This window comes from Oncorhynchus tshawytscha, linkage group LG17, assembly GCF_018296145.1.
Source record: "Oncorhynchus tshawytscha isolate Ot180627B linkage group LG17, Otsh_v2.0, whole genome shotgun sequence".
In the NCBI taxonomy this organism is placed as follows: domain Eukaryota; kingdom Metazoa; phylum Chordata; class Actinopteri; order Salmoniformes; family Salmonidae; genus Oncorhynchus; species Oncorhynchus tshawytscha.
Genome location: NC_056445.1, coordinates 5,942,639 through 6,014,727, shown reverse-complemented (window position 1 = coordinate 6,014,727; position 72,089 = coordinate 5,942,639). Strand labels below are relative to the sequence as shown.

At 43.3% G+C, this 72,089-nt stretch overlaps 3 protein-coding genes across 5 annotated transcripts in view; 2 read left to right on the top strand and 1 right to left on the bottom strand.

Annotated features, from left to right (window-relative positions):
- The window catches only part of LOC112216757 (transcription intermediary factor 1-alpha), a 12,224-nt gene extending 7,516 nt beyond the window's left edge, over positions 1 to 4,708 (top strand). For both annotated transcript variants that reach the window (XM_024376807.2, XM_024376808.2), the window contains exons 12-17: positions 62 to 119; positions 192 to 321; positions 428 to 1,029; positions 1,234 to 1,441; positions 1,616 to 1,771; positions 2,174 to 4,708. In XM_024376807.2, the coding sequence (XP_024232575.2) occupies positions 62 to 119; positions 192 to 321; positions 428 to 1,029; positions 1,234 to 1,441; positions 1,616 to 1,771; positions 2,174 to 2,788 (1,769 nt within the window). In that variant the 3' untranslated portion in view covers positions 2,789 to 4,708. The remainder of the gene's footprint in view (positions 1 to 61; positions 120 to 191; positions 322 to 427; positions 1,030 to 1,233; positions 1,442 to 1,615; positions 1,772 to 2,173) is intronic.
- A 34,063-nt stretch (positions 4,709 to 38,771) lies between these two features.
- atxn10 (ataxin 10) lies at positions 38,772 to 53,923 on the top strand. 2 transcript variants are annotated; one of them, XM_042300047.1, is made up of 11 exons: positions 38,772 to 38,969; positions 42,221 to 42,397; positions 42,707 to 42,792; positions 42,995 to 43,091; positions 43,736 to 43,900; positions 43,996 to 44,076; positions 45,753 to 45,903; positions 46,030 to 46,138; positions 46,756 to 46,934; positions 48,386 to 48,449; positions 52,073 to 53,923. In XM_042300047.1, the coding sequence occupies exons 2-11, from the start codon at positions 42,255 to 42,257 to the stop codon at positions 52,255 to 52,257; spliced, it is 1,260 nt and encodes a 419-aa protein (XP_042155981.1). In that variant the 5' UTR covers positions 38,772 to 38,969; positions 42,221 to 42,254; the 3' UTR covers positions 52,258 to 53,923. The 2 variants fall into 2 exon arrangements, with proteins under 2 accessions (XP_042155981.1, XP_024232574.1); XM_024376806.2 differs by lacking the exon at positions 38,772 to 38,969 and adding an exon at positions 41,713 to 41,930.
- Positions 53,924 to 56,371: 2,448 nt separating this feature from the next.
- On the bottom strand, positions 56,372 to 71,504 carry wnt7ba (wingless-type MMTV integration site family, member 7Ba). The gene is made up of 4 exons (XM_042299993.1): positions 71,099 to 71,504; positions 69,374 to 69,600; positions 62,138 to 62,409; positions 56,372 to 57,702 (listed from the first exon to the last, which is right to left on the bottom strand). The coding sequence occupies exons 1-4, from the start codon at positions 71,179 to 71,181 to the stop codon at positions 57,223 to 57,225; spliced, it is 1,062 nt and encodes a 353-aa protein (XP_042155927.1). The 5' UTR covers positions 71,182 to 71,504; the 3' UTR covers positions 56,372 to 57,222.
- Positions 71,505 to 72,089: the final 585 nt, after the last annotated feature.

Here is a 72,089-nt window from a genome sequence, read left to right as displayed (position 1 = left end):
TCAGCTATTCATGCCCAATCATACATTTCTCAATTTAACCCATTTCTCTTTCTCCCCTCAGCACAAGGAAGACAGAATTCCCCCATGTCCAAGTCTTCCTCCTCTGAAGCCAACATAGGGTAGGTGAACCCCTGTAGTTACCGTGTGGTTGATGTGTTCCTGGTTGTAATATCTGTGGTTCTGTGTTGAAGGTCTGCTTCCTGGAAGCGTACAGAGCCTCATGCTGCGGCTCCCCCCTCAGCTAAGCGGAGGCGAAGGTCGTCCCCCGGACCAATCATCGTCATCAAGGACGAACCAGAGGACGATGACGAAGTCAGCTTTGTAAGTATGACTGCATGTGTGCTTTTGAAATATGTATATGTATATTCTATTCTATACAATCATATATGAACGATAGAATCTCCCTAGTGTCTCTTCTATCTTCCAGGTGCAGTCTAGTGTTGGAGCCTCAGCCAGCCTGCCAGACAGTAGTACAGGCATCCAGCCCAAGCCCCAGCAGCTGTCTCTCCCAGCACCCATGTTGGAGCCCCAGCTAGAGCCAGAGCCCCAGCTAGAGCCAGGGCCCCCGCTAGAGCCAGAGGCCTGGCCAGGGCCCCCGCTAGAGCCAGAGGCCTGGCCAGAGCCCCAGCTAGAGCCTGAGCCCCAGCTAGAGCCTGAGCCCCAGCTAGAGCCAGAGCCCCGGCTAGAGCCAGGGGCCCGGCTAGAGCCAGAGGCCCGGCCAGAGCCCCAGCTAGAGCCAGAGGCCCGGCCAGAGCCCCAGCTAGAGCCAGAGGCCCGGCCAGAGCCCCAGCTAGAGCCAGAGGCCCGGCCAGAGCCCCAGCTAGAGCCAGAGGCCCAGCCAGAGACCCAGGTAGAGCTAGAGGCTGACCCCCAACCAGACCGAGAAAAGGCCCCAGGTGTCCCTGAAGACGACCCGAATGAAGACTGGTGCGCCGTGTGTCAGAATGGGGGAGAACTGCTCTGCTGTGACAGATGTCCCAAAGTCTTCCATCTGAACTGTCATATACCTTCACTTAGAGAGTCTCCCAGGTAATTAACAACTACATTTCTATGCACCACTCACAGCTGCACAGTCCTGCCTGCTCTGCCTGTTAAATGTAATACAGCTGTCTCTGAAGGGTGATAAGTGTGCAGTACTTTGTAATATAAACTGGGAATTGTTTACCCCCAAAGTGAGACAAGAGGCTGCAATATCGTGAATTCACTAACCCCCCTGTGTGTGTCTGTTTCCAGTGGTGAGTGGTTCTGTTCGTTCTGTCGTGACCTGGCCAGTCCTGAGATGGAGTATAACCCAGATAGCCAGGGAGAATCACCAGCCATGAAGGAAGAGCCAGGATCAGAGAGATTCCCTCCAGTTGATAAGAGGAAATGTGAGAGACTGTTGCTCTGCATCTACTGCAACGAGTTCAGTACAGATTTCCAGGAGCCTGCCTCACCGTTGGTAAGACTGCAACTACCCTATAGAACATTTTTGCTCTATGATTTTAATTCAATCAATACGATACGACTTTGTCTATCGAGTCAGAAAATTGTCTTAACTCCCAATCCCCAGACACCACACATTTTGGATAATTTATAACAGTTAAGTAATGATGCTTCCCCCATCTATGTCCAGTCAATCCCAGAGTATAAGGAGCTGATTGAGACACCAATGGACCTGTCTATAGTGAAGAGCAGGCTGGAGTCTAAGGAGAGCCCACGTTACTGCAGTGCTGAGGAGTTTGTCAAGGATGTCAGGCTCATATTCAGGAACTGTGCAAAGTATTACCAGGTACGGCAAGACTACACAATATGATGCACTTGGGTTCGATTATGGTGCTTGCTTACAACGCTAGGATTCACATTTTGTTTTTGTATTGGACCACAAAACTGAAAATGCCCTGGTTTCCCAGACCCAGGTTAAGCCTATTTAGAATGGACTAAAAGTATGCTCAAAGTCCAGTAGAAGGCTTATTTCAGAAACCAGCCCTAAAATGTGTTAACAAAATTGAGAGACACACCACTTGTTTAATTAGAGATATAAGTAGCATACATTGATGTGCTTGTTTTCCTGTTTTATTCTGTGCTTTCGCTTCTGCTTTGCTTGCTCTTTGAGCTCGGGTAGTCATAAAGTACTTTGTGACGACAACTGATGTAAAAGGGGCTTTATAAAATACATTTGTTTGATTGACAGGCAGACACTGAGGTGGGAGGTGCAGGACTGAGCCTAGAGGAGTACTTTGAAGAGCAGCTCAAGCTCCTCTACCAAGACAGGAGCTTCTCTGGGGGCAGAGAGGAGGGAATGATACCCCCTGTGGAGGATGAGATGGAAGAAGGGATGGAAGATGATGGGATGGCTCCTAACGAAGGGGATATGCCCCCGGTCGAGGACGATCTAACACCTGTTGAAGAAGGGATGCCTTCTATGGAGAAAGAAGGAACAGAAGAGGCTCCTGTGGAAGGAGGGATGGAGGAAGAAGGGATACCTCCATTAGAAGAGAGCATGGAAGGGGAAGAGGCTTCTCCAGTGAAAGGAGACTCACCACCTTCTGATGCTACAGAACCAGCAGATCCATCAACAAGGGGTGCATCATCACCCAACCTTCCCAGCAAGGATGCTCCTCAACCCCTCTCCTCAACCCCAGACAACCCTCCCTGCGAGGAGGCCCCCCAACCCCTCTCAGATACCCCAGACAACCCTCCCGACACCAGCCCTGCTGACTCCCAGGACACCAGCCCTGCTGCAGGCTTAGCCATAGAAAATGAGGGGACGACTGAAGAAATGCGAGACGAAGCAGAAGAGGAATGATTCTTGTTCTTCCACTGTAAATTGGCCGGACAATAAAGCTTTTAGAATTATCTATTGGTTCTGTTGTCTGAAAATACAGGGTGACCTCTTTGCTGCGTCATACACTTTTTGATATGATTTTCAATAATAAATAAAGAAACCGAGAAACCTGGGACGTTTAACAGGGTACAGAGATGGACAATGAATGCACAAATGTTTGTCTTGTTACAAAGCAATGTAGCTACATGTATGAACTGATAATGCACAGACTGTTCTGTTTGCTGGGATTGAGAAGTTACAATCATGCTGTAATTGATGAACTTTCTAGAATAACAATCATAACACACAAATAATGTCCATTATTATTGATAAGTTGTCTGCAATTTTCCATGTTGGCTTTTGTAAAGATGAATGCCATATAATACTGTATATTTAAAATAATGTACGTGATATTATTTATCCAACTCTAAAGAAAAATAACTGCAAAGACAGAACTCCATGAAAACCATAGCCCTACATCACGTCTTAACTCAAAGTGTTTGATAAAGGTCAATCATTTAAACTTTTATGTATAGTTGTGTTATAATTTAGTTCAATTCCAGGCTACTCTTGTACAGAACATTGTTAAGGAGGTATTCTGAAAGGTGGACTCAGCGATATAACAGATGCAAAAGGCAAACAGCATAGTGGGTCAATTTCAGCGACAATTAAGAGCGTGCGGCTCAACTTCTCCGCTGTTTTGATGCCCTGGCTACGGTGAAGTGAACTGTGTACGTAAGCAGATACTGTGTGAGAGCGAAGTCTTGCATCCGCTCATCTCAGTATCTGCTGTGCTGCTGGTGGCAATGTCATTTTTCTGAGTCTACCTTTAAGACTGTTCACTAGATTACAGGGATGTAAAATGAAAGTGCAGTGTTCTCGAATGGTGCTGCTTGATTTTTGGCATGTAAAGAGAACCAAACTGTAGCGCTCACTTTTCCTTTTTGCATGTTTTCTTGTTGCCTGGCTACCCAGACTTGGTCTGGCCAAACGCTCAGGCCACGGACGTTATTTCTTCTCCACTATCAGTCTGGATCTGAGTACCCCCAACCCGTCTGATTGGTCCAGAAACCGATGGTTTGGGCCAGAGTCAGAACACACGTGGATAAAGCATCCAGTTAGAAAATGTGTAATTGACTTTGATACTCTTGATTGGTTAGAGATGATCCAATCGATGAAGACTTTGTTTTGTACAACGCCCCTCATGCCACCACAAGACTTCAATAGATGCCGTAAAGAGGTCACTGGAAAGCAGACTTTGGGGGATAGAAGAAGGTTGCCAGATTGGTGCACAGTGAACAAATCTGATCTAACAAAGTGCATATTCGTCAAATCCGTCATGATTGATGTATTGTAACAGGCCCACTGGTTACCAAAGTCTGATTTGGATTTATTTGGCTGCATAACATTTAGAAGTAGTCCCTTTTCGGTTTAGAAGTGACTGCTAAATGTTAACTCCTGTTGGTATAGCTATTAGCATACAATAAAACTTGAATTTAAACGCTGTCTCAAATATCCACCTGTCCCTTTTAATAGCCAGGCAATGGCACACCTTTAAGCAAATAAACGCCCCTTTCAAAGAAACGTAGGGTCTAAATTAATTGTTTACAGAGGTTCCATCAATGACCAAAAACAGCCAACAACTTCCAGAGTACAGACCCCCAAAAATCGCCCGATCGCCTTCTATTGGCGAAATTAAGGACTGACGAAAATGCACAGTCAAGGAGAATAATGATTCTGTCAAAAAGTTTTTTTAATTATTTTTTTTAACAGAGGCATACTAAGAGAAAAGAAACTTGACACAATGTGTACATGATAACACAGTGTAGGAAATGAAGAAATGTATTAAAATGCTGGAAGTGAATGCTGGAATTAAACAATTAAATATGCAAATGAGCAAAAGCTGTGTGGATTAAGGAAAATAGATGCCTGGCTCACATTGAAGCCTGTCTCAAGACGCCTGTTGTGTTCAGTGATTTAAGCAAATAAACACTGGGCTATTAATTGTGGTAGCTAGCATAGAGAAATCAGTGGTGTTAGTCAAAGTGTTTATATTTTTATTTATTTTTTCACCTTTATTTAACCAGGTAGGCCAGTTGAGAACAAGTTCTCATTTACAACTGCGACCTGGCCAAGATAAAGCAAAGCAGTGTGACACAAACAACAACACAGAGTTACACATGGAATTAACAAACACACAGTCAATAACACAATAGAAAAGGTCTATATACAGTGTGTGCAAATGGTGTAAGGAGGTAAGGCAATAAATAGGCCAAGGAATTACAATTTAGCAAATTAACACTGGAGTGATAGATGTGCAGATGATGATGTGCAAGTAGAGATACTAGTGTGCAAAAGAGAGAAAAAACAATATGGGGATGAGGTAGGTAGTTGGATAGGCTATTTACAGATGGACTGTGTACAGCTGCAGCGATCGGTAAGCTGCTCAGATAGCTGATGCTTAAAGTTAGTGAGGGAGATATAAGTATCCAACAGTGATTTTTGCCTTTCGTTCCAGTCATTGGCAGCAGAGAACTGGAAGGAAAGGCGGCCAAAGTAGGCTTTGGGGATAACCAGTGAGATATACCTGCTGGAGTGCGTGATACGGGTGGGTGCTGCTATGGTGACCAGTGAGCTGAGATAAGGCGGGGCTTTACCTAGCAAAGACTTATAGATGACCTGGAGCCAGTGGACTTCGCCTTGGAGTTCCGGGCCTTGGCTGCTGGTGCGGGGTGGAATGACAGGGCTCTGATGGACCACTACCGATGCAGCCTCCGGGAGGACGTCCGCAGGGAGCTAGCTTGTCGGGACACCACACTCTCCCTCGACGAGCTTATAGACATGTCGATCCGACTGGACAACCTGCTAGCTGCCCGCAGGCGTTCAGAGGGGGTCCTGTCAGTTCCACCTCCCAGCCCTCCCGCTCCAAGTCCGATGGAGTTGGGAGGAGCTGCATCTATGGGGACCGGAGGAGGAGGCTCCTCCTGCACCCACTGCGGCCGGAGAGGACACACTTCGGACCGGTGCTGGAGGAGTCAGTCTGGGAGTCGAGATGGCAGGCGGAACACTTCTCGGCCACCCCAGGTGAGTAGGCAAACTCACCCAGAGCTCCCTGTTGGTCACATGTTATTATTTCATTTTTTCCCTGTGTTTTTTTCCCTCTCTCCAGCATAAGGCGCTAGTCGATTCAGGCGCAGCTGAGAGTTTTATGGATCGCGAACTCGCCCGTAAGTTGGGTATTCCGTTGGTGCAGATAGACCCACCTTTCCCCGTGCACTCCTTAGATAGCTGACCGTTAGGGTCAGGGCTGGTCAGGGAGGCCACGATTCCGCTGGACATGGTAACGCAGGGGGATCATAGGGAGCGGATCAGTTTCTACCTTATTGATTCACCTGCGTTTCCAGAGGTGTTGGGGATTCCCTGGCTGGCTATTCACAATCCCCTCATTTCCTGGAGACAGGGGGCTCTTCAGGGGTGGTCAGAGGCGTGTTCAGGTAGGTGTATAGGAGTTTCCATCGGTGCCACGTCGGTGGAGAGTCCAGACCAGGTTTCCACTGTGCGCATTCCCCCAGAATATACCGATTCGGCTATCGCTTTTTGTTTAAAGAAGGTGACCAAATTACCACCCCATCGACGGGGGGATTGCGTGATAAACCTCCAGGAGAACGCTGCACTTCCCAGGAATCACGTGTACCCATTGTCACAGGAGGAGACGTTGGGTATGGAGACATATGTCACGGAATCTCTGAGACAGGGGTACATTCGGCCCTCCATGTCACCCGTCTCCTCAAGTTTATTTTTTGTGAAGAAAAGGGAGGGAGGACTGCGTCCGTGCATTGATTATCGAGGTCTAAATTCAATCACAGTGGGATTTAGTTATCCGCTACCTCTCATCGATACGGCGGTGGAATCATCCCACGGAGTGCGGTTTTTCACAAAACTGGACCTCTGGTGCGTATGCGGGAGGGAGACGAGTGGAAAACAGCGTTTAGTACCACATCAGGCCACTATGAGTACCTCGTCATGCCGTATGGGTTAAAGAATGCTCCAGCCGTCTTTCAATCCTTTGTAGATGAGATTCTCAGGGACTTGCACGGGCAGGCTGTGGTGGTATACATTGATGACATCTTGATCTATTCTGCCACACGCGCCGTGCATGTCTCCCTGGTACGCAAGGTACTTGGGTGACTGCTGGAGCATGATCTATACGTCAAGGATGAGAAATGTGTGTTCTCCAAACGAGCCGTTTCCTTCCTGGGTTATCGCATTTCCACCTCGGGGGTGGTGATGGAGTGTGACCGCGTTAATGCCATGCGTAATTGGCCGACTCCGACCACGCTAAAGGAGGTGCAGCAGTTTTTAGGGTTTGCCAATTACTACTGGAGGTTTATCCGGGGTTTTGGCCAAGTGGCGGCGCCTATTACCTCACTGCTGAAGGGGGGGCCGGTGCGTCTACGGTGGTCGGCCGAGGCAGATGGAGCTTTCAACCAGTTGAAGGCGCTGTTTACTGACTCGCCCGTGTTGGCGCATCCGGACCCTTCGTTAGCATTCATAGTGGAGGTGGATGCGTCCGAGGCTGGGGTTGGAGCCGTGCTGTCACAGCGCTCGGGTACGCCACCGAAGCGCCTTCTTTTCTAAGAAGCTGGGTCCGGCGGAGCAGAACTATGGTGTGGGGGACCGGGAGTTGCTAGCTGTGGTAAAAGCCCTGAAGGTGTGGAGACACTGGCTTGAGGGGGCTAAGCACCAATTCCTCATCTGGACTGACCACCGCAATCTGGAGTATATCCGGGCAGCGAGGAGACTGAATCCGCGTTAGGCTAGGTGGGCCATGTTCTTTACACAATTTAGATTTACGATCTCTTTTAGACCAGGCTCCCTTAACACTAAGGCCGACGCGCTGTCCCGTCTATATGACACTGAGGACCGGTCCATCGATCCTACTCCCATCCTTCCAGCCTCTAGGCTGGTGGCTCCGGTGGTATGGGAGGTGGACGCGGACATCGAGCGGGCGTTGCGGTTGGAACCTGCGCCTTCACAGTTTCCGACCAGTCTCAGGTACGTGCTGCTTGGTGTCCATGATCAATTGATTCGGTGGGCTCACACACTACCTTCTTCAGGTCATCCGGGGATTGCGAGGATAGTGCGGGGTCTTAGGGGGAAATACTGGTGGCCCACCTTAGCCAAGGACGTGAGTCTCTATGTCTCCTCCTGTTCGGTGTGCGCCCAGAGTAAGGCCCCTAGGCACCTTTCTAGGGGGAAGTTACAGCCCCTCCCAGTTCCACAACGGCCCTGGTCTCATCTGTCGGTGGACTTTCTTACTGATCTTCCCCTATCTCAGGGGAACACTACCATTCTGGTAGTTGTGGATCGGTTCTCTAAGTCCTGCCGTCTCCTTCCATTGCCTGGTCTCCCTACGGCCCTACAGACTGCGGAGGCTCTATTTACACACGTCTTCCGGCACTACGGGGTGCCGGAGGACATCGTATCTGATCGAGGTCCCCAGTTCAATTCCCAGGTTTGGAGGGCGTTTATGGAGCGTCTGGGGGTCTCGGTCAGCCTGACCTCTGGTTATCACCCCGAGAGTAATGGGCAGGTGGAGAGAGTGAACCAGGAAGTGGGTAGGTTTCTGAGGTCGTATTGCCAGGACCGGCCAGGAGAATGGGCGAGGTACTTCCCATGGGCGGAGTTGGTCCAGAACTCACTCCGTCACTCCTCCACGAACATGTCGCCATTCCAATTCGTGCTGGGCTACCAGCCGGTCCTGGCTCCATGGCATCAGAGTCAGACCAAAGCTCCTTCGGTGGAGGAGTGGGTACAGCGCTCTAGGGAGACCTGGCGGGCAGTCCAGGACTCTCTGGACGGCAGAAGAAGAGCGCTGACCACCACCGCAGTGAGGCCCCTGTGTTCGCACCAGGGGACAGGGTCTGGCTCTCGACCCGAAACCTGCCCCTCTGCCTGCCCTGCCGGAAGCTGGGGCCGCAGTGTGTGGGGCCATTTAAAGTCCTGAGGAGGATAAGCGAGGTGTGTTATAGATTGCAATTTCCCTCTTACTATCGCATTAACCCCTCGTTTCATGTGTCTCTCCTCAGGCCGGTGATAGCTGGTCCCCTACAAGAAGGTGAGGTGCCGGAGGTACCTCCGCCCCCTCTGGACATCGAGGGGTCCCCGGCGTACACAGTACGAGCTATTCTGGACTCGAGACGCCGGGTGAGGGGCCTGCAGTACCTCGTGGACTGGGAGGGGTACGGTCTGGAGGAGAGGTGCTGGGTACCGGTGGGGGACATTTTGGTTCCTTCCCTCTTGAGGGAATTCCACCGCCTCCACCCGGATCGCCCTGCACCTCGCCCTCCGGGTCGCCCCCGAGGCCGGGGAGGGCGCGCTGCGGGAACCGCGCGCCAGGGGGGTGGGTACTGTCATGAATCCCGCCGAAGAGGGTGCCTCTTCCTGTTCGGGCGGCGCTCGGCGGTCGTCGTCGCCGGCCTACTAGCTGCCACTGATCCCCTTTTCTGTTTAATTTAGTTGTGTCTGATTAGTTGCACCCGTTTTGTGTTTAGGTTTTGATTGTGAACCCATCCGCAACCGCCCGACTAAAAATCTGAGGCCTGGTGTGCAATATTGCTTTGTTGCCTGATTTAGATGTTTTTCTACGTATAATTTTCTACATTTTGGTAAGCTATTTCTTTGTCAACTTGTCTATAATTGTAACGGCAGATTTCCTCCTCTTCGTCTGAAGAGGAGGTGTAGCAGGGATCGGACCAAAACGCAGCGTGGTAAGTGTCCATATCGTTTATTATAAAACATTAACTGAATACTAAGAAATACAAAACAATAAATGTGAACATGAACGAAAACCAAACCGAAACAGTCCTGTGTGGTGACAAACACAGACACGGAAACAACCACCCACAAACCAACAGTGAAACCCAGGCTACCTAAGTATGATTCTCAATCAGAGACAACTAACGACACGTGCCTCTGATTGAGAACAATACTAGGCCGAAACAGAAACCTAAACAAAGAAACCTAAACATAGAAACACAAAATATAGACTGCCCACCCCAACTCACGCCCTGACCATACTAAATAAAGACAAAACAAAGGAAAATAAAGGTCAGAACGTGACAATAATAAGATGCATTCAACTTCTCTTCTGCCATTATACGTTGCCATGGAAGACTATATAAACCATTGCTCACGAGAGATAATGTCATAGACCGATAGAATGTTTCGAATCTAGTTGACATTGGTAAAGTTTCTCTGTTTCTTTCGCAGAGCAAAGACGTTCAGGAACCTGGCAAGAAAATGTAATAACAAAAAATGGCTGTTAAAAATGTCCTAAAATCAGTTTTACCAGTTGGAAGGAAATAGAACGCTGTGAAAACTACTCAACATGTTTCTGATAGGATTTCCGTTTCGAATTGGATGCATATTTTATGTGGTTTAAATACTATCAGCTTTTATGATGCTGATAAAGATACCTTTTGTAGAAGTGCTAACTGTGCATTCACATTCTCTCAAGATGTTGAAATAAATTAATCATATTTCTCCACCCAAAAGTTTGCCTACGTTCGAGCTGCCCTTTCGAGCTACTTTTGTACACTATATATACAAAAGTATGTGGACACCACTTCAAATTAGCGGATTCGGCTATTTCAGCCACACCCGATACTGACAGGTGTATAAAATTGAGCACCCAGCCATGCAATCCCCATAGACAAACATTGGCAGTAGAATGGCCTTACTGAAGAGCTAAGTGACTTTCAACATGGCACCATCATAGGATGCCACCTTTCCAACACGTCAGTTCGAGCTCCCCCCGGTCAACTGTAAGTGCTGTTTTTGTGAAGTGGGAATGTCTAGGAGCAACAACAGCTCAGCCGTGAAGTGGTAGGTCACACAAGCTCACAGAACGGGACTGCAGAGTGCTGAAGTGTGTCGTGACTTGACTACTATTAATCTGATGACTGTTATTTATCAAATCAACTAACTATGTTTAATTGTTAGTCAATTAAATTAATCATATAACAATTAACTCATTAGGAATTTGGGGAACCACGGGAAAAGTTGTTTAACGAAGTACCATCTCCTGAATTAAACTCTAAAGATATATAGATATCTCGTACATCAATAACAGTCACTTATTAATCATTACCTCTGAACGTTGTAGACCTCTTGAATCCGCAAGAACCCCAGCCTTTCTGATTATTCAGTTCTACACACATTGATTAAATTGTTTATTTACTAACTAACTAAATAAATAATAACACAGAATACACATACACACTTACATGAGACAAAAGTCCCTAGTGGACTGACAAGATATGCCTGCTTGTTACACATGGAGAGGGAGGGGTGGAGAAAGAGAGGGAGAGACCAAGAGAGTCAAACTTATCGTACATTTGGAAACTACCCTCAAAGTAATAATACTACTTTGCTCACAAATCACTGCTTGTTTGGGTAAGGAATGCAATGTATTTACATGTAGAAGTCTTTGTCGTCGTCTCTGTTGAAACCAACCAGTCCTTCTACGAAGAAGGGGCTGGATGGGTGTACGGCTCTGGTTGTCCACCAGAGGACACAATGTCCTTCTTCTTTGTATCGCTTCTCTGGTAGTGAAGTGTTTGTTAGAACAGACACCTAAGATGCACTAACGATTGTCTGAGATGGGATTCTCCTTCCCATGTTGTCTTTAGTCAAAGTTCTAGGACCACTTTTACATGCGCAGCTGCAGACTGGTCTCGTAGTGTAGATTATCTTCTCACTTCCTGTTGGTAGTTTCAGAATTTCCAACCATTTCGTAACGTTCAGCTCCCGCTTCACGTCGGGCTGGTCTGGTAGTTTCAACCATTTCAACGTGTGAACCACGGTCTCAACGTCTTTTGGCCTGATATGTTCATTCTTAGTAAGTCCGGAGCATGTACTTCCGGCGCCGACAGAGATGGCGGCCTCGCTTCGCGTTCCTAGGAAACTATGTAGTATTTAGTTTTTTTTACGTGTTATTTCTTACATTGGTACCCCAGGTAATCTTAGGTTTTATTACATACAGTCGGGAGGAACTACTGGATATAAGAGCAACGTCAACTCACCATCATTACGACCAGGAATACGACTTTCCCGAAGCGGATCCTCTGTTTTGCCCACCACCCAGGACAATAAATCGGATCCCAGCAGGCGAACCAAAACAAAGACGCCATAAAAAGGGGCATCCAAACCAATCTTCTGGTCAGGCTCCGGAGACGGGCACATCGCACACCGCTCCCGAGCATACTACTCTTCAATGTCCAGTCTCTTGACAACAAGATTGATGAAATCTGAGCAAGGGTATCATTCCAGAGAGACATAAGAGACCGTAATGTTCTTTGCTTCACGGAAACATGGCTCATTCAAGACACGCTATCGGAGTCGGTACAGCCACCTGGTTTCTTCACGCATCGCGTGGACAGAAACAAGCATCTTTCTGGTAAGAAGAGGGGCGGGGGGTATGCCTTATGATTAACGAGACGTGGTGTGGTCATAACAACATACAGGAACTTCTGTTCACCTGACTTAGAATTCCTCAGAATCAAATGTCGACCGCATTATCTACCAAGAGAATTCTCTTCGATGGCCCTGAACAAACTTTATTTGACTCTATGTAAACTGGAAACCACATATCCTGAGGCTGCATTCATTGTAGCTGGGGATTTTAACAAGGCTAGTCTGAAAACAAGACTCCCTAAATCCTATCAGCATATCGATTGTGCTACCAGGGCTGGTGAAACCCTGGATCATTGTTATTCTAACTTCCGTGACGCATATAAGGCCCTCCCCCGCCCTCCTTTTGGAAAAGCTGACCATAACTCCATTTTGTTGCTCCCTGCCTATAGATAGAGACTAAAACAGGAAGCTCCCGCGCTCAGGTCTGTTCAACGCTGGTCCGACCAATCTGATTCCACGCTTCAAGATTGCTTCGATCACGTGGATTGGGATATGTTCCGCATTGCGTCAAACAACAACATTGATGAATACGCTGATTCGGTGAGCGAGTTTATTAGCAAGTGCTTCGGCGATGTCGTACCCACAGCAACTGTTAAAACATTCCCAAACCAGAAACCGTGGATTGATGGCAGCATTCGCGTGAAACTGAAGACGCGAACCACTGCTTTTAACCAGGGCAAGCTGACTGGAAACATGACCGAATACAAACAGTGTAGCTATTCCCTCCTCAAGACAATCAAACAAGCTAAGTGTCAGTATAGAGACAAAGTAGAGTCGCAATTCAACAGCTCAGACACATGAGGTATGTGGCAGGGTTTACAGTCAATCACGGACTACAAAAAGAAAACCAGCCCCGTTGTGGACCAGGATGTCTTGCTCCCAGACAGACTAAACAACTTCTTTGCTCGCTTTGAGGACAATACAGTGCCACTGACACGGCCCGATACCAAAACCTGCGAACTCTCCTTCACTGCAGCCGACGTGAGTAAAACATTTAAACGTGCTAACCCTCGCAAGGCTGCAGGCCCAGACGGCATCCCCAGCCGCATCCTCAGAGCATGCATCGACCCCACCCTGTGCGACTGGGTACTGGACTTCCTGACAGGCCGCCCCCAGGTGATGAGGGTAGGTAACAATATCTCCACCCCGCTGATCCTCAACACTGGGGACCCACAAGGGTGCGTTCTGAGCCCTCTCCCTCTCCTGAGCCCCCTGTCTTGTCACCAAAAGCACTCACAAACTTTTACAGGTGCACAATCGAGAGCATCCCGTCGGGCTGTATCACCGCCTGGTACGGCAACTGCTCCGCCCACAACCGTAAGGCTCTCCAGAGGGTAGTGAGGTCTGCACAACGCATCACCGGGGGCAAACTACCTGCCCTACAGGACACCTACACCACCCGATGTCACAGGAAGGCCATAAAGATCATCAAGGACAACAACCACCCGAGCCACTGCCTGCTCACCCCGCTATCATCCAGAAGGCGAGGTCAGTACAGGTGCATCAAAGCAGGGACCGAGAGACTGAAAAACAGCTTCTATCTCAAGGCCATCAGACTGTTAACCAGCCACTACTAATATTGAGTGGCTGCTACCAACATACTGACTCAACTTTAGCCACTTTAATATTGAAAAATTGATGTAAAAAATGTATCACTAGCCACTTTAAACAATGCCACTTAATATAATGTTTACATACCCTACATTACTCATCTCATAAGTATATAGAGTACTCTATACCATCTACTGCATCTTGCCATCTTTATGTAATACATGTATCACTAGCCACTTTAAACTATGCCACTTTATTTACATACCCTACATTACTCATCTCATATGTATATGCTGTACTCGATACGATCTACTGCATCTTGCCTATGCCGTTCTGTACCATCACTCATTCATATATCTTTATGTACATATTCTTCATCCCTTTACACTTGTGTGTATATGGTAGTTGTTGTGAAATTGTTAGTTAGATTACTCGTTGGTTATTACTGCATTGTCGGAACTAGAAGCACAAGCATTTCACTACACTCGCATTAACATCTGCTAACCATGTGTATGTGACAAATTTGATTTGATTTGATTCTGACCTCATTAGGGGCATGGTTTAGTTCATGTGCAAATGACATGAAAAAACATCTCGTTAGAAGACTAAAATCAGTGAGGTGTCTGTGTCCCAAAAGCATTTGATGATTGGCGTGTAGGCTACAGTTATAGGCCCTAAATATTAGGCATACGCACTAATGCCAGATTACCTAAAATAATGAAAGAAAATCCTCATTGTATCCTATAGATATAAATTGCACAATAATGTAAATGTATGGATTTTTAAGGTATTGTTCAACCCGCCTGCCACTCACCACTCTTCATCCACACAATATTTCATGACCCTAAACCCACTCGCCCCACAGATATAGCCACAGGCACTGTTGGTTATGAGTCAACCCACACATCACTCATCCACATGTACCAGGATAACTTTGACACTTATGTCAATACATAGCAGTCAGTGGGGAAAAGATGAGTGACAACCAATTGAAGCTTACATTCCAATACATTCCAGTCAATGGGAAAATATGAAAAGATGAGACTCACAAATAGACAGACATTGCTCTCTCTTTCCTCTAATTCCCCTTCTCCCCGTCTCTCTTCTCTCTAACCTCCTTCTCCTTGCCCCCTCTGTCTCTTTCTCTCAACCTCATATTTATCCCCCTTTCTCTTCTCTTCTCCCTCTCCCCCTTCTTTTACCACCTCAAACCTCTCCCCCTCTCTCCACCGTCTCTTCTATCTCTCTCTTTCTTTGTCTCCCTCTATCTCCCTTTCTTCCTCTCTCTCCCCCTTTCTACTTCCCCCTCTCCCTTTCTCTCTCCCTTTCTCTATCCCCTTTCCTCACTCTCCCCCTTCTCTCTCTCCCTCTTCTCTCACTTCCCCCTCCCAGACAGAGAGGCAGAAAGACAGACACACAGACAGGTAGGCAGACAGACAAGACACACAGACAGAAACACAGGAAGACAGGCAGACAGACAGACAGATAGACCGGCAGGCAGACAGACATGCAGACTCTCTCCCCTCCCTCCTCTCTCTTTCCCCTCCCTCCTTCACCCTCTCCCTTTCTCTCTCCCCCTCCCTCACTCTTCCCCTTCTCTCTCCCTCTTCTCGCTCTCCTCCCTCCATTATCTCTCCCTCATTCTTTCTCTCCCTTCCCCTCTTCCTATCTCTCTCTCCCTCCAACCTCCACAGACAGGATTTCACACATAAATATGTGTCAAGGACATTGACGCATAAGTCAATGCATTGCATTCAAGGCAAAAAATGTTGGTGATACAGCTGCAATGGGTAAATTGGTGAAAAACTCAGGCAAAGACAGGCAAACAGACAGGCAAGCAGGAAAACAGAGAGACAGATGCAGACAGACAGACGTAGGCAGACAGAAATACAGACAGACAGACAGACACAGACAATCCATCAAAAAAAGAAAAGACCAATACCCTCTTCAGAATTCATTCTAACACGGCTTTAAGCTTCTAGAACTGCAAGATTATTGTGTCCAATGGAGATAAAAGATTCACTTCAAATTTCATATGTCGGGTCATGACGGTCCCTGGTCACAAATATGTCAAATCTGGGAAGGATCAACCTTTTAACCTTTTGAAACCACCCATATGACCCTCAATTATGTCACTTCCCGTAATCGCAGGAAGCTGTACTTCAATGTACTGCCTCTTGGGGACACTATTTAACAATGCACTTTACGTAAATAATTGACCGTTCTACAAAAGATGGAATACAATGTTTTTGTGTAACTGCAGGGAGAGAATGAAGCACCATGTTGAGGATGAATTAAGCCATTTCCTGTTGCCACAGTAAGCATGGTTATGTGAGGGCTATAGGCAATGCTTTTTTCTATGGAAGAAAGGCCTTGTTCTCTGTGGGGCCAAGTTTTCTCAGTGAAGAGTTCATTTCACATGGTGAGATGTTGGCTCTCGTTCATCAAGAGTGTCTGGTGAACAATCCCATACCTGAATTTTGTTTCTAGCCTCAACCGTTCTGCCGATGTCAGTCAAAAGCACACTAACTTTAGGTCAGGCTTCAAGTGAGGCAATGTTTAGTTTAGTTTGTTAGGATGCCCATTAGCTACTGCACATGCAGCAGCTACTCTTTCTGGGGTCCACATAAAATGTACAAATACATGACCAAGTACAGAACAGTTATAGACAAGGACATTAAATAAATAAAATAACATTCCAAATAAAATAGTTCTGACCAGGTGAATCTAGGTGAAAGCTATTGATAGGTTTGGTTTTTGAGCTCAAACTATTATTAATCATTAGTTATAAAAGAGACACGTGAGGGGTGCCATAATGAAGCTTGAGAGGGGCTGAGTGCAGGGGAAACGATCACGTGGCAGTACTGATAAGGGTAGAAACCGTTTAAGGCCCATATCACTCAGCTCCCTGCCTAGCAATAATGATGCAATATTTGGCGATAACGAGGAGACTCCCATCCAAAGTGGGGTATGTATACTACCACGGGTGGAACCATGACTTTGTCTAATGCGGCTCTATTGACCCTCTGGGAAGAATAAACTTGGTTTAAGCTTTCATAGTGTCCATCGAGTTCTTACTCGAATAATAGAACTTAAGACTGATCCCTTATTGAAGTCACTTGTTAAATCCACCTCAATAGTGTAGATGAAGGGGAGGGTACACATTAAAGAAGGAAGCCTTGAGACAATTGAGACAGATTGTGTATGTGTGCCATTCAGAGAGTGAATGGGCAAGACAAAATATCTAAGTGCCTTTGAACAGGGGTATGGTAGTGTGTGCCAGGCGCACCGATTTGTGTCAAGAACTGCAGCGCTGCTGGGTTTTTCCACACTCAGTTTCCCGTGTGTATCAAGAAAACCACCCAAAGGACATCCAGTCAACTTGACACCACTGTGGGAAGTATTGGAGTCAACATGGGCCAGCATCCCTGTGGAACGCTTTCAACACTTTGTAAAGTCCATGTCCAGACGAATTGAGGCTCTTCTGAGGGCAAAGGGGTGGGGGGTGCAACTCAATATTGGGAATGTGTTTCTAATCTTTGGTATACTCAGTGTATATTGGAAAGACACCAAGAGTTACAATTTACACACAATTCATACCGTGCCTCGAAAAGTATTCAGACTTGTGTTAGGTCACAGCCTTATTCTAAAATGTAATAAATATTTTTTTTCCCCTTCATCAATATACACACATAATACCCCATAATGACAAAGCCTTTTGGCAAACTCCAAGCGGGCTGTCATGTGCCTTTTACTGAGGAGTGGCTTCTGTCTGGCACTCTACCGTAAAGGCCTGATTGGTGGGGTGCTGCAGAGATGGTTGTCCTTCTGGAAGCTTCTCCCATCTCCACAGATGAACTCTGAAGCTCTGTCAGAGTGCCCATCGGGTTCTCGGTCATCTCCCTGACCAAGGCCTTTCCCCCATGATTGCTGTTCAGTTTGGCCCGGGCAGCCAGCTCTAGGAAGAGTCTTGGTGGTTCCAAACATCTTCCATTTAAGAATGATGGAGGCCACAGTGTTCTTGGGGACCTTCAATGCTGCAGAAATGTGTTGGTACCCTTCCCCAGATCTGTGCCTCGACACACTCTTGTCTCGGAGCTCTACAGAGAATTCCTTCGACCTTATGGCTTGGTTTTTTGCTCTGACATGCACTGTCAACTGTGGGACCTTATATGTGCCTTTCCAAATATTGTCCAATCAATTAGATTTATCACAGGTGGACTCCAATCATGTTATAGAAACTTCTCAAGGATGATCAATGGAAATAGGATGCACCTGAGCTCAATTTTCGAGTCTTGTAGCAAAGGGTACTTATGTAAATACAGTATTTATGTTTTTTAATTGTGTAAACACTTTTAAAAACCTGTTTTCGCTTTGTCATTATGGGGTATTGTGTGTAGATTGCTGAGGATTTAGTTTTTATTTAATCCATTTTAGAGTAAAGCTAAATATAACATAACAAAATGTGGAAAAAGTCAATGGGTCTGAATAGTTTCCGAAGCCACTGTATATACATTTTTATATTCTTACTGTATATACAGTTAGATTATATCTTCAGAAGGAAGAGAGGCACTGTGATACAATATGTTTTTTATGTTTTTTAAAACTAGATTTTTGCCTGTGTAACCTCTGGTGGCAGAGCATTCCATGATGACATTGCTCTATTCATAACTGAATGACGCATTAAATCTGTTTTTGGTTTGGGTACAGTGAAGAAGCCCATAGTGGCATGTCTGATTGGGTATGTACGTCTGTTTTAAGTGTATGTAAATAGATGATACAAGTGGTTAGGCATTTTCAACACATAAATGTTTCTTATCAAGTCTAGACGAGAAGTAGTCAATTTCTCGTCAACCGTCATGAAATAGATTACCCTTATGCAAACCCTGAACCAGATTAATGGCCACATCCCTACTCAATCCTGATCCTAGCCTCAACCCTAACCCTTACCCTTTGCTTCATCTCTACATCTTGGCTCAACCCTAGCCATAACCCGGACTACTTGTTCACTAACCCTAGACATAACACTAATTATCAATGAATTAATTCACCTCACCTCCCAACTACATTGCAGAAAGGCCTCACTTGAAGCCTGACCTAGAGTTAAATGTGCTTTTGAGCGACATCAGCAGAACGGTTGAGGCTAGAAACAAAATGCAGGTATGGGATTGTTCAACAGATGCTCCCGATGAACACAAGCCTACACCTGACTATGTAAAATGGACTTTTTACAGCGAAAACTTGGTCCCGCCGAGAACAAGGCCTTTCTTCGATTGAAAAGCATTACCTTCTAGCTAACCATCCTTCCACACAACTCATTGTGACCTTACAGGGATGCCCTGTCTTGAGGTTCAGCTTCCTGTGGCAACAGTAAATGGTTTAATTCATCCTTAACATGGTACTTCATTCTCTCCCTGCACTTACACAAAAACACTGTATTTCATCCTCTATAGAACAGTCAATTATTTACGCAAAGACGGTGCATTGTTAAAGAATGTCCCCAAGAGGCAGTACATTGAAGTACAGTGTCCTGCGATTACAGGAAGTGTAATAGATGTAATTTAATACAGATGCATTTAGATGTGCATGACTGTGTATGTGCAGTATTGTGTGTGAAACACACTGCTAACATTTTTAGTTCTCTCTCTGTTCAGATATGAATGAGTGTGTGGCCGGATCCCACAGCTGTGCTGTGACAGAGAGCTTCTGTTCAGATATGAATGAGTGTGTGGCCGGATCCCACAGCTGTGCTGTGACAGAGAGCTTCTGTTCAGATATGAATGAGTGTGTGGCCGGATCCCACACCTGTGCTGTGACAGAGAGCTTCTGTTCAGATATGAATGAGTGTGTGGCTGGATCCCACAGCTGTGCTGTGACAGAGAGCTTCTGTTCAGATATGAATGAGTGTGTGGCTGGATCCCACACCTGTGCTGTGACAGAGAGCTTCTGTTCAGATATGAATGAGTGTGTGGCCGGATCCCACACCTGTGCTGTGACAGAGAGCTTCTGTTCAGATATGAATGAGTGTGTGGCCGGATCCCACAGCTGTGCTGTGACAGAGAGCTTCTGTTCAGATATGAATGAGTGTGTGGCCGGATCCCACACCTGTGCTGTGACAGAGAGCTTCTGTTCAGATATGAATGAGTGTGTGGCCGGATCCCACAGCTGTGCTGTGACAGAGAGCTGCTTCAATGTAAAGTGAGGGTTCAGATGCCTGTCCTTCGAGTGTCCACCCAACTTCCGTTGGGCAACAGAGGAGTGAGAACTAGAACTAAACACTAAACAGTGTTTGCTTTCCTTTACTTTCTGGCCTGCTGTGTCTGTGTCAAATGAGTCATTTCTGTTTTACACGCTCTTTCTCTGATCAATTATCATTGCTCTTTTATAACTCATCCTTTTCTTAAGAGGTGGCTGGCATCTGAGATGCTGTATCACACTGCAATCTTTGGTGACAATTTTGTCTGACCAGAATTGTCACTTTGCACCTTGTGACAGTTACACAACTCTTCTTTATAATTTCACAATTTCTGACTCTTTGTCCCTTGAGCCTCGTACCCCTTTTAATTTTTCCTTCTCCTTCCAGCCATTGTGAACGCGTAGCCTGCGAGTACATACGGGACCACTCTAGTTTATCCCTCCCCTTAAAATCTCTTTCGACAACATCACTTTCCCCACCAACATCTCTGTGCCGGCTGATGTCTTCTGCATGGGGCCCTCCAACTTAGTCCCAGGGGACGACATCCAGCTAGACATCGTCGCCGGAGACCAAGGCGGCTTTTTTAGTGCCCAGAGACTGGCTCACAGTGGCGGGATCTCACTGCAATGCATCGTGACAGAACCCCAGGATTTCTTACTCACAGTGGTGATGAGGCTCATACGTTACGGAACTGTTCATTTTTATATGGCTAAGATTGCGGTGTATATCACCTACGAGCAGCCCATCTCACCAAGGCTACCATTCTAAATACCATTATTTAACCCTGCTGTCATAAAATAGCTGATCTCATATTTGATCATAGTGATTAAGAATCATCTTGTTTATTTAGTAGCATTCCTGAACCTTCTGTGTTCTGGGGAAGTTACATGGTGATATTCAAGTGTTGTGGCAATGTGTGTTGTGATGTGTAATGTTCACTAGGTGGGGATCATAGGCAGTATAATAATCTAATCTCACCAATCTACCTCGTGATTTGCATGGCAGCTTTGCTTTGGATTTTGAGCTTTTGTTGCATTTTATTGCATTTTTTTGCAATTAAAATGAATTTGTCACACAGTGATTTTTTTTTCTCTTTCTAATTTCCCTTCTACCCCCTAACCAGATACTAGTACAACAGGTATTGCTCTCACTAACAATGGCTGCTGCAGCAATATCCATTCATACTATTCTATCCTGTCCTGTGGCGATTATTAATGACTGTTGGGGAATTCATATTTCCCGATGCCATACCTACCTCTGCCAAACTGCCTTAACAGAGAATCAAGGATGTCCCACTTTAGTGGAGCAATAAAAAATAAAGCATGCCAATTATTTATGGTTACCCGGTCCCTGGCGGGAGCTCAATTAGTGGTCTCCTCGCATTACAGCCAAGAAGATGGATGATGCTCTTAGTGTTAGTGTTGGTTGGTTATCAATGAGTACTGCTGGTAAATTATACCAAAACGCAAGGCGCTGTGATCGACTTAAGCCAGACAACTTTTACTTTCCAGTGATCAGGTTTTCTTTTATAGTTTAGTCTGGATTGTGGACTACTACTCCCCTTGGATTTGTGGTTTGGCATCCGTTGAATATAGAAGCTGTTTTGAAATGTATGGATGGATATTTCCTATTGACAGTCTATGGAATATTTAAGAAATGTGGGATTCCAATTCCGGACTCTCTTGCTTTTGATGTATTAACTACCAGCTATGGCTCACTTCTGTTCTGTCTAATTATCTTCCCATCCAGTCACCTTAGTTTCATTTTGTGTCTGAATTGCTGTGGGGAGCTATAGCTACTACAGTTACCCTCTGTGGCAATGCCCTCACATCAGAAACCACACAATCATTTTGTGGCTTTGGCCCACAGACCTGAAGACACATGGACCCATCTGCCAGCAGTGCTAGAGCCTAATTACAAGCCCCCTTCCCCTTTGGAGGCTTGACTTCCACGAAGAGGCTTATTTTTTCACCTCAGGAGACCCTTGATGGGTCCAATGCCTTGTTTGGCCTCTCCTCTTAAAACTTCTTCAGGCTAGGGTCCTTTTTTCTCAATTTCCGCCTGACTGACGTGCCCAAAGTAAACTGCCTGTTGCTCAGGCCCTGAAGCCAGGATATTCATATAATTGGTACCGTTGGAAAAAAGACACTTTGAAGTTTGTAGAAATGTTAGAATAATGTAGGAGCCTATAACACAATAGATATAGTAGAAGAAAATCCAAAGAAAAACCAAACTGAATTTTTTTTTTGAGAGCCCATGCTCTTACATTGGAAAGTATAGGGAAATAATTAAATCTAGCTGCCAGTATGTAATTCCTATGGCTTCCACTGGGTGTCAGCACTCAAGGTTTCAGGCTTGTTTCTTCCAAAACGAGTAAGAATAATGAGTTTTACTACAGGGACACAGACTTGGAAATTTGTGTATGCACGCGATAAAGAGGACACGTACCTGCTAATATCGTTTTTCTATTGAACATACTTCTTTCCGTATGAAATATTATAGTTTAATTACATTTTAGGGTATCTGAGGATTGGATATAAACATATTTTGAATTGTTAAAACAATGTTTAGGGGTAGATTTTCGGATTCCTATCTTGGCATGTTGAACGAGTGGATTAATGAAGTCAATGGTGCCAACTAAACAGACTTTTTGGGATATAAAGAAGGATTTTATATAACAAAACAACACTACATGTTATATCTGGGACCCTTTGGATGACAAATCAGAGGAAGATTTTCATAAATAAGTGAATATTTAATCACAATTTGTGAATTTATGAAACCTGTGCCAGTGGAAAAATATTTTGATGTGGGGTGCCGTCCTCAAACAATCGCATGGCATGCTTTTGCTGTAAAGCCAACTGTAAATCGGACAGTGCAGTTAGATTATCAGGAATTTAAGCTTTCAACCGATATAAGACACTTGTATGTACCTAAATGTTTAATATCCATAATGTTTATGATTACTTATTTGAATTGCGCTCCCTCCAGTTTCACCAGAAGTTGTCCCGCTAGCGGGACACCTAGCCTTATTAAGCATTGATTCATTAATATACCATTGAAAATATCTATGGATCGATTCAGGTGTTGCCAGAGTTTTGTGTGAAATGCTCTGGATTGTAGAAGTGCTTATCCATTCATCACCATTGCATTGAATGAGGGATCCTTGTGAATTTGTTTATTTTTATGTAAGTGTTATTGGCACTTCAACACTGATTTGTATTGTTACTATATTTCAGTTTGCATAATGTAATTGTGCACTTGTATAGAACATGTCTCTCTCAATTCAATTCAAATGGCTGTATTGGAAACATATGTAGTTTGCCCCGGTGATGCGTTGTGCAGACTGCACCACCATCTGGAGAGCCTTGCGGTTGAGGGCGGTGCTGTTGCCGTACCAGGCTGTGATAAAGCCCGCCAGGATGCTCTCGATTGTGCATCTGTAAAAGTTTGTCAGGATTTTGGGTGACAGGCCAAATTTCTTCAGCCTCCTGTCTGTGTGGGTGGACCATTTCAGTTTGTCTGTAATGTGTATGCCCAGGAACTTAACTTTCCACCTCCTCCACTGCTGTCCCTTCGATGTGGATAGGGGGGTGCTCTCTCTCCTGTTTCCTGAAGTCCACGATCATCTCCTTTTGTTGACATTTAGAGGTTGTTTTCGTGACACCACACTCCGAGTGCCCAACCCTCCTCCCTGTAGGTTGTCTTATCGTTGTTGGTAATCAAGTCCACTACTGTTGTGTCGTCTGTAAACTTGATGATTTGGGTTGGAGGTGTGCGTGCCCATGCAGTCATGGGTGAACAGGAAGTACAGGGGGGGGCTGAGCACACACCCTTGTGGGGCCCCAGTGTTGAGGATCAGCAAAGAGGTGGTGTTGTTTCCTACCTTCACCACCTGGGGGTGACCCGTCAAGAAGTCCAGGACCCAGTTGCACAGGGCGGGGTTCAGACCCAGGTCCTCAAGCTTAATGATGCGCTTGGAGGGTACTATGGTGTTGAATGCTGAGCTGTAGTCATTGAACATAATTCTTACATAGGTATGTATTTTGTCCAGATTGGATAGTGTGTAGTGTGTAGTGCGACGGCGATTGCATTGTCTGTGGATTCATTGGGGTGTTAAGCAAATTGAAGTTACTCTAGGGTGTCAGGTAAGGTAGAGGTGATATGATCCTTGACTAGTCTCTCAAAGCATTTCATGATGACAGAGGTGACTGCTACGGGGCAATAGTAATTTAGTTCAGTTACCTTTACTTTTGGTACAGGAACAATGGTGGACATCTTGATGCAAGTGGGGACAGCAGACTGGGACAGGGAGAGATTGACTATGTCTGTAAACACTCCAGCCAGTTGGTCTGCGCATGCTCTGAGGACGAATCCTAGAGGAAAACCTGGTTGTCTGCTTTCCACCAGACACTGGGAAATGAATTCACCTTTTAGCAGGACAATAACCTAAAACACAAGACCAAATCTACTCTGGAGTTGCATACCAATTAAAAAGTGAATTTTCCTAAGTGGCCGTATTATAGTTTTGACTTAAATCTACTTGAAAATCTATAACAAGACCTGAAAATGGTTGTCTAGCAATGATCAACAACTAATTTGACAGAACTTGAAGAATTTTGAAAAGAATAATGGACAAATGTTGCACAATCCAAGTGTGGCAAGCTCTCTGCCAAAGGTTTATTGACTCAAGGGTGTGAATTCTTATTTAAATTAGATGTCTGTGTTTAATTTTCAATAAATTGCCAGACATTTCTAAAAACATGTTATGGGGTATTGTGCTAAGATGGGTGAGGGGGGAAAAAACATTTGAATAAATCTTGAATTCAGGCTGTAACACAACAAAATGTGTAATAAGTCCAGGGGTATGAATACTTTCTGAATGCAGCTAGCTAGCTTGCTGAAATTATAACAGGGAGAACAAAATATAGCTATTTGATCATGTCCGTGTGCATGTCCAAATATTAATGATGTCTGGAATTTGACATGGTTTCACTGGAATTTGACATGGTTTCACTGGAATTTGACATGGTTTCACTGGAATTTGACATGGTTTCACTGGAATTTGACATGGTTTCACTGGAATTATCAAACGGCAAGAGTCAGGCAAACTTCAACCCTCAACGTGTCAACAGTTTTGTATAGGCACAGTTTAGCTGAGACTCCTCTCTTTACAGGTAGGCTGGTAGTCTCTTTTTCAGAAATAATGATTTCAACTTACACTATGCCCGTTTTAACTGATATGGTGCTCACAACTTTCATTAGCTGGCTAAAGTTAGCCTGCTAGATAGTAACACTGACATCTGTCAGTTAGTGCCCTATTTGTAATTTCTCTGCTATACGTGGGAATCACCACAACGTTCCCACCCCCCAATTCCTGAATATGTATTAGCAAGCCTGTAAGCCTGCAAAATAACCATTGGACAACCACGCTCTCACCAAGCTCTAAGAAACATATAATTCTCAGGGCATTGTGCTAACTGGGTTATTAGCTGAATGTAGTTGGTGAACCATATAATTTCTTTAAGGGGTTTTGAAAGCATAATCTGTATACCTTACCATATCTTCCCGAGTACCATCGCACCTGCCAACCCAGCTTCCTTCTCAACATCTGCTGATGTCTTCTTTGACATCCTGGCCGATGACAACCAGTTCTCTTTCGATGTTGTAAAGCTCTCTCAAAATGACATGATTATGGGTGAGTGGAGAGGGAGTCAAGTGCTACGGAGTCATTCAAAACAGAGAGAGAATGAAGAAGAACATGTGAAGAACAAGTTCAGTGAGTAAGAATACTCTTATGCTAGTTTCAGCCCTAATTTCTCTTTGGCAATATCCAAGCAAGCTGGAATATAACCAGGGTTCCACTGAGAGAAATAAACTGGACAGGAACATAAACACAGTGAATTTCTGCTCCCTTACAATCACATATTAATTTAAACAAGCCTCCCCAAATTCCTCTGGATTTCAGATAGGCTAATACTTTGTTTTGTGTCCCTCCTGGTTGCATCAGAAGCCATTTTTTTTATCTTAAGGGATAATACAAGAAGACAAAACCCAGATATTAGGAGATTCAGACAAAATACAAATTGCAGTATTCCAATTCCAATGTTTAAGTTGAAAGTCCCTATACTTCTGACAAACTATCAATAGACCATTAGTAACATGTCAACTGTATATTCTATTGATAGTGTATTGAGCAGTACTGTACATGAGTATAGGGGCTCTCAAAATAATGTTACCTAAACTTGTAACCAGAGTTATTCTCCTATCCAGGTTAAAGTTTCTGTCTTTGTGTGATCTTCAGGTGTTGTTCGGCAGGTGAAGCCCATCACTGGCCCTCTGAATGTCATCCTGGAGTTGGCAATGAACTACGTTAAGACGTTATCTCTCACTGGAACATTGTTCTCATCCACATCTTCATCTCAGAGTTTTGATACATGAGAAACAAACAGTAAATGATCAATACACGTGTGCCACTGTGATGAAATGTTAACCTGTGGAATTGCATAACGTTATAACTATGACTTCTGTAGATTTGTGTAAATACCAGAATGTGAGAAATTCATTTTGAACACCATAATGATAAAAAATGAAGGTATGAATATTGTTGTTGACACAGAGAACGCATGGTTTACCTACTTTGATCCATACCATCTTACTGTGGAATAGAAACTGTATTTACAGTAAATGTTGTTTTTTCACCATTGGGTTATAACATATTGCTATACATTTATTGCATCTGTGTACTTTGACAGTGGGTGAATTGGCCAGAAACTACAAAGCAGCTACATACATTTTCCAACACTTTGCATTAGAGGTTTTCAAACTGACTAACTCAGAAAGTTGGATGTCCTCTTTTCACCAGTGCTAGAAACCTACACTTCCAAAATGTATTTTTACACATATTTATTACTTTCAAAAAGGACAATTAACAAAAACATTTTCCACACATACAACCCCCACCCTAACCCAAAAAAGGCAAAAACAGAACAGTCGCAGATTACGCTTCGACTATAGGCAATATTCAGCAAAAAAATAGAGAATATACAGATTTACAGATCCAATGCTTTTACAAGATCAGCGGTTTGCAATTCCAATCTTTCTGCTTCTTAAAACGCCAGTGAATATCATGCTATAGGGTTTGGTTACTGTTAGAACACCATCTATTAGCTCATCAAAAAGAAAGGAGGACCAAGGCACTCTTCATATAATTAATTAAAATGCCTTTATTTGTAAACATGCCATACAAACAAAGGCATTTTTAAATGAATTATATGAAGAGTTACTTGGTCCCCCTTCCTTTTTGATGACCAATTTACCCCTTTTACCAAAGAGCACCTTCTGTCTACCAAAATCTACTTTTGTGTACCTTAGCAGCACTTTAGATTTTTTTGACTATATTAGCTGCTCAGGACTTGGGCTAATAGTCTTATACTGTGTCCTTCCCATAATTAACTAACTTTTACCAGTGCTTCTCTACCCAAGGCTAGAGTCAACACAGAATAACCACAGACTGGAAAGTCTACAGACCCAAAATACTCTGCCACGCAAATGAAAATTCAAAAGAACATGGTTCTCTTTGTTGTTGCAGCTGAAGCAATTGTCCCACAACTTGTCTAGGGAATAAAGACAAATTGATCCCCTAGTACTGCTAGCCCTTTGAAATGATCAGTGCTTGATGTGGATGGGTGGCAGATGTCTGAGAGAAGTGGGATCAGACTTCTTATGTCAGGCAAATTGGAGTTACCTTCCAGATAGCACATTTGGTACTTGGAAGTAATACATGTCCTAAAAGATGGGAAGGCAGGCAGGAAAAGACGAGATCAGGTGGGACAATTCTAGACAATGAGAGGGCAAATACTCCTGTAGGCACAACTCCGATATAAATGGGTTTTTTTCCAATGTGGCCAAAATGCTTAAAATCGGTCATCACTAGTTACCACAGCCACAAAGTCAGAATTCCAAAATGGCTATAGGCGATCAATGAATGAAAACAAAATTAGCTTTGATTTAATTTACGGTTAGGATTAGGCATAAGGTTAGCAGTGTGGTTAAGGTTGGGTATAAAGTCAGATTTGTTGTTTAGCCATAATTATTATTTTGTGGCTGTGGTAACTAGTGACTTACACTGCGAGGACAAAACATTGAGAACACCTTCATAATGTTGAGTTGCACCCCCTTTGCCCTCAGAACAGCCTCAAATAATTGGGGCACGGGCTCTACAAGGTGTCGAACGCGTTCCACAGGAATGCTGGCCTATGTTGACTCAAATGCTTCCCACAGTTGTGTCAAGTTGACTGAATGTCTTTTAGGTGGTGGGCAATTACTGATGCATACGGGAAACTGTTGAGTGTGAAAAACCCAGCAGCATTACCGCGCCTGGGACCTTCTCCCATACCGTGTTCAAAGGCATTTAAACCTTTTGTCTTGTACCCACTGTGACTATTTAAATCTACCCTAACCAGAAATCGTGGATAGATGGCAGCATTCGTACAAAACTGAAAGCACAAACCACCGCATTTAACCATGGTTGGGTGACAGAGAATTTTAATTAATTTTTAATTTCACCGGTAGGCTAGTTGAGAACAAGTTCTCATTTACAACTGTGACCTGGCCAAGATAAAGCACAGCAGTTCGTCACACAACAACACAGAGTTGCACATGGAATAAACAAACATACAGTCAATAATACAGTAGAAAAAAAGAAAAATATATATACAGTGAATGTAAATGAGGTAAGATAAGGGAGGTAAGGCAATAAATAGACCATGGTGGCAAAGTAATTACAATATAGCAATTAGATACTGGAATGGTAGATGTGCAGAAGATGAATGTGCAAGTAGAGATACTGGGGTGTACAGGAACAAGATAAATAAATAAATACAGTATGGGGATGAGGTAGTTGGATGATGGGCTGTTTACAGATGGGCTATGTACAGGTGCAGTGATCTGTGAGCTGCTCTGACAGCTGGTGTTTAAAGCTAGTGAGGGAGATATGGGTCTCCAGCTTCAGTCATTTTTGCAGTTCGCTCCAGTCATTGGCAGCAGAGAACTGGCAGGAAACGCAGCCAAAGGAGGAATTGGCCTTGGGGGTGACCAGTGAGATATACCTGCTGGAGCGCATGATACGGGTGGGTGCTGCTATGGTGACCAGTGAGCTGAAATAAGACGGTTCTTTACCTAGCAGAGACTTGTAGATGACCTGGAGCCAGTGGGTTTGGCGACGAGTATGAAGTGACGGCCAGAATATGGCAGACTACAAACAGAGTAGTCATTCCCTCCACAAGGCAATCAAACAGGCAAAACGTCAATATCGAGACAAAGTGGTGTCGCAGTTCCATGGCTCAGACACGAGACGTACTGTATGTGACAGGGTCTACAGACAATCATGGACTACAAAAGGAAAACCAGCCACATCGCGGACACAGATGACAAGCTAAACACGTTCTTTGCCAGCTTTGAGGATAACATGGTAGCTGGCCACGTCGGTTGCACTAAGGACTTTGGGTTCTCCTTCTCCGTGGCCGACGTGAGTAAGACATTTAAAAGTGTTAACCTTCGAAAGGCTGCCGGCCCAGAAGGCATCCCAAGCCGCATCCTCAGAGCACACGCAGACCAGCTGGCTGGTGTGTTTATGCAGATATTCAATCTCTCCCTATCTCAGTCTGCAGTCCCCACATGCTTCAAGATGGCCTTCATTGTTCCTGTACCCAAGAATGCAAAGATAACTGAACTAAATGACTGTTGCCCCGTAGCACTCACTTCTGTCATCATGAAGTGCTTTGAGAGACTAGTCAAGGATCATATCATCTCCACCTTACCTGTCACCCTCGACACACTTCAATTTGCTTACCGCCCCAATAAGTCCACAGACGATGCAATCGCCATCACACTGCACACTGCCCTATCCCATCTGGACAAGAGGAATACCTACTGTATGTCAGAATGCTGTTCATTGACTATAGCTCAGCATTCAACACCATAGTACCTTCCAAGCTCATCATTAAGATCGAGGCCCTGGGTCTAGACCCCACCCTGTGCAATTGGGTCCTGGACGTCCTGATGGACCGCCCCAGATGGTGAAGGTAGGAAACAACATTTCCACTTCGCTGATCCTGAACACCTGCGACCAGGATCAGCGAAGTGGAAATGTTGTTTCCTACCTTCACCATCTGGGGGCGGTCCATCAGGACGTCCAGGACCCAATTGCACAGGGTGGGGTCTAGACCCAGGGCCTCGATCTTAATGATGAGCTTGGAAGGTAGGCTGAAGAAATTTGGCTTGTCACCTAAAACCCTCACAAACCTTTACAGATGCACAATCGAGAGCATCTTGTCGGGCTGTATCACAGCCTGGTACGGCAACTGCACCACCCACAACCGCAGGGCTCTCAAGAGGGTGTTGCGGTCTGCACAACGCATCACCGGGGGCAAACCACCTGCCCTCCAGGACTCCTACAGCACCCGATGTCACAGGGAGGTCAAAAATATCCTTAAGGACAAAAACCACCCGAGCCACTGCCTGTTCACCCCGCATTCATCCAGAAGGCGAGGTCAGTACAGGTGCATCAAAGCTGGGACCAAGAGACTGAAAAACAGCTTCTATCTCAAGGCCATCAGACTGTTATATAGCCATCACTAGCGCAGAGGCTGCTGCCTACATTCAGACATGAAATCATTGTCCACTTTAATAAATGGAGCACTAGTCACTTTAATAATGTCACTTTAATAATGTTTACATATCTTGAATTACTCATCTCATATGTACGCTACCGTTCAAAAGCTTGGGGTCACTTAGAAATGTCCTTGTTTTTGAAAGAAAAGCACATCAAATTGATCAGAAATACAATGTAGGCATTGTTAGAGTTGTAAATGACTATTGTAGCCGGAAACGGCAGATTTTTAATAGAATATCTACATAGGCGTACAGAGGCCCATTATCAGCAACCATCACTCCTGTGTTCCAATGGCACGTTGTGTTAGCTAATCCAAGTTTATCATTTTAAATGGCTAATTGATCATGAGAAAACCCTTTTGCAATTATGTTAGCAGTGCTGAAAACATTGGTGCTGATTAAAGAAGCAATAAAACTATCCTTCTTTAGACTAGTTGAGTATCTGGAGCATCAGCATTTGTGGGTTTGATTACAGGTTCAAAATGACCAGAAACAAAGACATTTCTTCTGAAACTCGTCAGTCTACTCTTGTTCTGAGAATTGAAGGCCATTCCATGTGATAAATTGCTAAGAAACTGAAGATCTCGTACAACGCTGTGTACTACTCCCTTCATAGAACAGCGCAAACTCTAACCACAATAGAAAGAGGAGTTGGAGGCCCCGGTGCACAACTGAGCAAAAGGAAAAGTACATTAGGGTGTCTAGTTTGAGAAACAGACGCCTCACAAGCCCTCAACTGGCAGCTTCATTAAAGAGTACCCGCAAAACATCAGTCTCAACGTCGACAGTAAAGAGGCGACTCCGGGATGCTGGCCTTATTTTAATGAACAAAAAAGTGACAAACTTTTGAACGATAGTTTATATACTCTATACTATCTTTTGCATCTCAGCCTATGCCGCACTGAAATTGCCAATCCATATATTTATATACTGTACATTGGTATTCAAAATTAAATCTAATTGTATTGGTCAAATACATATGGTTAGCAGATGTTAATGCGAGAGTAGCAAAAGGCTTGTGCTTCTAGTTCCGACAGTGCAGTAATATCTAACAAGTAATCTAACAATTCCACAACAACTACCTAATACACACAAATCTAAGTAAAGGGATGGAATAGGAATATGTACATATGGATGAGCGATGACCGAGCAGCATAGCAAGATGCAATAGGTGGTATAGAATACAATATATACATATGAGATGAGTCATGCAACATATTGCGGCAGACGGCAGCGAGAGGTGAGGGGAGTGGTAGTTGAGGAGAGATATCTTGCAGGTCTCTGGCTCCACCCCCAAGCCTTATATGGACTTCCTGCCCCAACGAGGCAAGACTTCGTTAAGCCAGGGAATGCTTGGGGATAAAAGATGAAGCAGCCTGCACAAAGGTGCAGAGGAGGTGAGAGAAATGAGAGCAAAATCTGTTGTGACCTGAACTGGCGGACTATCTCCCTTGGGTACTCAGCCAATCCAGTCTGGTACACGAGTGTGAGGATTACCCCTGAAATACAGAACGGACATCGTGAACGGCTTTTGGACTGATGTGATTGGTGAATTCCCCCTTCTTTCCCTGTGTAAAACCCACCTAATAAACTAATAATTTGCATTCTATTTGTACTACTGGTGCCTGTTTTGTTACTGAACTTGGTCACATGGAAACCCCACGCCCTTGAGCCTGCTACAATATGTAAACATTATTAAAGTGGCATGATTTCAAGTCTGAATGTAGGCAGCAGCCTCTGTGCTAGTGATGGCTGTTTAACAGTCTGGCCTCGAGATAGAATCTGTTTTTCGGTCTCTTGGTCCAAGCTTTAATGCACCTGTACTGACCTCTCCTTCTGGATGGTAGCGGGGTGAACAGGCAGTGGCTCGGGTGTTTGATGTCTTTTTTGATCTTCTTGGCCGTCCTGTGACATTGGGTGCTGTATGGGGGCTGGAGGGCAGGTGGTTTTCCCCCGGTGATGCGTTGTGCAGACTGCACCACCCTCTGAAGTGCCCTGCGGTTGTGGGCGGTGCAGTTGCCGTACCAGGCGGAGATACAGCCTGACAGGATGCTCTCAATTGTGCATTTGTAAAAGTGTGTGTATTTTAGGTGACAAGACAAATTTCTTCAGCCTTCTGAGGTTGAAGAGGCGTTGTTGCGCCTTCTTAATCACCACTGTCTGGGTGGGTGGACAATTTCAGTTTGTCCATGATGTGTACACCGATGAACTTAAAACTTTCCACCTTCTCCACTGTTGTCCCAGTGATGTGGATAGGGGGTGCTCCCTCTGCTGTTTCCATCTCCTTTGTTTTGTTGATGTTGAGTTAGAGGTTGTTTTTCTGACACCACACTCGGAGTGCCCTCACCTCCTCCCTGTAGGCTGTCTCATCGTTGTTGGTAATCACGCCCAGTACTGTTGTGTCGTCTGCAAACTTGATGATTTGAGTTGGAGGCGTGCATGGACACGCAGTCATGGGTGAACAGGGAGTACAGGAGGGGGCTGAGCACACACCCTTGTGGGGCCCCAGTGTTGAGGATCAGGGAAGTGGAGGTATTTGTTGTGAAATTGTTAGATATTACTTGTTAGATAGTGCTGCACTGTCGGAAATAGAAGCTCAAGCATTTCACAATACACTCACAATAACATCTGCTAAACATGTGTATGTGACCAATACAATTTCATTTAATTTCATTTCCCCCTGAATGGCACACATATACAATCCATGTCTCAAGGCTTTAAAATCCTTCTTTAACCTGTCACCTCCCCTTCATCTACAACTGATTGAAGTGGATTTAACAGGTGACATCAATAAGGAATCATACAGTATCTTTCACCTGGATCCACCTGGTCAGTCTATGTCATGGAAAGATCAGGTGTTCCTAATGTTTTGTACCCTCAGTGTCTATTGGTGCATTCGTAACAACCTAACCGAATGTAGCAGGCATACAAAGACGCCTGAGCGGAGTTCCCACATTTGTGTAGGCTATTAAATGCCTGATTTCTCTGTTGTACCACATAACTCATATGGTGTATACCTCCACTCAGGTGCATCCAATTTCATTTGATCATCCTTGAGATGTCACCACAACTAGATTGAAGTCCACCTGTGGCCAATTCGATTTAGAAAGAAACACACCTGTCTATATAAGGTCCCACAGTTGATAGTGCATGTTAGAGCAGATACTATACCAGGAAGTCCAAGGAACGGTCCGTAGAGCTCTGAGATCGAATTGTGATGAGGCATATATCTGGGGAAGGGTATAAAACAATTTCTAGAGTGTTGAAAGTTTCCATAGGCACAGTGGTCTCCTTCACTGGAAAATTGAGAACATATGGAAGTACCCAGACTCTGTCTAGAGCTGGCTGTCTGACCAAACTGAGCAACCGGGCAAGGAGGACCTTGATCAGGGAGATGACCAAGAACCAACTGACCACTCTGACAGAATTACAGAGTTCCTTGGCTGAGATGGGCGAACTTGCCAGAAGGACAACAGACTTGACAGCACTTCACCAATCTGGGCATTATGGGAAAGTTTCTCAGAAGCCACTCCTGAGAAAAAAGCACATGACAGCATGCCTGGAGTTTGCAAAAAGGCACATGAAAGAATCTGAGATCATAAGGCAAAAGATGATGTGGTATGATGAGACAAAAATTTAACTTTTTGGCCTGAATGAAATGCGCTGTCCTGAGAAAACAAGGCACAGCTCATCACCCATCGAACACCATCGCTACCGTAAACCGTGGTTGTGGCATCTTCATGCTATGGGCATACTTTTCAGCGGAAGGAAATGGGAGACTGGCAATGATTGAGGGAACAATGAATGGAGCCAACTACAGGCAAATCCTTGATGAGAACCTTCCCCACCGTTCTCCAAGGGATATCAAGTATCTCAGGCTAAATAGGTCATGTCTCCACTATATCCCACTCCCACTATAGAGGAAAAAGAGCATTAAGGGTTGAGAGAGGCAGAAGAAGAACGTTTCACCAATCCAGACATAGTAGTCCCAGACTGGATCATAAATCCTGGAAACTATAGAAAGGTGTGCCCGGTTCGTACTCATGCAGTTGCGATGACTTAGTATACCAGGCAGAGACGTCCAGAAGGAAGGAACCCCATACTGCCAGATGGCCAAACTACACACGAATCCAAAATCAACACCAACACCAGCCGCTGAGTATTGGTCAAATAAGTAGCATAATAAAGGGGTGCCTGACCCGGTTAAAGAGGGTCAGGAATTGATCCGTTTCCTGAGGGGACAGGGACACATTTTTGAATTCCAAGCTGGTAGTTATGATCATGTTTTCCCATCCCCATTGCCAAGAGTGATGTCGGCACAATTAGTTGGAAACTATCGTACTCCCGCCTGGTCGTCCACCCGTGAGGCATGTGATCCAGCAACCTAGCAGGTTCAAATTGAACTATTTGTGACAGCTATTGGAAATAGCATTAACATTAACAACATTTGTAGATGTACTCTGCATCGAGAGGACTGGGTATGTGAGTACATTAATAGAATTTGTAAGTCTGCTTGGTTGGCAGGTTTGAAACCTGTTATCAAAACGGCTACTGCAGGGTTAGTGGACCAACATTCTCACTAGGATGAGATAGTAAAAGGAGACTTTGAGAGTGGACTCTAATTCCACTTACTTCGCAGCCGTGCATGTGGTTAATAAAGCCACAGTGAAAGTCACTAACAGTGGTTTTAACGGCCAAGGTAAGACAAAGAAACAGGGAGGAAAGGGCAGTGAATCTATCCCAAGGTGCAGAGTGTCAGAGCCCTGTTTTAGGTGTGGGGCCAATGGTCATTGGAAGAGTGAGTGTAGCGGGGCAAAGGAGCTTGAAATAAGCAACATTTATGACAGGAAAATATATTACATTAAGCAGGGTAACAGGCATAATCGAAAGAGATACAACTGCTTGCCATGTCTCTGACTATAGGATCACTAGGGGGGAGGTTAATCTCGTGAGACACTTTATTCTGTCTTGTTCTGAAACAGATTTAAAGAATTTCTGAAATAGATTTATAGAATTTATAGAGGAGGGGGTCACGAAATACCCCGGTCATGAATTTTTGCCAGAAATGAGCTGTCGGTCTCATGGTAATTGACCATTAATTAACATAAATACATTTAGCATCTTCTGGCTTCCACACATATCCTACAAGCCACTGATGCAGACCTTTGGAACATCTACATTTTAAAAAGTCTATTAAATCCATGTAATATAGCCTACACCTTCACAATAAATCAATTTATTTTAGAAAGGTCTAAAGAAGCATGATATGAAGAAAATGTAGTGTTTTTCAGAAGAACTGAATAGCATACTCTGAGTTGTCCTTAAGTTACAGGCTACAAGTGAAGACAGACACATCGGGGACCCAACTGCGCGTGTCCTTATCTAATTCCGAGGTGCATATTGAAGATATTGGAAGAACTGTCCACATTTACTTTTCATCAGCCAACAATATGAGAAGGCCTAACGAACAGTCAATCTACTATAACCCATAGTACAAATGTCGACCTATTCTATTCTGTGCAAGAAATAAATATTCCAAACATAGTCTGGGGCAGTTGTGGGATGTGATAGATCACAAATTAATACAACCACTAGCATCAAAAAAATTTTTTTACGCAATGTGGCTGACGCAACAGATCAGAACGTTTAGCTTAAAATGTTGATGGCAGCCCTCATGAGAGCCAGTTTCATCATAGCGCTTGATGGTTTTTGCAACTGCACTTGAAGAAACTTTCAAAGTGATTGAAATTGTCTGCATTGTCTGACCTTCATGTCTTAAAGTAATGATGGACTGTCGTTTGTCTTTGCTTATCTGAGCTGTTCTTGCCACAATATGGACCAACTTCTGTATACCAACCCTACCTTGTCACAACACAACTGATTAGCTCAAACGCATTAAGAAGGATAGAAATTCCACAAATTACCTTTTTCAAGGCACACCTGTAAATTGAAATGCCAAGAGTGTGCAAGGTTATCTTCAAGGCAAAGGGTGCACTTTTTTGGTTGCTACATGATTTCATATGTGTTATTTCATGTCTGCACTATTATTCTACAATGTACAAAAATAGTAAAAATAAAGAAAAACCCTTGAATGAGTAGGTGTGTCCAAACTTTGACTGGTACTGTGCGTATTCAGACCCTTTACTCAGTATTCTGTTGAAGCACCTTTGGCAGCGATTACATCCTCAATTTTTCTGTGTATGATGCTACAAGCTTAACACATCTGTATTTGTGGAGTTTCTCCCATTCTTCTCTACAGATCCTCTCAAGCTCTGTCAGGTTGGATGGGGAGTGTCGCTGCACAGGTATTTTCAGGTCTCTCCAGTGACGTTCGATTGGGTTCAAGTCCGGGCTCTGGCTGGGCCACTCAAAGACATTAAGAGACTATTCCCGAAGACACTCCTGCATTATACTGGCTGTGTGCTTAGGATCGTTGTCCTGTTAGGTAAACCTTTGCCCCAGTCTGAGGTCCTGAGTGCTCTAGATCACTTTTCCATCAAGGATCTCTCTGTACTGTGAGCCGTTCATCTTTCCCTCTATCTTGACCAGTCTCCCAGTCCCTGCCACTGAAAAACATCCCACAGCTTGATGTTACCACAACCATGCTTCACCGTAGGGATGGTGCAAGGTTTCCTCCAGATGTGACGCTTGGCACAGAGTTCAGTCTTGGTTTCATCAGACCAGATAATCATGTTTCTCATGACCAAACTGAGCAATCGGGGGAGAAGGGCCTTGGTCAAGGGGGTGACCAAGAACCCGATGGTCACTCTGACAGAGTTCTTCTGTGGAGATGGGAAAACCATTCATAATGACAACCATCTCTGCAGCACTCCACCAATCAGGTCACTAATCTGGATATGCTGGATTTGCGCTCAAATGCTGATGACTGGTCATTGGTCAACAATCAAGATGCACAGCTTTTTGGTTCTGACACACTAATGAGAATTTAACGATGACTTGCGGGCAGTGGGTTCAGAACAACAAAGGCAAAAAACATTTGTGGGGAAATTATACTACCAACGAAAAGGGAGCTTTGAAGACTGGAAGGGCAAATGGGCATGTGCTCTGCACAGGTAGAGCCCTCCTGTGCACATGCCTGGACCACACTAAATAGCTTTTAGGCGCAATTGACATTGCACACTCACCGGAGAATCAGAGTTGAGGGGGGGCATCTGGTACACATCGATATATAGCCTAATAAGCAACTGATTCTCAAACAATGAGAAATATTGACATTTCATCAATTACAAATTACATTACCCTCCCCTGGACTCGATTTAAAAAAAGACTAAACCCACCCCCTAACTGAAATTTAAAAAGCATGACCCTCCCCCATTTTCCTCCAGGTCATTCAATACATTTCTAACCATCCTTTAAAATGGACAGGTGGCTATTTGAGACTCGGCATTTAAGGTACTCCTGTCTGAACACACATCAATAAAATCATACAAAATACTACAGAAGAGAGCATAATTTAGCCACAGAGGATCAACAGCTTCAAAAAAATATTGTCGATTGTTTTATCACAAGCACTTACAGTCGGGAAGGCCGCAATTTGGGCAGCACACGTGCCAAATATAGAATAGCTTGATGCGTTGTGAATATAGACATACTGTAGTGGTGGCAGCCTATTACAGGATCTGAAGGTGTGGTTTTTTGGAAGCGTAGCCTTGGGTTAGCTCTGTTGTAGACCCGTGGGAGGAAGTGCCATGCCAATTCATCTCTAATGTTGTACTCTTAACTACTGTACAGGATCAGTGTCCTGAAATCATGACAGTTGCTGTTTAATATGCAATATGTGACTAGAATGGTGTTGTAAACAACAGCCAACAACCTGGGACATAGACGTGTTTTATATTGTCAGAAAACTTAAATGATTGTTATCTAACTGCAGGTTCCAATTTACATGAGTTATTACAGTGAAGGGCCATCATTACGCACCAATGAGACGAGCGGTGTTCACTTGATTGACAGTGTCTTGGTCCAATGACCACCTATCGTTTTGAAACCTGAAGAGAGAGCAGGAAGGTTACTCCTCCTCACACACCTGGACCATCAGACAAGGCAATGTCTTACTCGAGGGGCAAGGTCAGAATGGGACTCCCACATGGCCACCAGGGCGTCGTCGCCGCTAGCACCCGTCTCGAGGTCAGGTAGCAACGCACTACAGCAATCAGAACGCCGCTGCTGAAGACTCCCGTCCAGGTTTAATGACATTGTGTTGGATTTCGTGGTTGTCAGGGACGACAGCCCCCTTGGATGAGGGTAATGTAGCAGCGGCAATGTAGCAGGGGCGATGTAGCAGAGGTGTGGCTTGTTGGAGGCGTGGCCTTGGATTAGCTCTGTTGGACACCCATGGAAGAACGTATCCTGCCAGTTTGTGTTATGTTGTACTGTGCACTAATTTTAGCTTGTACACTGCCAGTTCTGTAGTCTTAATGAGACTGATGTAAGTGCATGTGATATCAAAGAGCCTACTAGAGTACCATCGTTAAGACAGACACTATTTACTTCTGCTATGAATCATACACATTGGTGTGCTGGGGTGGCTGCAGCACACTCTGATAAATGTTCGTAAGTTTACTGAAATTAAATGTCAATTTTGCCAAAGATAACAGTATATTACTCCTGCCTGAACCAACATAAATAAAATCATTGAAAATACTACACCAAAGAGCATAATTTAGCCACAGAGGAACAATAGCTTCTAAAAAATTGCTGTGGTTTTATCACAAGTACGAAAAGACGATTTACGGTCAATCTGGCGTCTATATTGGTTTTACAGCATTTACTGCGATGCGGCCTCTGCAGAAGTCAGGGCATTCATACTTTTTGCGCTTTGCAGAGCAGAGCTGTTGTGAATAAGTTTGTCAAGGAAGTGAGTTTGTGTTTATACCAAACGTACCGCCCACACCTGACGTCAACCAATCATGTCACTGCAGAGCAATACATAGCCCTCTGCATTGTTCCAAAATTTGGAAGGAGGACAGCAATGCTTGATTTGGCCTCCGGAGGCTCAGCAATTGCATGACACCCTCCGTACACTGTACATCCTCCGTACTGTGCCAAGAAAACATTCCCCACACCAGTTCCCCACCACCACCAGCCTGACACCAGGCAGGATGGGTGCATGGAATCATGCTGCTTACGCCAAATCCTGACTCTGATATCAGCATGACGCAACAGGAAATGGGTTGTGTATCCCAAGTGGCGTAACGGTCTAAGGCACTGCATCTCAGTGCTAGAGGCGTCACTACAAACCCTAGTTTGATTTCAGGCTGTATCACAACCGGACGTGATTGGGAGTCCCATAGTGCAACGCACAATTGGCCCAGCATCGTCCAGGTTAGGGTTTGGCTGGGGTAGGCCGTCATTGTAGAATTTGTTCTTAACTGACTTGCCTAGTTAAATAAAGGAAAAATTAAAATGATTCACACCACTGTTGTACTGCTCCATTATTTGTCAGTTTGTGGCACTTTGTTAGCTTGCATGATTCTTGTCATTCTGCTTCAACCTCTCTCATCAACAAGCTGTTTTCACCCACAGGACTGCCACTGACTGGATGTTTTTTGGTTGTCGCACAATTTTCAGTAAAACCTAGACACTGTTGTGTGTGAAAAGCCCTGGCACCGACGATCATACCACGCTCAAAGTTGCTTAGGTCTCTCGTTTTATCCATACTATTGTTCAATCGAACAATAACTGAATGCATCGATGTCAATCTGTCTGCTTTATATAGCAAGCCAAGGCCACGTGACTCAATGTCTGTAGGAGCGATCCATTTTCGTGAACCTAATAAAATGGCCGGTGAGTGTATAGGCCTACTCCATAGAAGGGTATTGGACTCTCTGACCCTGGTAATTTGACTGTGAAACTAATGGGTACACTAACAATGGCTGGCAATCCATTATTTAACTGGGAACTGTTATTTTAGGATTTATATTTATTTGGTTGGTTGCAGCTGTCAATTTGTCTTTCACAAATTTCAAAATGCTATCGCGTGAAAAACGTTTGCTTTCCAAATGTCTACTGCTGAAAAGAGAAGATTAATCTGTCTGTTTTATTGGCACGAGCGCATCAAATTAAATCAAATTGATTTATATAGCCCTTCTTACATCAGCTGATATATCAAAGTGCTGTACAGAAACCCAGCCTAAAACCCCAAACAGCAAGCAATGCAGGTGTAGAAGCATGGCTGTGCCGGGTGGAGATCATAACAGAACATGGCCAAGATGTTTAAATGTTCATAAATGACCAGCATGGTCAAATAATAGTAGCTATCAACGGTGATGAGCCTAAACTTTGTCTTCAACATTGGGTGAGGCAGTGCCACTGGAAAGTTTATTTAGTAGCCTGCTATAGCCTATATATATTTTTCAAATTTTGGACAATCTGTGTCTTGAACTGGGCCATTGTTTATGTTCAAGACCAGGTCGTTTTTATTGCTCAGTTTGGCACTGTCAGAGTAGCCACTCATTTTGGTCATTTGTGGGGTATTAAAAAATATAATGCAAATGTATTATCATGTAAATTATATAGAATTGCAATAAATGCGTTTGTAAAAGGCCAATGTTTTTCCAGACTCTGCCCCCCCCAAAAAAATCCCCATGTGCAAATGTGATTATAGATGCATGCAATGTTTTATTGTAAAGGGGAATTTTGTGTCTTTGTTTTTGTTAGTTTTTTTAAAAGCGATGTTGAGATTCTGTATAAAAAGCGCTATATAAAATAAATACATTATAATTGCTATTAGTATAGTACAACCACGCTCTCACCAAGCTGTGAGAAACATGGTTTCTCAGAACATTATGAGCTAGCTGGGGTCAATTTATGGCATGATCACAATAACCTGTAGCATGTGTTTTGCCTTAATGTGTATATATAGCTACCTATGTCTATTTCTAATGTGAAAAAAAACTCAAACCTATCCAATCAATTTAACTGGTAATGTCATCGCAATTAGAAGGTTTACATGGGCATTGATATGAAATGTACTTCTAGCGCCGCCTCTTTCCTGGTTTATCGTATCAAACAACAAAATATGACACGGAAGTCCCACCCACACTGGAAAGCGATACAAACAAACATGGCGGAACCCGCTTTGGAATCATGGATTAGGATGGATTTTCCAACATTATTGAATGAAATTCTCGCTGAGAAGTTCCGTGAAAAACATTTACTTGTTTTACAATCACTGACAAATGCGTTACGAATTCAGGATTACAGGTGCGCAAATGGAAGAGTTATGTAGCTAAATGTGGCTAACTAACTAGCTATCAAAAGTCCTCAGCTAAACAGTCCGAGGCAAGCTCAGAAGTAGCAGCTAGCCATCGTGGTTACCCATGTCCTGATATTGTCTGTATAAATGAGTCTTTGCTCGTTTTCTGTATTATCCATTATTCTCAAGTCTTCTGTGTTCAGTTTTCACTTGACAATTTTAAAAGCTACCCCCAATTCAACGTGTGTGTGTGTGTGTGTGTGTGTGTGTGTGTGTGTGTGTGTGTGCGCGCTCACAGAGACCGCAGTGAGGATGAAGCCTTCAGGAGCCTAATGAAGATCCTGTCAAAGCTATCAGAGGAGATCCAGGCTGCAGATGGAGAGGTTGAAGAGCTGATCCTGCAGTTGACTGCAGCATGCTTCAGAGCCCAGAGGAATGGCTGTGTACAGTGTGCACGCAACCAGTCCCTATTGAGGTGGGCTGCAGTCCGCATTGAATCCAGTTTCCTTGACACACACAAAGTATGCACACAAACGTTTTACATTGGGCCTACATTTAGTTAATTTACCAGAAACTCTAATCCAATCTCCCGCACAGTCAAGGAAGAGTTAATAACATTACCAAACACATCCACGTCCGTAGTTTTGTTTTCACAGGAATTTATACTTCAAAATCCTGGGGGTGTTCTATCTAACAGTTTCCCTGATATGAAGTGTTCCCCCCTTTGTCCGGTTGTGTGTGTGTGGTTTGGTTAAAACATAAGCAAACCTACCTTGTTATCCAGGTCACTTGGTGCTATTGACCTGTCAATCAGAATCCTAGACATGCTTCAGAAACTGAAGTCTGAGAACACTGACTACGTCTTTGAAGGTGATTGTTTTATTGTCCCTCCTATGGCTGAAGAGAATAAGTGTAATCTGATATTTGCAGTTCTGCTTACTTGTAAAACAATTGTAGCATATTGTATAGTAACTGTTCAAATTTGATAGGATTTAAAACAAAATCTTAACATCTCTCTTAATGGTCTTATACATGTCTGACTGTTGATCACTGCACTTTATCATTGATCTAGCACTTCGATGTGGGGTACAGTTCATTGGAAACCTTGCTGTTGATAACCAGTTCTGCAAAGATGACATTTGGACGCTCATCTTTCCAGATCTTCTCTTGTAAGTACTTGGGCCCTACATCAGTTTCACCTCTCAAGGCCTTGACCTTATATGCAAATCATGTATGGGAAATTAATGTGAAAGAATTAAGCTTGAGCCTTACATTGTTTTCACAATTCACGTTAGGACTTCATCTTTCTTGACCCTTTAGGCCTACAAACAGCAATCAAAGGGATTTTATGCATGAAAGCATAGTGTCAGCGAATCGTAACGGACTGGATCGAAGTTACTGATGTGTTGACTGTGTTTATTTGTTTTTACAAACAATTGTATTCCTTCATTATCTCCCCCTAACCCTGCCACCCCTCCCCTAATTGGAGTACACTAATGGACAACACTACTTAGGCTTCCAGCTTATACATACTACATAAAATTTACAGACACAAAGTATTTTGCAGTAGTTACCTTTTTGTTTGTTTTTAATCCTATCCTTCAACTACCCTCAACCCATCCCATCTATCTCTGAAGATCATCCAGTTTGATTTCTATGTTGGCTGTGTTTGCAGGGCCCTTCTGGGTTGTGGATGATGAGTGGGCATTGGCCTATTCCTTCATGGTGCTCCACACCTGTCTGTGTTGTCTGTGTTTGCAGGGATCTTATAGGTGTGAGTGATAAGTCAAGTCTGTGTTGTCTTTGATCACAGGGCCCTGCTGTGTGTGGATGATGAAAGGGCAGTGGGCTACTCCTCCATGGTGCTCCACACCTGTCTAGATGAACACAAGGTGGAGCGACTGGCTCATCCAGGGAACATCCACCTGGCCCTGAAGGTCATGGAGCTGTGTAGGACTCAGTCAGAACTGGACTGGACGTAGGTACCCTCTGAGGGGTGTGGGAGATGGGGTTTGCTGTGTGTGTTAGATGTACACACAGTGTATAAACATGTATGGTACCTATTTTTGACAGGGTTTTGATTGCTACCCAGCACTTCCTCAAGTCCTCAGTGCTCGTTAAGAACATGTATGCAGGGATGAGCCATCAGGAGAGGTAACTCCATCTAGTTCATCCAATTAAAGAATCTAACTACTCTCACAACTACTTAGAAACTAGTATATCTACACCCAAAGTGAGCAATTCTTTCTCCTTTTGATGGTCCCAAATGTGTGATTGACATGAGTTTCCTCCTTACATTGATCTTCTAGAAAAGCTAGACTGTACAGTCGTGGCCAAAAGTTTTGAGAATGACACAAATATTCATTTTCACAAAGTCTGCTGCCTCAATTTGTATGATGGCAATTTGCATATACTCCAGAATGTTATGAAGAGTGATCAGATGAATTGCAAAGTCCCTCTTTGCCATGCAAATGAACTGAATCCCCCCAAAACATTTCCACTGCATTTCAGCCCTGTCACAAAAGGACCAGCTGACATGTCAGTGATTCTCTCATTAACACAGGTGTGAGTGTTGACGAGGACAAGGCTGGAGATCACTCTCTCATGCTGATTGAGTTCGAATAACAGACTGGAAGCTTCAAAAGGAGGGTGGTGCTTGGAATCATTGTTCTTCTTCTGAACCACGGTTACCTGCAAGGAAACACATGCCGTCATCATTGCTTTGCACAAAAAGGGCTTCACAAGCAAGGATATTGCTGCCAGTAAGATTGCACCTAAATCAACCATTTATTGGATCATCAAGAACTTCAAGGAGAGTGGTTCAATTGTTGTGAAGAAGGCTTCAGGGCGCCCAAGAAAGTCCAGGAAGCGCCAGGACCGTCTCCTAAAGTTGATACGGCTGCGGGATCGGGGCACCACCAGTACAGAGCTTTCTCAGGAATGTCAGGAGGAAGGTGTGAGCGCATCTGCCCGCACAGTGAGGTGAAGACTTTTGGAGGATGGCCTGGTGTCAAGAAGGGCAGCAAAGAAGCCACTTCTCTCCAGGAAAAACATCAGGGACAGACTGATATTCTGCAAAAGGTATAAAGATTGGATTGCTGAGGACTGGAGTAATTTTCTCTGATGAATCCCCTTTCCGATTGTTTGTGGCATCCGGAAAAAAGCTTGTCCGGAGAAGACAAGGTGAGTGCTACCGTCAGTCCTGTGTCATGCTAACAGTAAAGCATCCTGAAACCATTAATGTATGGGGTTGCTTCTCAGCCAAGGAAGTGGGCTCACTCACAATTTTGCCTAAGAACAATGCCTTTTCCAGCATGATGGAGCACCTTGCCATAAGGCAAAAGTGATAATTAAGTTGCTTTGGGAGCAAAACATCGATATTTTGGGTCCATGGCCAGGAAACTCCCCAGACCTTAATCCCATTGAGAATTTGTGGTAAATTCTCAAGAAGCGGGTGGACAAACAAAAACCCACAAATTCTGACAAACTCCAAGCATTGATTATGCAAGAATGGGCTGCCATCAGTTAAGATGTGGCCCAGAAGTTAATTGACAGCATACCAGGGCGGATTGCAGAGGTCTTGAAAAAGAAGGGTCAACACTGCAAATATTGACTCTTTGCATCAACTTCATGTAATTGTCAAGAAAAGCCTTTGACACTTATGAAACACGTGTAATTATACTTCAGTATTCCATAGTAACATCTGACAAAAATATCTAAAGACACCGAATATGCAGACTTTGTGAAAATTAATGTGTGTCATTCTCTAACATTTTGGGTACGACTGTACATAAATCCAATTAATTACATAAATATTGATGGAGCTGCAGGGTGACGTTGCTGGAGCTGATCTCTGCTCAGTTGGGAGAGGAGGACTCTGAGGATTGTGGGATCCCCCCCACCGTAGCTACCTTCCTGGCATCCTGCTTCCAGGAGCGCTGTGGGGCCGTGCTCACACTCGCCTCCGAATCAGACAATGAGGTATCAATGATTCGATTGGTTGTATAAATTACCTGTTCCATAACCTGGGTACCTACCTGACTGTTTCTGTGACATTTTAGATTGCCTTTTTTTTATTGGTTGATTGATTTGTGTTGTATTTTGTAGGAGGCCCTGACTGTGATCAGCCTGTTAGATGTTCTCTGTGAGATGACCTCTGATCACAAACAGTTCATGTTCCTGCAGAACCATCCTGACCTCCTCAAGTCTACCATTGGTAAATAAATAAGTACACCAAGGTCTATTGAACTGGAAGTTTACAAAACCTTTTACCTATGATGCTTAGTCTTTTGACATTAGAGCCCTGATAAATGGCTGAGTGCTGTTGGTTTTTACAAAAAAAAGACACCAGCATGTCACACTGTCTCAAATGTCCATGACAAAGAAGGTGGCCCACAGTTTAGAGTTTACACTATCACTACAAATCCAGTGACATAATATATTTTTTACTGTGTTGGAACAGAACTATGACACTTAAAGTACCAGCAGGTTCATGCCTTTCTGTTGAGAGAGACGCTGTTACATTGAAACAGCAGTCACATCTTAATAATTGAATCTATCATCAGCGGGACTGAGACAGGGGAATACCTCTCACCTCTTCTGTAGAACAGATTTCTCTGTCCAATTGATAATTTTGCCTTTATGTTCTCTGTTGCTTTTTTCTGTTCACTGATTGTTGTTTTGTCTTTTCCTGGGCCCTGGACGCTTTGTCCGACTTCTGATGTAAAAAGGGGTTTATAAGTAAATGTGACTGATTAATTGATATTCTGGTACTGTTTCCCTTTGTGTGTAAAAGGTGTGTTCTCCTGTTCATCTCTCTTTCTCCTCTTACAGATCTCCTGCACCAGGTCCATGCTCTGGGGAAGACCAGTAAGAATGTGTTCACTGCAGCTCAGAACTTCTCCTTGGCTCAGGGAGGAGACTGCTCCTCCTCTCCCTCTGTCAGCTTCAAGGCACATCTCATCCGTCTCATAGGAAACCTCTGTCACGGAAACACTGCCAACCAGAACAAGGTATGGATGGATGTATGAAAGAATGAAAAAACAAACAAATGAATTTACTGTGTTGATCCCCAATGAGGGAAATATGTTTTGCCACCAGCAGCAGACATCAGACAAACAATGCCGACACACAGGCATACAGCTGGCACAGATATAGTGCAGATCGTCGACAAAACATGGGTGCGGGGGTCGAAGATTAAATGACTGACTTTCTTGTGATGCAACACCATTGATAAACTACATTTCATCCTAGGCTTTGAAGTTTACTCACCCTCCACAGGTTTTGTCTGTGAGCGTGTCCTTTCAGAGTAGGATTTGAAAACTCCTTTTGAACCCTTAAATAAGCCCTTAGGGTCCTTTCTCAGTGTCTAAAAGAGGAGTTTAATCCTTGGAAAGGACAGATCAAGGGTCAAAAAGCATGTGTAAAAGGTCAGGCAAGGAGACATGTAAAATGGAGAAAATGTCAAATGACACTTCCTATTCTAATCAATTCTGGTCGAAAGTAGTTCACTAAAGGGAATACGATGTCATTTGAGACACATTTTGAGTTGAATAGCACATACAGTGATCTCCTCATGCTGTCTCTGTGCTTCCTGGGTCACACCGGCGAGAGAATATGTGCTTTTGAGTCCATCGTGCCACTGAGCCATATTGGCTTCCTCATGGTGGTATTATTATTAAATGAATGGAGGAAAGAGAAACATTTCCTTACTCATTATCTGTTCCTTCCCAGCTATCGGCAGCTATCACTGACTGATATAAACACATTTAATAGAAAATAAGAGGAATGTGGGGGGAAACTGGCATGTGTCCACTTGCATTGGCTTAAAAACCTTGCTCCCACTTTACAAGGCCCGTGAGAATCATAGTAGTAAACCTTCGCCGGTTCCCAGCTGGTTAATAATCAAACAGTATCATATTAAATGATTAAGTCTTTTTTACATATAAGCTTATGTTTAGATTTTTAGTTAACGAAAAGTGCACACTTACAGTAACTAACTCAGCATTTTCTCTCTTGCTATGGCCATTCATGACTCTACCAATGAATTTGTAGATTAACCGCATGTATGTAAATTAACCTATATAAATTAGATGGGTGACAGAGACCAGTGCAACACGTTGTGACAGCTTTAGACCAGCCCACAGCCACACATGGCTATTTTCCATGGTAGTAGGGATTTCCTAAGGATAGGGACCTCAATGTTGGCTGATCGGGACGTAGATGTTGGTTAGTTATTGAGATTGTCCTATATAAACCAAGGAGAAACAACACTTTAAACAGCTTCTTCTTGCATAAGGAAAATCGCCATCTCAGCATTGTTTTAAATTGGCCCTATCCATAGACTCAAGCCAAACAGAATAATTAGTGAGACTAGTGTTTTTTTTACTGTGTTTGGATGAGAAAGTAGTTTTTTTCATTGTAAATATGTTTGTTTTGATTATATTTTTTTGTGTTCTTCCAGGTTCGGAAACTGGATGGTCTTCCTCTCATTATGGACAACTGCAGTATTGACAGCAACAATCCCTGTATCCTTTTGATTCGTCTAGAATCTAATGTCCCTTTGGTGAATAAATGATACTAGTCGTGTAACTATCATGTTACAAGCCACTGTGGATGGATGTTAACCTAATGATCTTGGTATCATCCTTTTTGTCTTCCTGAAAGTAATTGTGGTGGCTGACGCGTACGTTTATCTACCATGTTTATAGTTATAAGTCAATGTTGGTGATTGACAGATGTATTGTTGTATACACTCCCTATGTATTTATTTGGACACACAGTGACGCTAAAATGTGAACATTTGTCTTTTATTCTCCATTATTTAGGATTTGACATAAAACATGTAATTAGGCGACAGTACAGGATCTTCTCTTTTATTTGAGGGTATTGCACTTAATGCATCTATTCAAGTTTAGTATTTGGTCCCATATTCCTAGCATGCAATGACTAATTGCTCTACAAACTTGTTGGATGCACAGGGGTTAAAGTTCTCCATTGCTGTGATGGGATTTCTGTCATATTGATTCTGAAGAGGTTGTTCTTGAGATCAGTGTAGATCCTACTTATAGCTGCTGGCAAAGGAATTCAAATCCTGTACTTTATCACTTTCTAGTGCTACTATTTTTGCCATGTAATTTTGCAAAACAAAATCAGACAACCCCATAGTAGAATAGTTTTCCTATTTACCTAATCGGCCTATGTGTTCTATGCCAGATAAATATTCATCTCGAGGTGCGTTCAAGTTGTGAGAGCCATAGGGAGGGAAACATGTATTCTGACAAGCAGTCAATGCACAACAATTCTTTAATGCAATGGCCTTTGTTATGAAAGAGGGGGATCCCGGCTTTTCATTGCTACCACTTTTATTTCTCTACTCCTAAAATTGCGTGGCATCATTGAAAAATGATTACACCTGGAGTTTTGGGCACAACAGAGCTCTTAAAGGGGCAATGGCTACTTAAAAGTGCACTGACATACTTTGTAATAGAAACCACATATTTTTTGAGTGACTAAAAATGAATAATTATTAATAATAATTGAATAATCAGGATGGTGTGTCCAGTGGGGGAAATGCAGATGGAAAACCATGCTTCTATGTTTTTATAGCCACGATGCTGCATCAGTTGTGCTACAGGTGATAATGCTTATTGCTGATAGTACATCTGATGATATACAGTGCCTTCAGAAAGTATTCAGACCCCTTGACTTTTTTTCACATTTTGTTAGGTTTTATAGCCTTATTCTAAAATTAATTAAATATATTTTTTTATACATTTAAGTATTCAGACCCTTTACTCAGTACTTTGTTGAAGCACCTTTGGCAGCAATTACAGTCTCAAGTCTTCTTGTGTATGATACTACAAGCTTGGCACACCTGTATTTGGAGGGTTTCTCCCATTCTTATCTGCAGATCCTCTCAAGCTCTGTCAGGTTGGATGGGGAGCATTGCTGCACAGCTATTTTCAGGTCTCTGTTCTATCAGGTTTAAGTCCGGGATCTGGCTGGGCCACGCTTCGGGACATTCAGAGACATCTTGCGTTGTCTTGGCTGTGTGCTTAGGGTTGTTGTCCTGTTGGAAAGCGAATCTTCGCCCTAGTCTGAGGTTCTGAGAGGTCTGGTGAAGGTTTTTATCAAGTATCTCTCTGTACTTTGCTCCGTTCATATTTGCCTTAATCCTGACTAGTCTCCCAGCCCCTGCCGCTGAAAAACATCCCCACAGCATGATGCTGCCACCACCATACTTAATTGTAGGGATGGTGCCTGGGATGGTGTATTCTGACATGCACTGTCAACTTTGGGACCTTTTATATAGACAGGTTAAACATAATTTTTACCAATCTATTGAAAATTATATTTTAGATGGTGTCAGCATTGAATTTTCATTTTGGAGTAGAAGAAAGTCCCAGAACTGAGCTTCAGTCCACCTGAATGTCATTCTACATTAATGTGGATGCTGCCTTGATCATGGATAGTTCAGAATAAATTGTGAATAATGATGAGTAAGAGAAAGTTACAAAGGAACAAAGATTCATACCCCCCCCCCAAAATGCTAACTTCCCCTGTTATTAGTAATTGTGGGAGGTTAACGTGTTTTGGGGGCATGACCTTTGTACATCTGTAAGTTTCTCACACATTATTCACGATTAATTAATGATAATCTGTAATCATGGTAGCATTCACATTAATGTAGAAGTGTTCAGAAACATATTATATTCTTATTCACAATAGAAGTGGCTCCAAAATGACAGAATACATTATTTATCATTCATTTATTTTGGACACAACATAATCCAAAACACAACCAAAACAAACTGCAAATGCATCCAACAAGTTTGAAGAGTCACAAGCTTGATGTAGTCATTGTGTGCTCGGAATATGGGACCAATTACTACATTTTATGTACTATGTGAATTTGTCCAACTACTTACGACACGGTCAAACGGGGGGACAAGATGCATAAAGTGCATTCATTTCTAAACGTTAAACAGATGCGTATGAAAATACCCTCAAATAATAGGTTACAATCTGTACTTTCGCCTCATAAAACATTTTTTTATCTCAAATCCAAAATGCTGCCGTACAGGGCCAAATTAAACGTTTTAGCTTCACTGTCCAAATAAATGTAGGGGAGTGTATGTCTACATACAAGTCACTGGTGAATTATTATACAGTATGCGTCGTGTAGCCATCATGTTTATACTGTTGGTGGATGTTGGTACTGACAGAACAGCGGCTTAGTTTGTGTCCGCCTCCGTCCACCCCCCGGGGACTAGCTGCCGGTCAGGGCACGGTGCCAGCTTGTCTTTTTCACCAGCTATTCATCTGAGCCCCACTCTCCCCCTGACCCCCTCAGGAAGGAAGTTGTCATCGACGGTTACTGTTGAGCTCCCTCTGCTCTTCTCAGGTGGGCCATAGCCAGGCCCACAAGGCAAAAACTGTTTGAAGCAATGTTGTTTCCAAGTCAATTCAACAAAAAAATGATATGTGGTAACGTTGAATCAATGTGAAAAACTGATTTGATTTGAAAAGTCAACATAAATCCAATGACATTAAATGTTTTGTTGATTTCAAGTAAAATTCACTTAAGTTGACATCTGAACCTAATGTAAACCAAAGCTAGATGTTGAAATGACGTCTGTGCCCAGTGGGAAGCTGTGCGGACTTTGCCGGTTTGAGATTATTCTATTGGTCCATTCAGCCAGGCAAGCTCAATCAAGCACAGATAAAGCATTTGACATGATTTAGAATGCTATTTGAGCCCAGGTCTCAGCCACAGCTACATGGCCTGGTCACAGATGCTGACTGGGCATATGTGGAGAGGAAGGACGGGAGGCTGGGTCGCTTCCTTGTCATTCAAAATGGACACAGTACTCACTCACTGTACTGATAGTTTCCTGTACAGTGGGATGGTGGTAGCTAATTGAGAGTGGGGGTTAGTGTTACTTTACTTTGATTTGTGGTGGAAAGGGAGTATATGTGAATGTGTAGGAGACCAACCAATGTGGGTAGTTTTGTGTAGAAAAAAAGCTTTTGAGGGTCATGTCTGTCTAGCTCTTGTTCCTCTCCCACAGTAAAAACTTTAACTCTCACCCTCTTTGTGCCACAAATGTATTTGTAATGCTATCCTTAACTGTTGTTTCTCCACCAGTCATCAGTCAATGGGCCGTCTTTGCCACTCGGAATATTCTAGAACACAACCTGGAGAATCAGGAGCTGGTGGCAGCTCTAGAACGTCGCGGGGTGGCCGATGACTCCGCCTTGAGGGCCATGGGCTTTAGAGTAGAGGAGAGAGATGGTAACGTGCTGCTCAAACCTTGTTCAAAGGACCCTTAAAGGTGCCCTAAACTCTAAGGACTATATTGTGCTGCACCATATAGTGCTGCATTACTTTTTAGTGCACTATTGTTTTGCTCTGGTAGTGCACTACTTTTTAGCTCTAGCTCTTTTTTTTTCTTCTTTTGGTTAAACTGTGGGATGGCCTGGACCCAATGTTCTGCTGAGATTTGTTATGGTACAGAACACACATAGGATAGGCCCTTATTTAAAAGTAGGTTTCATTTGGAGTGTAGAGGTGTTTTTTTTAACACTTTTTGTGTTTCTTAAGTAAAGGGAAATTAAGGGTTTCTATGGGTCAAGTGAACTCCTGCTGGTATCTGTGATATAGTGTTGGGGTTTAATCATCCAACAAAGGGCTACTCTGTTTCCTGCCCTTTCACCCCTCTGAGGGAGACTCTTAACATCGGCAGGGGGTGGGCTCTAATCCCAAAACCAATCAATTTTGCGGAAATCAACAAAAAGCGAGAGAATGACCGAAACATTAAGGAACTGGACTGGAATGTCGATCTGACTTCAAGCTAGCTTCTGGAATTCTCACATTTTATAGAAACCTCAGGCATTTTGACTGGAGAATGTTTTTTCGATTTCCACACAAATGATTTCAAACCAATTTAATGGTGCTAACCAAACTATACAGGGTGCCCCCTCCATTTCTAAGGATGTTGCTCATGGAATGCATTTTGATTGTCTCGCTACAAGCGTTGCACTATATCTGCTTTTACCACCCTGTTTTGGCTTTTGGTGAGAATAACAATGACACATAGGACCATTCCTGTCCTTCAGGTACCGCATGTTTCTTTATAACCACAAACCTTAGTTACATTTTAGATACATATTTGTTACATGTTCCAACCAACAACACCAGTCGTCAACTTCCTTACACATTTCAATAACCTAATCTATGTTATGTGGCAGCTTTGTTTACTGTGTGTGTGTGTGTGTGTATGTACTAATGTGGATGTTTAGCAGCCAGCTAGACAGAGGACAGACGGCCTGAGTGTGATTGGAACAGTGTGTAGACAGTGAGCCGTTGTGTAAGTGGTAGTATATGTGTTTGTAGACAGAGAACAGGTAGTGTGAGTGGCAGTGCGTGTGAATTAGACCAGAAGTATTGGCTTGCAGAATGACCCCCCACTGAATAAGCTGACTGGTCCTGACACCTCAACAATGCATTGCTTTAGTCACCCGGCCCACTCGCCGCTCCGCCCTATTTACTCGGTCTCTTATTTTTTTAATGACAAAATGTATTGAAACAATCGGGTTGACTTTTCCCAATCCGCTGGGTATAGTGAGGGGAGCTTATGAGGTTCCGGTCCCCAGCATTTCAGACGCCTGACAAAACACGGCCTTTACTTCTGCTCCAGCGGCTGCCTGCAATGCTTTTCAAACACAGGAAAACACAGAGAGAGCGTCAGGCTGGCTGAATGAGGTGGCAGTCACAGCCGTCTATTCAACAACTTCTGGGTCAGGAGTAAACAGCTGTCCAACCGCAGTCAGGACTGAGCGGTGTCATCAAGATCAGCCGTTTCACAACTCAAACCTTAACTCTGTCCTCCTGTGCCTCCTGTACTGGTATTCTTCCAGAATTATATCCGTACTACTCAAGCTCTATATAATGGATGATTGTAAATTTAACTGCTGAATAAAACTTTTGTGTGACAAATGTTCTGTTTTTTTTTTTTTTTTTCAGAGAGAATGGGTCAGTCTTTTGTAAATTGAAGTATGCTTTTGTGTCTAAAGACAGCGGTATAGTAGTTTGGACAGGAAACCCAATAAATCACGAAAGGATGCTCAGATTTTATTAGAAAAATTATAAGTATCCATTTGTCTGTGGTGCACACAATCCTGCATGGCCTAAAAGCTAAGTAATAATTTCTCATGATAGCAGACATCCAATCCAACACTGGATCAGTAACATCCATTTATTTTCTTAATACTTAATATTTTGCCAGCGCATTTCTTGATAATTCACCAAGTAAACCAGGAGCTATAGAAAATGATGGTCTTCATATTGAGAATAAAATAATCTGGGCTAATTGTCGAACACATGGTCTATGTACACTACAGCAACTTTAATAAATCAGAGACAGAATAATCATTCAGAATAATTTGTAGCTCTCAAATCTTTAAAAACAATGACAATCAATGAAAACAAAGTGCCATATGTAATGCATATAAAAATATACTCTTTGTTTTTTTTAGCTATATAAAGCCTAAATAAAACAAAATCGCTGAATACATAGAAGGTTAATGCCTGAAATGGCTCAATGACCCCTGGCCCATGCCCTCTTTCCATAGATCTGTATTATATGGTTCGGCAAAATACTTATTCTCAGGACAGGTTGCCTTTAACTCTGCTGGTATAGACCTGAATGCAAGGGGTGAGCAAAAGTGAAATTCCATGTTTCTGGCATTCGTCGGTATGTGCAGTGTATTGCCCATGGAGCTCCATAACGCTTACACTGCATCATCTCAGAATGGGAATAATTACCCCCCCCCCATGTTGGAATTGAGACCGAAATAGGGACATGTTTTATTTTTCCTTTGTATGGGCTAGAACGGGTTGCTTTGTTGGGCTCTTTTGGTAAAATGATTCAGTGCAGCACTCACCAATTCACCTAGTAACATGTTAAAATCATGTTCAATGAATTGAGGAGGGATGGTGAGCAAAATAATAAGATAACTACTTAGACATGCTACTGACAATAGAAATGCACAGATCTAAGAAAATGAAAATTGCAGAAAAATGTTTTGTACTCTACTGTTGTGGCTTTATGCTTAATGCCACACTAACTCTGGTACACTTCAGTAGCAATCAAAGAGAAAAAAATATATATTAAACATTGCTATCCATACTATAAGACCTTTTAGTTTGAAGATATCTTAACATAAATAAACCATTTATTTTCAGTGTTCAAAAATACAGTGCCTTCAGAAAATATTCACACCCCTTGACTTTTTCCACATTTTGTTGTGTTACACCCTGAATTGAAAATGGTTTACCCCATAATGTCAAAGTGGAATTCTGTTTTCGGAAAGGTTTTACAATCCCTTGCAAAGAAGGGCACCTATTAGTAGATGGCTATTTTTTAAAATTTTAAATCAGACATTGAATATCCCTTTGAGCATGGTGAAGTTATTAATTACACTTTGGATGGTGTATCAATACACTCAGTCACTATGAAGATACAGGCGTCGTTTTTAACTCCGTTCCTGGAGAGGAAGGAAACCGCTCCGGGATGAGGCCAATGGTGACTTTAAAACAGTTACCGAGTTTAATGGCTGTGATAGAACACTGAGGATGGATCAACAACATTTTAGTTACTCCACAATACTAACCTAATTGACAGAGTGAAAAGAAGGAAGCCTGTACTGTACAGAATACAAATATTCCAAAACATGCATCCTGTTTGCAACAAGGCACTAAAGTGATACTGCTAAAAATGTGGCAAAGCAATTAACTTTATGTCCTGAATACAAAGTGTTATGTTCAGGGAAAATACAACACATTACTGAGTACCACTCTCCATATTTTCAAGCATAGTGGTGTATGCATCATGTTATGTGTATGCTTGTAATCGTAAAGGACTGGGGAGTTTTTCAGGATAAAAATAAATGGAATGGACCTAAGCACTGGTAAAATCCTAGAGGAAAACATGGTTCAGTCTGTTTTCCACCAGACACTGGTAGATGAATTCACCTTTCAACATTTACATTTACATCTTAACCAGAGCAACTTACATTTTCATCAAATGTTTTGTTGTTGTTGACAATAACCTAAAACACATGGCCAAATCTATACTGGAATTACTTACCAAGAAGACAGTGAATGAGTTGCCGAGTTACAGTTTTGACTTACATCTGCTTGAAAATCTATGGCAAGACCTGAAAATGGTTGTCTAGCAATGATCAACAACCAATTTGACAGAGCTATAAGAATTTAGAAAAAATTATTGACAATTGTTGCACAATCCAAGTGTGGAAAGCTCTTAGAGACTTACCCAGAAAGACACAGCTATAATCACTGCCAAAAGGTGATTCTTACATGTATTGACTCAAGAGGGTTGAATACTTATCTAATCAAGATGTATTTGTGTTTTATTTTTAATTTGTTTTTTGTTTATTACAAATGTTAGAATTTTTCTCCCACTTTGACATTATAGAGTATTTTGTGTATATTGTTGACAGGAAATTACAAATCCATTTTAATAACACTTTGTAACACTACACTAAAAAAAAACAAGGGGTGTGAATAGTTTCTGAAGGCATTGTAAATACAGTGTGACTGGATAGTCAAGGTACACCACCATTTCAACGCCAGTCTTTTGAAACCATGCTTTCTCTCTCCATCCGTCTCGCATCGCAGTCAAAAGGCACTTTGCTGATGTACCGTTTCCAGTTTGAGGTTGTAATTATGTCAGTTAATCTGTTTTTTTTTTCCTTCCCTGTTTCAGATGTCGAGGTTATTTTGCTTTTATGAGCAGTGTTACCGAGGAGGTGAAAACTGCACTTGATAAAGTTTGGGTCCGCAATGTTTCCAATAAACAGATTTGCTTGGTTGGAGAAAATGAACAACCACAATCCTTGCACTTCATCAATATCTTGCAACACATAGTATATCTGCATCACAGTTTTCCAGTCAGCACATAAGAAGAAAACATTATTTGCCTACTTCTCAAAGTAATGCCTACTTCTCAAAGTCATTTTAGTACATTTAATCATTCCTTTGTTTTTTAAAATCAAATAGGATGTCCAATGTGCAAAATGAAGCCGTGAAGAATTGAACAATTTTCCAAGTCCACTCTGTAGAGTCCCTCCTGAAGTCCTTCCCCACTAAGTCCACGTCCTAGTACCCTTTTTTCCTTCCTTGTATCCTCTCTCAGGGCCTTGCCTTGTCCCTTTTCCCAGCTCCGTCCCTCATCCCTCCGTCCCCCTCCATCCATCTGCTTGTCCATCCATCCTTTATTTGCAGGTGAACACCTCAGACTTCTCGCTGCACGTGTTACACTTCACAAAACAGCACCACTGGAACTTGCAGTTGCACTGCCACACGCGGGTATACTGGTGGGTGTTGTGGCCTCTACCACAACACATCAGATTGCAGCCGTCGGTATGGGGTGACGTGTGGTTACACAGTCTCCCCCGCGTCCCTGTGCTCCCTGTCGCCGTGTCCTCCTCGCAGTAGTTAGGAGACCTCTCCAGGTAGACTAGATCTGTGTCCGTGGGTTTCTGGTAGCCCCGCGCCTCCTTCAGCCGAAGGAAGGATGGTTGGCGGAGACGGGAGGCCCGGACCGGTTCGACTTGGACCGCCTCGCTGTAGCGCTCTTTCAGGATGTAGCCAATCTCCCGGAACTTGGGTAAGGTGATCCAGCAGGTCTTGGTGGTGCAGGAGCCTGACACGCCGTGACACTTACACTCCAACTTCATATGCTCCTCCAGGATCTGAGGGAGAGGAGAGAAGAGGGTTGGATACAAGGTTTGGAAAAGGTTGACATGACCCGAGGGTTAGATAAATGCTTTGAGTAAGAGTTGGCAAATCCCAAATGTTGAATAGTTGTGTGTAGGTAGCTTAACTACTTCAAAAGTGGTGTGAATTGGAGATTTGTATGAAAGAGTTTAGGCCAGCCCACATATCCACAAATTGTATTTTCCATTCAACAGTTCTACAATACATTACGTCTATCAACTAAGGGTATCCCCTGCAATATAGCCTAAAGTCCATTTGGACTATATATTTCAAATCCCCCAACTGGACAGTGATGCCAGCTATGTAAAAAAATAAAGTGAAAATAACTTATGGCTCAAGCCTCTACTCTCTTACTAACTTGACCTTTTTAAGGACCACAATGGACAGAATAAATGACCAGAACTCTTATGTAACCAGGACCTGTATAACGTTGTACTTGGTTTCATGTGCGATTTAAGTTTTGATGTCTTGTGGATATATTTCGCGGACACATTTGACAGATGACAGTTTACCATTTAGGGTTGAGTTATATAAACTCAGCAAAAAAAAAAAATCCTTTTTCCTTTTTCAGGACCCTGTCTTTCAAAGATAATTCGTAAAAATCCAAATAACTTCACAGATCTTCATTGTAAAGGGTTTAAACACTGTTTCCCATGTTTGTTCAATGAACCATGAACAATTAATGAACATGCACCTGTGGAACGGTCGTTACGACACTAACAGCTTACAGACTGTAGGCAATTAAGGTTACAGTTATGAAAACATAGGACACTAAAGAGGCCTTTCTACTGACTTTGAAAAACACCAAAAGAAAGATGCCCAGGGTCCCTGCTCATCTGCGTGAACATGCCTTAGACACCGAGGCATGAGTACTGCAGATGTGGCCAGGACAATAAATTGCAACTGGCCTATGAGACGCCTAAGACAGCACTACAGGGAGACAGGACGGACAGCTGATCATCCTCGCAGTGGCAGACCATGTGTAACAACACCTGCACAGGATCGGTACATCCGAACATCACACCTGTGGGACAGGTACAGGATGGCAACAACAACTGCCCGAGTTACACCAATAACGCACAATCCCTCCATCAGTGCTCAGACTAACCGTAATAGGCTGAGGGAGGCTGGACTTAGGGCTTGTAGGCCTGCTGTAAGGCAGGTCCTCACCAGACATCACCGGCAACAACGTTGTCTATGGGCACAAACCCACCGTCTCTGGACCAGACCGGACTGGCAAAAAGTGCTCTTCACTGATGAGTCACGGTTTTGTCTCACCAGGGGTGATGGTCGGATTCGCGTTTATCGTCGAAGGAATGAGCGTTACACCGAGGCCTGTACTCTGGAGAGGGATCAATTTTGAGGTGGAGGATCAGTCATGGTCTGGGGCGGTGTGTCACTGCATCTGAGTGAGCTTGTTGTCATTGCAGGCAATCTCAACGCTGTGCGATACAAGGAAGACATCCTCTTCCATCATTTGGTACCCTTCCTGCAGGCTCACCCTGACATGACCCTCCAGCATGACAATGCCACCAGCCATACTGCTCGTTCTGTGCGTGATTTCCTGCAAGACAGGAATGTCAGTGTTCTGCCATGGCCAGCGAAGAGCCCAGATCTCAATCCCATTGAGCACGTCTGGAACCTGTTGGATCGGAGGGTGAAGGCTAGGGCCATTCCCCTCAGGAATGTCCGGGAAGAGTGGGGTATCATTTCACAGCAAGAACTGGCAAATCTGGTGCAGTCCATGAGGAGGAGATGCACTGCAGTACTTAATACAGCTGGTGGCCACACCAGATACCTACTGTTACTTTTGATTTTGACCCCCCCTTTGTTCAGGGACACATTATTCCATTTCTGTTAGTCACATGTCTGCGGAACTTGTTAAGTTTATGTCTCAGTTGTTGAATCTTGTTATGTTCATACAAATATTTACACGTTAAGTTTGCTGAAAATAAACACAGTTGACAGTTTTTAAAATTTTAAAATGTATTATTTTATTTTATTTCACCTTTATTTAACCAGGTAAGCTAGTTGAGAACAAGCTCTCATTTACAACTGCGACCTGGCCAAGATAAAGCCAAGCAGTGCAACACAAACAAAAACACAGAGTTACACATGGAATAAACAAGCGTACAGTCAATAACACAATAGGGGAAAAAAGAAAGTCTATATACAGTGTGTGCAAATGGTGTGAGGAGGTAAGGCAATAAATAGGCCATGGTAGCGAAGTAATTACAATTTAGCAAATTAACACTGTAGTGATAGACGAGCAGATGGTGATGTGCAAGTAGAAATACTGGTGTGCAAAAGAGCAGAAAACTAAATAAAAACAATATGGGGATGAGGTAGGTAGATTGGGTGGGCTATTTACAGATGGGCTGTGTACAGCTGCAGCGATCAGTTAGCTGATGTTTAAAGTTCATGAAGGAAATACAAGTCTCCAGCTTCAGCGATTTTTGCAATTCGTTCCAGTCATTGGCAGCAGAGAACTGGAAGGAAAGGCAGCCAAAGGAGGTGTTGGCTTTGGGGATGACCAGTGACGTATACCTGCTGGAGCGCGTGCTACAGGTGGGTGTTGTTATCGTGACCAGTGAGCTGAGATAAGGCGTAGCTTTACCTAGCATAGACTTATGGATGACCTGGAGCCAGTGGGTCTGGTGACGAATATGTAGCAAGGTCCAGAATATGTAGCAAGGGCCAGAAACGTCCAGTGAGAGGACGTTTCTTTTTTTGCTGAGTTTAGTTGTGACCAAATTTTGAAATGTTTATGTAGACTAATGTTCCCCAAAAAATAATAGCAAATTCTAACACAAAGCAATATCTATCAGTGTTGACATTAGATGCATTGTCAATAGGAATTCAAAACTTCTGTGTGGCCAGTACTGTAGCCTACTAGCCTATCATGTATGAGTGTATCTAGCCTGTTGCACTTGATCTGCCCTGCTATCAAGTTAGGGGAATTGGCTCTTGATTAGGTTGGTTCAGTGTGTGCAGTGGTGCAACAGCATGGTTTTGGGGGCTGCCAACGAGAGAGGAAGAGAGAGAGACTTTGCAATAATATCCTGCATCCTGACTTAATGCTCTGTATTTCAATGAATGGGACTGCAGGGTTATGGCAGGACTCCATTTGGCAGCCGGTTTGCCCGGCCTTGCGTTCCCTCCGCTCACACACACATACACACAGGGGCGAGTTCACGCACACACCCACACATGGGCAGGCACACACGCATGTGCTCTCACACACACACACATTTTGAAACCTTCTGTTTTTAAACTAGTATAGCATAATTTAGCACAGCGATGCAGTCTCCTCTGAACTTATATTTACACTGAAAAAATATATAAATGCAACATGCAACAATTTCAAAGATTTTACTGCGTTACAGTTCATATAAGGAAATCAGTCAATTGAAATAAATTCCTTAGGCCCTAATCTATAGATTTTACATGACTGGGAATACAGATATACATCTGTTGGTCACAGGTACTTTTAAAAAAAAGGTAGGGGCGTGGATCAGAAAACCAGAAAACCATCTTCTTCGCATAGAGTTGATCAGGCTGTTGATTGTTTTGTGTGTAATGTTATCCCACTCTTCAATGGCTGTGCGAAGTTCCTGGATATTGCTGGGAACTGGAACACGCTGTCACACATCAATCCAGAGAAAACAAACGGGATTCATCCGTGAAGAGCACACTTCTCTAGCATGCCAATGGCCATCGAAGGTGAGCATTTGCCCAATGAAGTTGGTTATGGCGCCGAACTGCAGTCAGGTCATGACCCTGGTGAGGAAGACGAGCACACAGATGAACTTCCCTGAGACAGTTTCTGACAGTTTGTGCAGAAATTCTCTGGTTGTGCAAACCCACAGTTTCATCAGCTGTCCGGTTGGCTGATCTCAGACGGTCCCGCAGGTGGAGAAGCCGGCTGTGGAGGTCGGTTGTGAGGCAGGTTGGACATACTGCCAAATTCTCTAAAACAACACATCCATGTTGTGTGACAAAACTGCACATTATAGAGTGGCCTTTTATTGTCCGCAGCACAAGGTGCACCTTTGTAATGATCATGCTGTTTAATCAGCTTCTTGATATGCCACACCTATCAGGTGGATGGATTATCTTGACAAATGAGAAATGCTCACTAACAGGGATGTGAACAAATCTCTGCACAAAACTTGAGAGAAATACACTTTTTGTGCATATGGAACATTTCCGGGATCTTTTTAATTCACCTCATGAAACATGGGACGAACACTTTGCACGTTGCATTTAGATTTTTGTTCCGTATACTTTCCTGATTGAGTTGTATTATATTCTATTGTCTGATATTCTAGATCACTACGGAATCAACTACATGTTTGTTAGGTGTGTTAAAACCCCAGACAACAAGACAAGCAGTGTCAGTCACTTTACCTTTCGTCCTGCCTCATTATTATGCAGGTTCATCAGACGTCGGGCGTTCTTCTTGATCTCTCGGGCATCCACGAAGCGTCTGGAGAACTCCACGCCGTACTTGATGTTGGCCGAGCAGCCTCCCCACTTCCAGCCCTCCTCCTGGTCATGGTAGCCCTGCTTCTCCCTGTCGCAGCCACACTGGCTCAGGTTGCCCTGACTACACGCCGCTGTTACCGAATGTGCCACGCCAGCCGCCGTGATGGAATAGGTGAACGCCGCCTCTCGGCTGCCTGGGGCGGAGAGAGAGGGAGAGAGCGGCAAAGAGTTATCTTGCACTAGTCCTAGGTGAGTTATAGTGCATTACAGTACATAGTATGAGTTTGTGTTACTATACAGTATAGTATTTTATGCTGTGGCCTAATGAAAGGCTTGTGGCCCACTACAACAAAATTCATCCACACTTTACATTACTAGGTGACCTGACTGCAATTTGGCCTTTTACTAGTCTAATGTAATTAACCTGTAACAGGCTAATAAATACCTACCATTCCTTATTTGATAGTCTCTTTCTAACTGACTCTCGTCAGAGCCCTAATTTTTAACAGGTGGGCTGGGTAAGACTCCACTGATAAAACCCCAAGTGACATCTGCTGGTTGACCACAGGAGCCTTACTGTATCTGTGTCTGTACAGCAGATACAGTAAAAATTACTGTATGTACTATAGTATTACGATAATAGTATATGTACTATAGTATTATAGAGTATATATACTGAACAAAAATATAAATGCAACATGCAACAATTAGAGTTACAGTTCATATAAGGAAATAGATGTCTGGTTAGTATGCAGGCCATTGAAGAACTGGGCGGCTGATGAATGGCACAATAAAGGGCCTCAACATCTCGTCACGCTATCTCTGTGCATGGAAATTGCCATCAGTAAAATACAATTGTGTTTGGTGTCCATAGCTTATGTGTCACGGTTGTCGTAAGAATGGGACCACGGCGCAGCGGATGTTGAGTTCCACGTATTTATTTCAAAGTGAAACTTAAAGCAAAAACAATAAATCAATAAACGAACAATGAAACGTGACTATGTGGTGCACATGCACAAACACAAACACAAAACAATATTCCCACAAACACAGGTGGGAAAAATAGCTACTTAAATATGAATCCAATTAGAGCCAACGATTACCAGCTGCCTCTAATTGGGAATCATACAAAACACCAACATAGAAAAAATAAACTAGAACACAACATAGAAATATTAAACTAGAATACCCCCTAGTCACGTGACATTATGCCTGCCCATACCGTAACCCCACAGCCACCATGGAGCACTCTGTTCACAACGGTGACCCAACAGGTCCACAGACGATGCAATCGCCATCAGACTGCACACTGCCCTATCCCATCTGGACAAGAATACCTATGTAAGAATGCTATTCATTGACTATAGGTCAGCATTCAACACCATAGTACCCTCCAAGCTCATCATCAAGCTGGAGGCCCTGGGTCTCAACTCCGCCTTGTGCAATTGGGTCCTGGACTTTCTGACGGGCCGCCCCCAGGTGGTGAAGGTGGGAAACAACATCTCCCCTTCGCTGACTCTCAACACTGGGGCCCCACAAGGGTGGGTGCTCAGCCCCCTCCTGTACTTCATGTTCACCCACGACTGTGTGGCCATGCACGCCTCCAACTCAAATCATCAAGTTTGCAGATGACACAACAGTAGTGGGCTTGATTACCAACAATGACAAGACAGCCTACAAGGAGGAGGTGAGGGCACTCGGAGTGTGGTGTCAGGAAAACAACCTCTCACACAAAATGAACAAAACAAAGGAGATGATCGTGAACTTCAGGAAACAGCAGAGGGAGGATCCCCCTATCCACATCGAAGGAACAGCAGTGGAGAAGGTGGAACGTTTTCTGTACAGCACTTTGTGACATCAGCTGATGTAAGAAGGGCTTTATAAATACATTGATTGATTAAGTTCTCTGCGTACACATCACAGACTAACTAAAATGGTCCACCCACACAGACAGTGTGGTGAAGAAGGCACAACAGCGCCTCTTCAACCTCAAGAGGCTGAAGAAATTTGGCTTTTCACCCAAAACCCTAACAAACTGGTATGGCAACTGCACCGCCCTCAATCGCAAGGCTCTTCAGAGGGTGGTGCTAACTCAGAGAGGCTGCTGCCTGCATTGAGACCCAATCACTGGCCACTTTAATAAATGGATCAATAGTCACTTTAAATAATGCCACTTTAATAATGTTTATATATCTTACATTACTCACATCATATGTATATAGTGTATTTTATACCATCTATTGCACCTTGCCTATGCCGCTCGGCCATCACTCATCCATATGTTTCTTTGTACATATTCTCATTCATCGCTTCAGATTTCTGTGTATTAAGTAGTTGTTGTGAAATTCTTAGATTACTTGTTAGATATTACTGCACTGTCGGAACTAGAAGCACAAGCATTTCGCTACACTCGGATTAACTGCTCACCGTGTGTATGTGACCAATACAATTTGATTTGATTTTGATTTGACATCAGCAAACTGCTCGCCCAAACTACGCCATACACGTGGTTTGTGGTTGTGAGGCCAGTTGGACGTACTGCCAAATTCTCGAAAATGACATTTGAGGCGGCTTATGGTAGAGAAATTAACATTAAATTCTCTGCCAACAGCTCTGGTGGATATTCCTGCAGTCAGCATGCCAATTGCACACTCATCTGTGGCATTGTGTTGTGTGACAAAACTGCACATTTTAGAGTGGCATTTTATTGTCCCCAGCACAAGGTGCACCTGTGTAATGATGGTGTTGTTTGATCAGCTTCTTGATATGCCACACCTGTCAGGTGGATGGATTATCTTGGCAAAAGAGAAAATGCTCATTAACAGGGATGTAAACAAATTTGTGCACAAAATTTGAGAGAAATAATATTTTTAGCATTTGGAAAATTTCTGGGATGTTTTATTTCAGCTCATGAAACATGGGACCAACACTTTAAATGCTATGTTTATAGTTTTGTTCAGTGTAGATTATCCTATCTATAAGTGCACTTAATGTGTGCCAGTTGGTTTCTGCTTCAGCCAACACATTTGTCATTCTATAGCTGACAATGTAGCGTTATTGAACTCACTACCTTCACTCTAGACAAGTTGTTTATGGATGTAATGTATGTAATGGATGTAATGTAACGTCTTGTAAATGATTTATTAGATGTTAATAAACACACAAATCCGCTTAAAGATGCTCGATAAATGTTAAGTGAACATTTACTCATATTGTTTTTGTAGCTGGTGGTGGTAACTTATCACGGGTTATAGACCCACAACCACATGATACATCCTCACATCCGCTGTACCATTGATCATTCTGTCAAACTGCACCATCAAAGCAACGATAAATACCCGTAAGAGACATTCAAATGACCCGCTTTCCATTTCAGAACAAACACATTCACATTTACAGCATGGAAAGGAAATGAGTTACTGTACAGTTGAAGTCGAAGTTTACATACGCCTCAGCCAAATACATTTAAACTCAGTTTTTCACAATTCCTGACATTTAATCCAAGTACAAATCCACTGTTTTAGGTCAGTTAGGATCACCACTTTATTTTAAGAATGTGAAATGTCAGAATAATAGTAGAAAGAATGATTTATTTCAGATTTTATTTATTCCATCAAATTCCCAGTGGGTCAGAAGTTTACATACAATGCTAACATAGTATTTGGTAGCATTGCCTTAAAATTGTTTAACTTGGGTCAAACGTTTCGGGTAGCCTTCCTCAAGCTTTTCATAATAAGTTGTGTGAATTTTGGCCCATTCCTGCTGACAGAGATGGTGTAACTCAGTCAGGTTTGTAGGCCTCCTTGCTCGCACACACTTTTTCAGTTCTGCCCACAAATGTTCTATAGGATTGAAGTCAGGGCTTTGTGATGGTCACTCCAATACCTTGACTTTGTTGTCCACAACTTTGGAAGTTTGCTTGGGGTCATTGTCCATTTGGAAGACCCATTTGCGACCAAGCTTTAACTTCCTGACTGATGTCTTGAGATGTTGCTTCAATATAGCCACATAATGTTGATTCTTCATGATGCCATCTAATTTTTGAAGTGCACCAGTCCCTCCTGCAGCAAAGCACCCCCACAACATGATGCTGCCACCCCTGTGCTTCACGGTTGGGATGGTTTGGCTTGCAAGCCTCCCTCTTTTTCCTCCTAACATAACAATGGGCATTATGGCCAAACAGTTCTATTTTTGTTTCATCAGACCAGAGGACATTTCTCCAAAAAGTACGATCTTTGTCCCCATGCGTAGTCTGGCTTTTTTATGGCGGTTTTGGAGCAGTGGCTTCTTCCTTGCTGAGCAGCCTTTCAGGTTATGTCGATATAGGACTCGTTTTACTGTGGATGTAGATACTTTTGTACCTGTTTCCTCCAGCATCTTCACGAGGTCCTTTGCTGTTGTTCTGGGATTGATTTGCACTTTTCATCACTAAAGTACGTTCATCTCTAGGAGACAGAAGGCTTCTCCTTCCTGAGCGGTATGAAGGCTGCGTGGTCCCATGGTGTTTATACTTGCGTGCTATTGTTTGTACAGATTAATGTGGTACCTTCAGGCATTTGGAAATTGATCCCAAGGATGAACCAGACTTGTGGAGGTCTACATTTGTTTTCTGAGGTATTGGCTGATTTTCTTTTGATTTTCCCATGATGTCAAGCAAAGAGACAGTGAGTTTGAAGGTAGGCCTTGAAATACATCCACAGATACACCTCCAATTGACTCAAATGATGTCAATTAGCCTATCAGAAGCTTCTAAAGCCATGACATCATTTTTGGAATTTTCCAAGTTGTTTAAAGGCACAGTCAACTTAGTGTATGTAAACTTCTGACCCACTGGAATTGAATTCTAAGTGAATTATAAATTAAATAATCTGTCTGTAAACAATTGTTGGAAAAATTATTTGTGTCGTGCACAAAGTAGATGTCCTAACAAACTTGTCAAAGAAATTTGTGGAGTGGTTGAAAAACGAGTTTTAATGACTCCAACCTAAGTGTATGTAAACTTCCGACATCAACTGTATATAACATTACTATTACGTTGTCCTTGTAATAGGATATTTCTCGCCTCAATCAAGATACTATGTTGGGTTCCATTCTCCTCAACAACCTGAGTATTAATGCATTGTGTCTAGTGGAAGGCAATGGGGTGGCTTCTCTCCAACCTGACAAACTCACTCGTAGATCCCATTAGCTCTGTGGCTCACTGATCCATAACTTTAAACAAACTCTGAAGTCTTCTCTCATCAGTCTGAACCAGGGAAACTGACCTTTCAGTAAATGTAGAATAGTGAAGGTTTTCCTCGAGCTGCCAAATGTCGTCCCCAGCATATAAAATGTGTTTTGATTGGGTATTTTAACTGCTGTAGCTGACCTTGATTAGTGGTCAAGACAGAAACTCTGGTCTCACTCAATAGTTATGGTGTATGTTCCCTGTCCTTGCAGGTCAATCAGATTAAGTGTTTGAAGAGGAACTTCTTGACACCCGTGATGCCTTTACATGAACTCGAATGGATCAACTGACCATAGGATGAGCCTGTCCCCAGGCCCTGTGAATGACAAATCCAACATTTCACCACTACCAACAACAACCCAAGAGGTGAGTCCTACCATAACTTCCCAGTAGATCGACAGAGTTCTTGCCATATCAATCTCTCCCAACACATACAGTCAGTAGAGGGACAAGCTGAGTGTCCCTATTAGCCAACTAACACACCATAACCCTAACACACCACGGTGAACAGAGGAATAGATACATTTCCTTTCCTCTAACAAAACAACTAAATGAATCCTCGATCCAGCAGTCCGCCTGTCTGTGAGAGAAGTGATTGTTTCCAGAGCTGCTGGATTAAACACAGTTCCCAAAACACAGTGAGACCACAACAAAACATTTCTGACTGATAGACAACTTATATAAGAGAGCCCGTATTAAGACCAATACCACTGGTGTGCTGTGGGAAATTGAAAAAATAGGGGAATGCGGACTAAAACAAGATCAGAGTGATGTTTAGAGATTATGAGTATAGATAGTTAGGAGAGGTTGCACTTCTAAGGACATTGTGGTTCATTTTCACACAATAATTATTATAGATCTACTGTATTTAGGACAGTCAAGCCCAGAAGCAGGACAGACTTCTACACAATGAGGTCACATGTAGGACTGACTGTTGTAGGATTGAAACCCCTTCAGGACACTAGCAACACGGCTTCAAGTTTCAATTGTTCCCGTATGCCTAATATTATGGAGTAAAAGTACGGTATTCACTGTGGTTATTGAAGGAGGATGATGGTGAAAGAATAATATTCTCACTGGAAGATTTCACTGAAGTAGTTTCACTAACTGTAGAGCTTCACTCTTCATTCTAATGAAGAGGAGGTCTAGTTTGTGAACCTCTCATTGTTGCTTCTATTGCAGGAGTAGCACCACACATACTACAACAACCAAATAGGCCATGATGATAGCTATCGCTCCCACCTTCACCAAATTGTATTGCTCTGAACTGACTACCATAACCTCTCCTGTAACCAGTGCCCTGGTCTGAACATAGCCACTGGGAAGAAAAAGGAAGTTCAACAGAAACAACTTTAATTGAACTTTCATTTTCCTTTAAGAGTGGCTGATCAGATTTTTAAAAATATATCCAGCTTACGCTTTGTGTCATGCACCTTGGACTGCATTGGTTGGACTGTGAGTTAGGTGCTAGTCACTGACAGTAGACCTATACGTTTTCATCGGGGCACAGGAAAAGCCAGTGACTTCTCATTCTGCCCAGTTGGCACAATCAGATGCTCACCTCTCACCAATGCTTGGTCTGGTGGGCATTCTGATGCAATTACCGCATCATCATCATCAACTATTATTATATCCTTCTCAGTGTGGAGGGGCCACACTGTAGAGAATGTAGAGTAGAGATGAAGTACGACCCACAACATTGCGGGTCCTACTTCATCTATACAGGGTGATTTCCCAGACACAGATTAAGCCTAGTCCTGGACTAAAAAGCAAGCTCAATGGGCAATCTCCATCGAAAATTGTTTTTTGTTGTTGTCCAGGAATAGGGTTAATCTGCTTCAGGGAAACTGTCCCTACAAGTTTTCTTCAGCCCAGCACCCCCTAACAAGTTATGTGCATTTGACTAGACTAATTGCAGCAGGTAGACTGACCTACTCTCAGCTCTTGTCCGAAGACGGTCCTCTCGCCCAGGGTGGAGCAGTTCCAGCGGCCATAGCGGAACTGGTACTGGCACTCATTGATGCCCTGCTGGGCACCCTCACCGATGACGATGATGGCATCCGGGCGGCTCTGGCAGAGTGCGCGCTGTCTAGGGGCCAGCCCAGGGATCTTGTTGCAGATGATGTTAGCGCCCAAAGCTACCACCGAGGACAGTGCCCTATGGGGGAGGGGGAGATAGTTAATCATCAAGACATAGAGTTGGCAGGGCAGAGTCGGCGTGGCACGGACTGTAGCTACAGATTCTACAGGTCCCCCCATGGGCAACAGTGTTCCCTCATATCAGTCAGGTTTTGGTTCGGCTCGCAGGTAATTTCGCTACCAATCTAGATAGAGCACTTAAAACACACAGCTGATTTAAGACACACTCCTGGTTCGAGACAAGCAGGTCACTGAGATTGTTTATTGTGACCTTATAGATCTGAGTCAGTTAGGAACGACCCTGCTCCACCGCCCTCTTACAAAAAAGAGAAAGGGATGGGGAGCGTGACTCGTGTGGCTTGCCGTATCCCTGAAAATGAGTCAAATCACAGTAATGGGCCAATATCTCTATTGTATTTGCCAATAACTTCTGGTTTACACTTGATTGATTATGTTTTGAGACTGACAAATAAACATGTTACATACTAACTTCAGATAAACAAGCAAAACCTGCAACTTGACCCTCATAAATTTTAAAGGACCACTGTGTGTAAGATTTACTTCGGGTCACTGAATCAGGTTTTAAAATGCACAAAAGCAGACAATGGTTAGCCGATGAAGAACAGACAACAAACCAACTCTGACTAAGAGCCGTTTATTCCCACATTTTAACTAAAGCCATGAACCTCAACAATGACTGTTTTAGGTATTGGTCAGGTCTGTCTGTACAAGTATGAGACATATCTGTGCAGTAATCATTCGTTCTGTGAGAGCTTGGGTCTTTTAATGTAATAAGAAATAACCAGTTGTGCAGTCTTACTGTCTACAGAACACAGGATGTCATCCAGCGACATGTTGCTCTTTTCCATATGTTGCTTTACAAAAATAGCGTGCCTGGAACATGGTCATGCTGCAATGCGCAAATCCTACGAGTCAGGTAAGCTCATCAATTTAGTTATTGAACACTGTGAATATAACATAAGTCATTTATAAATCCATCAAAATATTGATTTAATTTAATTTGTCAGTTTGGGAAATTGGAGCAGCTCTCCATTGACTGTACCACTTTTAGGCTAGTTGGAAAATACATTTAGTCAAATAACGTTTAAATTAAGCTATTCAACAGACATGTTAAATGTTCATTAAACGTTTTTATTCTTGTTAAGTGGTTTTCTTGTAGGTTTTGTTATTAATATTCAATTTTCAGTCACAAAACCAAACAGATATTTGTTGTTTGGCACCAACAATTTAATGTAAAGGCCAATAACATCCCAGTATTTTACAATAGGCAATTATATAAGTTCCAATAGCTTATTTGAGTTGATAATTTTATAGTGAAATTGCATTATACACTACACATACTTTTCACGTGCGTAAATGTCCTAATCAACAAATTAATTAAATTAGTGTATAATAGAGATTCAATATGTAAAGAGATCTTACAAATGCACACCATCACATGGCTCTCTCTACAAGCACCTGTTGGAGAGAAGGGTAAAAAGCGCGTGCCAACCTACAGGTAGCTACCGCTGGTGAGGATGAGGAAGATCTGGGGATAGTAGACGGACAGCAGCGCACTGCGGGACGAGACAATGAGCATGGTGTCATTGAACACAACGACCGCTGCTTGCTTTAGTGAGGGGGGAAAAAATGAAATTAGCTAGATAATTCCCTTAGAAGATAAGTAGTCCTGGGTGTTCGTATCAAAAAAATCTCTGTTCCCTTCTTTGGGTCAGTCGGCGGAGCGTTGGTGCTATGCAGCTCCAAGCCCCCCGGTAGTAGCGTTGGCTTCGGGCGCGGAGACTGGACGGGTCATCTCTTGGCGGTAGTGGTGTGAATGTGGTTGTCCTCCTGGACTGATGGGGTGGATTTTAGATTCCGGGACAACAGGGATGTGCCGCTTTCGCCTCCCAAGAGACACTGTTTTATCATTTGCAGAGGGAGACACAGTGGAGGGAGTATGACAGTGCTAAACCGCCCACCCCCCGTTAAAACCAAACGGGACAACGGTAGAGAGACGAGACTTCGACTATTTAGCTCCCAATTTTTTTTTTCATTCAATCAATGAACCCATTTCATCAATACTGTCTTAAAAATCTGTGCTTTATGCATTTATATTATTGGTATTATGGTGTTAGGTAGGATACAGATATATCTGGACATTATGTATTCAACAGGTCTCAGTAAAAGGCTCGCGTAAAAACAATTGTAAAACCATCAATTGCTTGTGAAGGCATGCATGACAGGTCCTGTTCATTTCAACTGATAAAAGAGACACCATAACATTGGTTGTTGTGGAAACAGGTAGGACATACATGGGGTGACACACAATATAACCACTCAATCCCTAAATAACAACTATAGAAATAATGTAGGATACTTTCAGGACACAATGAATGATCTTGCTCTCTCAATGATCTTTAGATCTCGAAGATACCCTCATGTGGTTGAAAGGTAGAATGCATTTGCCATCACTGTCAACTTGAAGGAGGTCAAATAGTTGTGATC

What these genes read in the sequence shown, in the direction of transcription:
- wnt7ba (XM_042299993.1), bottom strand. Translation starts at nt 71,181, where the DNA reads ATGCTCATTGTCTCGTCCCGCAGTGCGCTGCTGTCCGTCTACTATCCC. An exon ending in CTCACCAGCGGTAGCTACCT is followed by an intron (nt 69,601 to 71,098) that starts GTAGGTTGGCAC and finishes CCTCCCCCATAG; the next exon opens with GGCACTGTCCTCGGTGGTAG. An exon ending in ATAATGAGGCAGGACGAAAG is followed by an intron (nt 57,703 to 62,137) that starts GTAAAGTGACTG and finishes CCTCTCCCTCAG; the next exon opens with ATCCTGGAGGAGCATATGAA.
- atxn10 (XM_024376806.2), top strand. Translation starts at nt 41,746, where the DNA reads ATGACACGGAAGTCCCACCCACACTGGAAAGCGATACAAACAAACATG. An exon ending in ATCTTTCCAGATCTTCTCTT is followed by an intron (nt 43,092 to 43,735) that starts GTAAGTACTTGG and finishes CTTTGATCACAG; the next exon opens with GGCCCTGCTGTGTGTGGATG. An exon ending in TATTGACAGCAACAATCCCT is followed by an intron (nt 48,450 to 52,072) that starts GTATCCTTTTGA and finishes TTTCTCCACCAG; the next exon opens with TCATCAGTCAATGGGCCGTC.